Source organism: Sabethes cyaneus, chromosome 2 (assembly GCF_943734655.1).
Source record: "Sabethes cyaneus chromosome 2, idSabCyanKW18_F2, whole genome shotgun sequence".
Lineage (NCBI taxonomy): Eukaryota > Metazoa > Arthropoda > Insecta > Diptera > Culicidae > Sabethes > Sabethes cyaneus.
Window position 1 is genome coordinate 59,249,115 of NC_071354.1, and position 72,089 is coordinate 59,321,203.

At 40.2% G+C, this 72,089-nt stretch overlaps 1 protein-coding gene across 1 annotated transcript; it reads right to left on the reverse strand.

Moving 5' to 3' along the window:
* Positions 1 to 4,497: 4,497 nt before the first annotated feature.
* On the reverse strand, positions 4,498 to 40,522 carry LOC128735472 (beta-1,4-glucuronyltransferase 1; the record flags this gene model as incomplete). The annotated part of the gene is made up of 3 exons (XM_053829955.1): positions 4,498 to 4,800; positions 23,607 to 23,760; positions 39,537 to 40,522. Coding segments are annotated over 3 exons (1,443 nt in total), but the record flags the coding sequence as incomplete, so codon positions are not given.
* Between the last annotated feature and the right edge of the window lie 31,567 nt (positions 40,523 to 72,089).

Consider the following 72,089-nt stretch of genomic DNA (forward strand, 5'->3'; position numbering starts at 1 on the left):
AGTTCTACAGTTCACTGTCATGCCTCACCGGATAGAGGACATTCTGACGAACACGTTGATGTACAATAAGCATAATATTTTATCATATTATCGATACTAACGAGCATTTTATTCTGAAGAGTTCAAAGTTTGAGACTGTTCTAAGTTTGAATCAGAACGGTACCTTTATTTATGATGGTACCCTCCGCTTTGTTTCAAAATTTAGCGGATTTTGAGTGTCTCGGCGCGTCTGTAATCTATAGTCTCTGTAGGCTACTCTGAACAAGAGCGGCCATTTTGTTTTTCTTGTACGTCCTCGAAAATAATTCACTGCAATCTTTTACGTCAAACCTGATTCCAAATGCAGCGTGCAGAACCGCATTAAAATACTGCTAAAGTTCTCAGTTTTTTTTTCTATGGTGAGTTGAGATCCCTCCCCTCTTTAGGAGGGGAATTATGACCCCTCCCCCTTCAATAATGGAGGGGGGCTCCGATTCGAATGAAATTCAAATATCCTTATAACTCTAGAACTAATCAAGCAAATGGAACCAAATTTGGCATGTGGGGGGTTTTGGAGGCAGGAATTTTTTTTGATGGTTTGAGACCCCTTACCCCTGTGGTAGCGGGATAAGAACTCTTATACAAATAAAACAGAAATTTTTGCGTAATTCAAAAACTAATCGAACTCGAGAAATTATAGACTCTTTCATAAAACATTAGTCAATAACAAGACCACCAAAAACTATCAATAGTAACATTAGATGATTCAACCGGCCACTGCGGGGGGCAGCCCCCCGTGAAATGGTGCATCCCGCGTAAGGTTTTTCGCGAAATTATATTCTGCGAAACTCTATATTCCGCGTTATGGTCAACCGAGAATTGGTGTTCCGCAAAATTTTATTCGGCGAAAGATTTGTAATGATGGCGAATATTTAAATGCTATCCGCTTTATTTTATCAGGCTAAGCAATGGGGGGAGTTGTTTTCTACTTTACTGTGAGGAAAATTTGTATATTAAAACACTCATGAACTCCCTAGAAACTTGCAAAACTCGAGATTGTGACAAAGGCCATCCGACATTCACGATTCATGTACAACACAGTTTAATTTGTGGCAATACGAAGTTTGTCGGGTCAGCTAGTAAAGTATAAAGTAAAGAATAAAGGAATATCAGGGTCCAGGATGGCTTCTCTGTGAAATCGAAAGAGGCAGAAAACCAATTCAAAATTGAACCGTCCTAATGCCAGTGACCTTTAGAACTATAGAACTCCAAACAGTGATGTGCTGGTTGGTCCCCTGTGGCGAGGCAGAGAGTTGGAACCACAGGCCTCTGAAGTCGGCAGCATTACTTACTTACTTACTTATTTACCATAGTGCAATGTTCTTTAGGGCCTCCAAGGGAGCACTCGACTACAGTGTTGTGAAGCCCACACTCGTGTGGTATAATTTTCTCACACCCGCGTACTCATTCTAACAGCCCGAGCTGCTGATACCGATTACTCGCGACGGCCAGCACTCCCACCCGTGAATAAAATCGAAGGCGAAAATGAAGAAGAAAAGAAGAAGAATTGTAGAAAAGAAGAAGTAATGCAAAATTTGTATCCCACCCAGTGCGCCACCAGCCTCACGAGCAGCTAACTCTTCACAAGTTTTTTAACTCGCGAATAAGCTATGTAGAAAGACGATGTGAGGATGCGGGTGCGCGAGTGTGTGGGTAGCAGAAAGTCTGCACCCAGCAACGGCGGCTTTTTCGTTTACGCCTGCGTGTGCGGTGTAAGCGTTGAGAGCTATGTTTCTCATACTATTTCACGTGTGAGTAGGCATCGTTGACTTCTCACTCGATTCGCTACATTGCTCGACTATTCTCCGACGTACTGAAGAGCTTCAAGTTTGACGTTGTAGCATTGAAACGCAGCTTAAGAAAAAAGAGAAAAAAGATCCTTGAAAAAATAAAAAAAAATCTCTTTTTCTCTTTTCTCTGGTCGTGTTTCGCGTACAAGCTTAAAAGTTATAAAACTCTTCTAAACTTCTACCAACGAAATAAAAGAAAAATGTTCCAATACGTTGATTAGTTTCCGAGAAAAAGGTACATAAAGTTTGAAAATCTTTTTTTTGCAGGAGCGGCGTTTTACTCCGTCGAGTTTGTTCCGGCTCACGCAGGAATGCTTATGTCTATGATCGTTTTAGATCCACTTTCCGTGTGGATGGCCATGAATAGAGTGTTCGTACGGAGTATCTGATAACCGACATTAATGCTGCATATGATATTGTCGAACGCGAAAGGTTATGGAATATTATGGACGAGAAACGACTTGCTCGGGAAATTCATCAGACGGATTAAGGTTACGATAGATCGTATGCAGTGCTGTGCGGATTTCGAGTGGATTGTCGAGTTCATTCGAATTGCACGAATGATTTCATCAACGCCGTTGATCTGCAGGGTGTTATGAATCACGCGAGGCATGATCCTGAAGAAATCTAGTTCATTTGTCTGCTTTCCCGATGACATGGACATTGTCGGTAGAACTTTTGTGGCGGTGGCTAATCATTTTAAGACGTGAAACAGGGAAGATTAAGTCGATGATATGTACGTCTACAATAAAGTACATACTGGCTGAAGAAAACCGAGTCCGAGGTCAAACGACGGCGAGGTGATTGGCTTACTATTGACGGCGGATAATGGCCAGCCGTACGATTCGGAGGCGCTATATCAGCAGGAGTCATGCTTAGTATGGGATTCATAAGCAATTGCGGTCGAACAGACTAACCCCCAAATAAAGTAAACCCCGGAGAAGACGTTTCTAGGGTGAGTAGTAATAACTGTCACTATTTTTGGACGTGTTTAATAAGAAGTGGGTTAATCAATGTCAACACAGCTTGCAAGTTTGTTTTGAAATTTCCTTCGTTTAACAGTCGTGGTAATCATGGACGCAAAAAGAGAACTTATGATGAGTTTGTTTTAGAAAAATTTTCAATTATGTGATATTTTCAAGAAGCCATAAAAATCCGGAATAAACGAAAGATTCATGTTTCGTACCGATACAAGGAAAGCAGTTCTTAGAAAATACTTCCCAAATTTGGCCGTAAATGCACTGTAGTCTGGACGTAAGATGGCCAAAAAAGTGGGAATTTCGCAGTTAACCACGAAGAATATTTTGAAAGATGATCTTCGATTGATTGACCTGACTGAAAAACAGAAGAATATAAGAGTCGAAAAATGTCGGCACCTGCTCAACCGGCACGGTGATGGTGAAATTCTGTTTTCGGACGAAACATGTTACATGTTCATGTTACAGAGTTTCCCAGAACCAAAAAAAAAATGATCGGATAAATGCAGCACAAATCTTTCTGATATTCCTCGGGATGAACTGGCTGTTCAAAGGTTCCAGAATGCTTCCAGGGTGATGGTATGGGGATGTTTCTCCAAAAATTTGAAGGTTTCATTGCTGTTCATTGAACCCGGTGTTAAAATCAACACTAAATACTCATCTATAATATTTTGAAGAGCCATTTACTTTCTATAATCAAAAAGTACCACAACAATGCAACATACTAATTCCAACAAGATTCTGCACCGTCTCATCAGGCGAAAGCTACATAGGCTTGGTGTGAGGACAATTTTTCGGATTTTATTTCTTCGAAAGAGTGGCCTGCCGCTTCGCCTGATTTGAATTCTTTCAACTTCTATGCAGGGGCATACAAGGCAAACTAGGGAGCATGACAGGAACGTTTGGAGAAGATTTGGGATTTATGTAATTTAACAGTGGCGCAGCCTCCGAACATTTCGAAATCCACCCAGCTATGAGAAATATAGGTCGTAATGCAATAAAATATTTTATCCACTTTATACAGAAAAGTGTCCTAAATAGGAGGTCATCAATCACCAGTAAAAATTTTGCATTGTGGAAATTACAACATGAATTTATTCGATCGCTAAATACATTTGTTTAAAAATGACCATATATACAGATTCTCACGATATATTCAACAACTAAAACCACTGCATTGTAAATTCCATCTCAAATATTTGTTCGCTAGTGCCGTTCTCATAACTAATCGAGTCACTTATTTCATCATGGGTACTTAATCTAAACGCGATCTAAATGAATTATGATGAACATGAAAGCATATTGCAATTGACCTGTTTTAGTATTTTTTTCTCTTTTGAGCAGATAACGAAACCAACCTCCGACAAAACGATAATCGATCGTACAAAGTAGGATAATTAGAGTAGCGTCGAATATAACACCATCGAAGGATATATAGCATAGAGTATTGTAAGTCAAGCCCCTAAAGGTTACTAATCAAGCGCATAATACCAATCAATTCTTTCGTAGACTAATTTGGCAGGAGAAGCATGAATTCACGTGCTACTATTGTTGTTATTGATTTTACCCAACACACTACTTCCCTTGGTTGCTCTAATGGGTTAATGATATTTTGTGTCGCATTAACTACCTGTATGACGTCATACATTAGCGTCATATCGACCGGCCGGCCTATTGCCGGACGCTTACTATCAGCCGTTGTTATCCCCGGCTGCAGCCCCGGCCGCGACTGCACCAATTCCTAGTGCACCGGCGCCTATGCCTCCACCGACGCCATGCTGTTTTTGCACCTTTTTCGGTAGCAACATTCGCAACGGATCCTTGTGATATCGGGCAAAAACTTCCCGCTTGAATATCTCGAAGTACTTGCGGTTCACATTGTTCTGCCGCTCGCGCCACGCTGGACGGCTCTTTTTGTTCTGTAGGCCCCAATGGACGGTGAACAGTGGTGTGAGCACCTGGAACTGATAGCCGGCTACAAACATTTCGTAAACCTGAGGAAGAGAAACACGGGCGAGTTGATTAGAATGGTTGTCAAAGTTTTATTCTGAGGGATATGCAAGCTTCGAACTGTCATATGAAGGAAATGGTATTAGACACCAATTTTATTAAAATAGAAATGAAAGTTTTGGCATCCGTTCCTAATCAAACCGAATGGTCACATTCAACTGAAACCACTATTATTTTCCAAAAATATGATTTCATAACGTTTGCTCATTTATGTCTGTTATGAAGAAAGTTTAATTTTATTCATCATAAACGAAGTTTGCCAAACATAGGACAATAATCCTCCCTGCTTGATCTAAGAAAGTTCATTTGTTTTTTTGACAAGAAAGCTACATTGGATCCCGCTCTTGCTTCCGTTTCATAATAATCACCATCCGGTTGGGACAATACTGGTGAAAACACCACATTTGCACGACTTGAGCATCAAACTCGACCGCAAGCGCACACATCTTCCAGCACGGAAATGAAACAAAAGGCCAAAGCAATATACCCTCCTTAAATACCAACATTTAGCTAGAGCGTGCTCGGAATTGATAAAACTTTATTAAAAATGTTCTGGCTCAACTTTGGACTCGGGCGGAAGGTAAGAAACAGGATAAACATCTGCCTTGATTCGCTGCAGCATCCTCGTTTGGCTGGCTGCTCGGGGGGCCGATTTAGAATTTCTCTAGTTTTCTACTACGACTATTGAAAACCTTTCCCGTCGACGCAAGTCTGGGGAGATTCACTCACGCTAGACGGACAACTTTCCATATCAAAGGAATTTGGTTTTATTTCTTCTGCCATTTAGTTAAGCATAATCATAAAAAGACAAGCCCTCCGAAACATAACAACGGCTAAGGGAACATACATTCATATGACAAAAGGGTAACGTATCCCACGTGGACTAGCCGTATTGATGCAAAAAGAAGAAAAGCTTCGATATATATTATTCAATTCAATTTGAACGCTCAGACAATGGTTCTATGTGAAGCTTTGGTTGTATATTTGTCATTTCGAATGGTCTTGCTTGTGAGATTGATTTTAAAATTGATAAATTCAAAGGATTCACCGACAGCTATGGTTGCATTACAATACCGTTTTACATTTCTAAACTGGGCTTGCCCGCCCAGTTAGCTCCGGGATACGACAAGTAACAAACAAGTCGTCATAGGTTCGAATGTCGACTGGGCGATGCCGTTATTGAGCCAATCATTTGTTCGTTGACTTCAAAGCCGCATATGATACCAACGACCGGAAAGAGTTATGAAATTCATGGACGAGAACAGCTTCAACAGAAAGCTCATCAAACTGATTAAATCTACGATGGATGGTACACAGTGCTGTGTTCAGATTTCTGGTGGATTGTCAAGTTCATTCGAATCACACAGAGGGCTTCGTCAAGGTGATGGTCTTTCAGCAGGTAGCAGGTTCAAGTTGTTATGAACCGAGCGGATATCAATACGCGGGGCACGATCTTCAACAGATTTAGGCCATTCGTCTGCTTTGGCGATAACCTGAATATTATCGACTGAACATCTGTGGCGGTGGCTGAACAGTACACCAGACTAAAGCGCGAAGCAGAAAAAATTAGGTTAAATTAGGTTAGTCGACGAATTTGTCTACTTTGGGTCACTGGTACGGCGGACAATGATACCAACCGTGAGATTCGGAGGTGTATTATCAGCGGAAGTCGTGCTTACTATGGGCTTCACAAGCAATTGCGGTCAAGCAAACTAAGTCTCCGTACAAAGTGCACCCTGTACAAGATGCTTATTAGACCGGTTGTTCTCTACGGGCATGAAACATGGACAATGCTCGAGGAGGACCTGCGAGTGCTCGGAGTTTTCGAATGACAAGTGCTAAGAACTATCTTCGGCGGCGTATATAGGAGAACGGAGTATGGAGGCGAAGGATGAACCATGAACTCGCACAGCTCTAAGGCGAACCCAGTTTCCAAAAGGTGGCTAAAGCTGGACGGAAACGATGGGTAGGGCATGTTGCAGATTGCCGGATAACCACCCTGCAAAGATGGTATTCGCCTCAAATCCGGTAGGAACAAGGTGACCAGGAGCGCCGCGAGCAAGATGGTTAGACCAGGTGGAGCGAGATCTGGCGGAGAGTACTCGGTGTCCGAGGAACTGGAGAGCGGTAACCCCCAACCGAGTCACATGGAGACACTTTGTTCAAGAGGTTTTGTCTTAGGACGGCAAGCAACCTAAGTAAGTAAGTAAGTATGATATCAAAGTAATCTGCAAAGAAAGTGGAAATCGAGCCTCTCGTTTCGATGTCCGCTCGTCGAATCACCCCCTCGAGAGCATGCAGGATAAGCCGTCAGCTTGTCTCAACTCTCGCCGCGTCTCGATGGGACTCAAGGTCGAGAGTGTCCCTGAGATGCGCACGAGACACGTCACTCGGTCCAATGTAACTCTGATTAGTCGCGTCAGTTTATCCGGAAAACCGTGTTCGTGCATTATCTGCCATAGCTGGTCTCGATCTATCGTATCGTATACTGCTTTGAAATCAATAAGGATGCGATACGTGGGTACGCTGTACTTCCGACATTTCTTCAAGATCAGTCGAATGGAGCCCGCCTGCTAATTTCTTACGAAATCCTGTCCTATCGGTGCCATCCGTCATAACAGAATGTGGGAGAATACATTGTAGGCGGCGATCACCAACGTTATGCTGCAGATAGTTGTAGCAGTAGAGCGGATCAGCCTTTTTGTACATGACAAATCGCTCTTCCATTTAGTCGTCTGTTAGCTTGTTCTCCTCCCAAATCGTGAGCTCCCAAACCCAGTGTTCAATTTCAGTAGAGTACAATTTCAAGTCCAATCGCATGCCATTTTCAAACAAAAATCCCTTCTAAACTCTAATTTTAAGTAGTGCAAATTTGATTTAGAGTCCAATTTCACGTCCCATTTTAAGTCCGATGTCAAGTCTGATTTCATGTCCGATTTCAAGTTCAATATGAGTCCAACTCAGTGTTCCATTTTAAGCACAACTTCAAATTTAATTTAATTCCAATTACAAGTCCGATTTGATATGCAATTTCATGTCCCATCTTAAGTTTAATTTGAAATCCAGTTTCAACTCCATTATGTCCAATTATAGGTTCAACATGAGTCCAATTTCAAGTCTAGTTTAATTCCATTTTCAACAGTGATATCAAGCCTAATTTAAGTCCAACTTCAAGTTCAATTTAAGTCCAACTTCTTGTCCCATTTTAGATCAAATTTCAATGCTAATTTAATTCCGATTTTAATTCCAATTTCAAGTGAAGTTTTTGTTCCAATGAAGACCAATTTCAGTTTTAATTTCTAGTGCAATTTTATGTCCTATTTCAATTCTCAATTCAAGCTTTGCTTCATGTCTAATGTTAAGTCCAATTTCAAGTACAATTTCCAGTTCAGTTTTAAGCACAATTCCAAATAAAAATTGAAGTCGAAGTTGAATTCAAATTTAAGTGGTAGTAGCTCTTTTGATCATGGGGTTTTCAGCCGTAGGCTAGTTCGCCCTAGATTCAAGTTCAAATTCAAATCCATATTCTAATTTAATGTCAAGTTCAATTTCAAATTTAGTTTCAAATCCAAATTCGAGTCAACTGGTGGGCCCAGGCTGGCACATATTTTCAGTTTGTAACCGATTAGTGAAATATGAGTAAAAGAAAATGTTCTTCATTTAATTCTTCTGTTATCGTGTTTTTAATCTATATACGTTATATTTTTTGCGATAAGTAAATTAATTACGTAAAAATAAATTCGCCATCCTACGATTATTTACTTGATTTTTCTTGGTCATAACATACTTTTGAAAGATCGGTGCCCCACCATCTGTTTATGTCTAGGTACGTCAGTGCTGATTGTTATGAAGTATGACATATTGTGAAACGTTAAACGTTTTCATCATATTTTAAAGCTACGATTGTAATTCGATTTTTACATTGGATAATATTTTACAACTTAAAATAAATCTTGTTTTCCTCTCGTATTTTTTATGATTTATTTGTTGCAAACCATGATATCGAATATTTAATTTATTATTCCATGATGTATTTTAAATTATCTATAAATCTATAAATGAAGGCATTAATTTAGCATCATCTCACATGTAGACAACCGCCTTTTTTAATGCACAAGGCTCAACCGTACATTAAAACAATATTTCCATTAATAAAAGATTCATACCTGACCGCAATACCCACGTGAAGGATTACATTTTTGCAAAAAAATACCGTAATGGCTTATGCAACGATTTATCACTCCAGTGCGAAACAACTTTAATATCACCCACTTTGCACCCGGCAACATCAATACAGTTTTTTTTCCATCGCCATCAGCACCAACTTAATCATGTCGAACAATAAGTACCAAAATCTGCTTCGCTGGTTGCTTCAAAGTTACAGCTCAATCAGGCGGGAAAAAGTCATCCCCGGCGAGGCCCATCCACCACCCATCCATCTATCCGAGTTCGGCCGCCCGGCTCGGCTGGAGCGTTTCGTTTGTACCGAAGGGGATAACGGGCAGGTTCAGCATCATCAACGAGACGTCTTTGTGCCGCAAATAACCCGATAAAAAATGAAGCAAAATCAGCAAGCCTCATCGTAGGCAGGCCGCTTCGTCGTCGTCGTTGTTGTTGTTGTGCAGTTGTCGGACGAACACGTAAAAGTTGGCCGGGGCTGGATTGGTGCCGAAAATTTGCAACCAGGAAAAAACAGACCGAAAGGCGCGCCCGGTTGAGAAGTGGATAATAGAGTTTTAAATTTTTTACCAGCTAGCAATCACTCGCCTTTTATGACCAAGAAGAAAGGTCTGCGTCGTTGTGTTGTCATGCCATGATGGTTCTGGTCCTGGGCGTATGCACGCTGTAGTAGTGTTTTCGTCCTTTCCTGGCCACTGTGAACAGTTTGGCAGGATGGTTGCAAATTACACACAGCTCAAACACCGCGCCGAAAAGCAATGCTTCGTCATTTTATTATGTATTTGGCACAGGCGCGCACTTGGCTGTGCGTGGGAAGATGAGAAGCGTACGGAAAGCTTCTGATGAATTGTCCAAAAATTGGGGGTTGAGTTGAGGTTCGGCCATTGCAATTGGGGTGAGGAGTTCCGTTTCATTTGCATTCGGATGGGTTTGAGCAAATTTGGGATAAGGTTTGCTGCGCGATAGTAGCCGATAGTCGGTGAGCGAATTGGCAGATGGATCAATACCACATTCCAGAGTGGAGAATCGGTAGCGGTATGAAGGAGGTAAAACGATGTTCGAGATGCATTGCATAGATGTCAAAGTTATGGCTTTGCCTTTCTTCATAGTCAGCGCTCGTCGCGAATGACGAGTGAAAGACTTTTTACGATCAACCTTATGGCGATCTTGTGCGATAGCAATAGGATGATAATAAAGTTCAGTATTCACTTGGTTTAGTGTGATGCTTGTGAGCTATCTGTTGAATAAGTAATATCGCCAATAAGTACAAAAGGAACGAAATCTCTGTACCCTGAAAAATATTTTATGTATGTATACATGTATTTCATATAACACAATACAATAAAAAAATTTCCCGCATAAATATGTGCAAGTTTATTCCCCGAATAAGCCAATTAGTAAAGATGTTTGAATAGCTGTTAAAAAGATATATGAAGCGTTCCATGAATTACACGAAATGCAACAGGACGGTCAATTACAAATCTATAGAAATTAATCATGTCAATGTTTCGGTAATTAACTAGGTCAGCGGTTCCCAACCTTTTTTGTCGCGAACCCTCTGGTAATATTTTATAAAACAGTAGCCTAGGGGCACGATGCACAAACGAAGGTCTCACCTAGGTCTACGACTGCAGGTTCGATTCGACAAAGCTTGACATTTTGCAAATGTTTGTCACGCAAATTTTATATTTACCGTATCATAATAAATGCTCTGGAACATTCCTATAAATTTTATACAAACAGTTTAAATTTCCTAACTGTGCGTGCTCTGTATATCAGTTTTATCTGTTTCTTAAAGTTTATAGTTTCACGAACAGTTTAATCAGTTTGTGTGAGTTTAAGTTTTTGTGTAACTTGTAACACTAGTAAATATTAGGTAACTGGCTGATAAGTTGATTTGAAATATAATTGCCTTTCAACTAACCATACAAACAACGAGTTAAAATTAAAACAGTTAAAAAATCATCAATTAGCTAACGTCCTCTGCACATTAAGGCCATTGCCTCCCCCCTTTGAAAATGGCTTGAAAAATCGGGGGGCAAAAAAATAATTTGTAGGATATGTCATTTTTTTATAAAATCAATTGTCTGTGGATTCTGCAGCCTAAAGAACTCTAAAAATAAGTGCACGGAACGCTTCTAACACAAAGCAGAAATGAAAATTCAAACAATGGAATTTCCGAAAATCGGTGAAAAAAATTTTTTTTGATTTTGTGTCTCTTTTCGTAGATTTAATGAAAAATAATGTTAACGTACATATGAAAAGCAAGAATAGATTTGATTTTTAAGTTTAAGTATTAAGTAAAAATGCGTAAAATATTTTTCGGTTATATATTTTTCGCATATTTTTCGTTAGAATAAAAAATTCTCTTTGTTAACCCCCCCCCCCCCTTGCTTCCATCGGAAGGACAAAAACTTTATAAAATATTCGGAATTGCCTAATTGATTTTCTTGACGCTCTATTTATCAGTTACTAGCTGACCCGACAAACTTCGTATTGCCACAAATTAAACTGTGTTGTACATAAATCGTGAATCTCGGATGACCTTTGTCACAACCTTGAGTTTTGCAAGTTTCTGGGGAGTTCATGGGTATTTTAATATACAAATTTTCCTCACAGTAAAATAGAAAACAACTCCCCCCCATTGCTTAGCCTGATAAAATAAAGCGGATAGCATTTAAATATTCGCCATCATTACAAACCATTTCGCCGAATACCATTGTGCGGAACACCAATTCTCGGTTGACCATAACGCGGAATATAGAGTTTCGCAGAATACCATTTCGCGAGCAACCTTACGCGGGATGTACCATTTCACGGAAAATCTTTTCGTAGAAAGTACCATTTCGCAGGGGCGACGCAACTGAAGGAAAGTAGTAAAGGTCAGTAGATCTAGGAAAATAAATAAACCTAGATAGAGGTGAACTCTACGAGGGGCTGCCCCCGCAGTGGGCGGCGTTTTCGAAGGGAGGTCGCCTGCAACACTTGCGGCCTGTGGCCGTCTCGCGCTGAATTATTTAATGTTACTAATGGTAGTTTTTAGTGATCTTGCTATTCATTAATGTTTTATGAAAGAGTATAAAATTTCTGTTTTATTTGTATGAGAGTCCTTATCCCCCTACCACAGGGGTGAAGGGTCTCAATCCATCATTAAAAAAATTACTGCTTCCAAAACCCCCCACATGCCAAATTTGATTCCATTTGCTTGATTACTTCTCGAGTTATGAGGAAATTTGTATTTCATTTGTATGGAAGCCCCCCCTCTTAAAAGGGAGTGGGGTCATTATTCCCCTCCTAAAGAGGGGAGGGGTCTCAATTCACCATAGAAAAAATTATTGTCTCCAAAAACACCCACATGTCAAATTTGGTTCCATTTGCTTGATTAGTTCCCGAGCGGAAATTTGTGTTTCATTTGTATGGGGGGATGCTCATTGCTCTTAGTGAGGGGTGGGATCTCTAACCATCATAAGAACCTTCCCTGGCACCAAAAACCACTACATGCAAATTTTCACTCCGATCGGTTTAGTAGTTTTCGATTCTATAAGGAACATAGGGACAGACAGACAGAAATCCTTTTTTATAGGTATAGATTTTACACTTGACAGCAATACAATCGAAAATATGTGAACAAATACATGCAACTTATTGTAAAACAACAAATTAAACACCCGAAGACCTATTTTCGGATCAAACAGTCGCCAATTCTTCCTCGCTTGTAAAATTGCTGTGTCACGTCACAAGCATAAATATGCCGTTAACTTAGGGTGACCAGACGTCCCGGATTATGCGGGACAGTGGATTACTAAGCGTCCCGGAAAGTGTCCCGCATTGAATAATTTTTTACCGAAACACTTTCTAAAGATGAAACGTAGGTAATTATGTTGTATTGCATGAAAAAACTTAAACATCATCGATATTTCAAACAAATTCTTTCACTTTACTGTTGATACCGCTCCTCCACACCTTTTCAGTCACGGTTTGGGTCAATTGTTACCTCGAATTCTTCTATTGACCAATGTCGCTGGTGACTGTTCTCTTTATCTTCAGCTTTCGCTTCATTATTCTCCAGTTTTTCAATACGGGACAATTTGGTGCAATCAGCTCTTTTGAGATGAACTGAAGTTCATTGTCGTTGTACCATTGTAGCATAAGCCTTGCTGTAATTGCAGCAGCTTATCACGGGACTTAATGAAGGGTAAAATCCGTTTAGTGAGGCACTTACTTTTGTGTATCTCCGAATTCTTATCCGTCACCAAATACTGGTTTTCAAACTGAAACCAAAGGAACAGATCCCTTGCCATGTCATGACTTTTTATCGCGAACTTATCCCCAAAACCAAACTCGAGTCTGCTGCGATCCTTACTGCGAGTAAGAACTTGTAGGCTTGGTTTCTCTGAAACTTATTCATCATCGAGTCAGACACATTCATCGCGTTTATTCAGCACTCGGTCGTACAGCTTACGAGGCCAGATTCTAGCCATTGTTTATTGTTTGAGGGTTTGATTGGGCTCTTTACTTGCTCGGTAATACTTGTAGCCATTCCGAGATAGATTCGCCGCATAGTACAGCGGTTAGTATTCAGTTTTTTTCGCTGAAGCACTATCCGCGATGTTGGGATCAGTCTTGACTTCTCGAATAACCTTCAACTGCAGTTGACGATCAAGAGTTCAATTCCAAAGCTTGGTTTGTGCTTTGTGGGCAGCCTTAAGAGTTTTTTTGTACTTTTTAATCACTCACACCACAGCTCTTTTAGCATAATCGGTCAGTTTTGTCAGCTCCCGAGTTGATGATGATGGATTTTGGAAGTAACTGTGCAGGAGGAGGAGAACCTCCTGCATGATGAATATCTCTTCTTTTTCACTCTGGTTTTTCAAGGGCCAGTTACTAAGACTATATGTCCTGTTGTGGATGAATATCTGGGAACCATGTTAGCTTTAAACTGCGGAATAAAACATACCGAGCAGGACTGTTTACAAACAACAAAACGCTGCCAAAACTTTGCATATACGACCACTGGGAGCGCCGCTGTCGCCAAAATGAAGTGCCCCATTAATAAATGATCTGAACTTTTCTGCAGAACCGCTTTAGCAAATATGTCCCGCATTCATGCAGAAAAAATGTGGTCACTTTACGTTAACCGCTTTTTCATATAAGTAAGACGACAGTTTTGAATAAATTCTTGCAGCATGTGGAAACAATTTATATAAAGCGTACGGATCTTTGAAATTGTTACTGAAAAATTTGATAAAGCGCAGCATTCTTTTTGCTTTATTTATAATAGTTCTATAATGTTCTATAAATATCTGTTTAGAGACTAAGCTTATTCCTAAATCTCTTACATGTTGGTGCAATATAGTTTCAGAATAAATAATGTCAATAACTTATTAGCTGCAAACACGTTCGATGAGTTTCGACAAAAAAGACCATGCGTTCGCTCTTGTTTAAAATCATGGAGACACCCAGCCGAGCGAATATTTTTTCTAAATCTCATCTATCTGCATGTACGATGCCACTAATGCAACAGGCATTATCCAACAGTAAAGTGTGGTGCACAGAATACATAACGCAGTAATACGGTACAATACGCTTGGAATAACCGCTCTTTAAATTATGTTGCGATAACTGTACTTCCCCAATGTTCCTTAACAGTAAATCAAAATCGCATACCATGCGGTATCGAAATCCGTACAGCTTCGAAATCCGTACACCTAATACAATTTGCTTGATTATATGTATTAAACAGTCTAAATTCAAAATATTAATAATAGGCCTAGACCCGTAGTTTATTAGCATTACGTCAATGTCAAAATATAGGTAGCAGGCCACGAAATACAAGTAATAAAAATTAAAACGTTAATGCCTATCAGATTTCCTTCTAAATTGGCTGTGTTGTTAGCAATTTTCTAAGAAAATAACTTCCAATAAAATGAGGTGTAAAGCGTACTTGAAGTGATTTTCCTATTTAAAATCCCGAAAATCAATTTAAACTAAAGGTGTTTATCGTTCTATAGCTTAATTTCATTCATGATTGCATTGAAATAATATTTATTCATCATAATTAGTACTGTACGGATTTTGATTCAGTTTTACTAGTTGAATCTAAATCCGTACACCTGTGCAGTATCCTTAGCGATCCAACTTTATTCTATGTTTTGCCAAACAAAATGGAAATAACTAAAGTTAAATATATGTCGATAAACTGGAAGATGCCAATTACGATAATATATGGTGAATAATCCATTAATAAAGCATCGAGATAGTTTAAGTTCCGGTCACTACGATAAGAGCTACTATATTGAATTGGTAGGGGGATTAGGGGCATAATGAGCACACGGGGCGAAATGGGCACCCCTCTTTTCTACGAAAGTACGCATTTTGTAACATCATATGGCATGCGAAACACTGCTGTAGGTACTACAGTGTCAATTTATCAAAAAATGAGTGATCTCTACTTTTAAAACATGGGGTTATATTAAAAAACTTAACTAGGTTCTCAGACGATGAAAAAATTATAATTTTGGTTCACTACCAAATAAGCTTTTACGATCATATAAATATCTTAATCTATCAAGTGCACACTGCAACATGATGTATACATTGTATCTCAAATTTCACCTTCATTGAAGTTTTGATTTTATACTATAATTAGTGTAAAAACCCATTTTTACTTTAACTACTTGACTGTGGGTGAAATGGGCACCCTTAGGTGGGGTGAAACGAGCACTATGTCGCATTAACTAACCTGACAGTTTCTTTGCTTATCGCTTCAGTGCTTATTTACAGTGATGGTATGAATATGCCAAGGGAATCCGGAAGACATAATTGGTCAAAAAAGGCCTTGCAAGCGGCCTTGACCACTATAAGGTGAGACGCAATATCCACAAAACAAGTCGCCAAGTACCAAGGCATTTTGCGACAGACGTTAGCTCGGTATGTGGGGCCATACGAAAGGGCAATCTCGGGGCAGGAGGTGGACCAAATTGATTCAAAACCTTCAAAACTTTTTTCGTTCCCGCTGTAGAATAAGAGCTGGTGGTCCATATTTTGTATATGGAGATTCGATGGTACGGTATTACTACCCGTGAAATCAGAACCCTCGTATATCACCTGGCAGAGGGAAAGCATATGTCTTCAACACTAAAACACAGCTAGCTTAAGCGTCACCCGAAACATTCTTTGTGTGCTCCAGAAGCAACCTCCGCGGCTCAATTGGCTTTACGCGGCTTGCGGTCAATAAAACTTTCGACGTTTTTACACGTTTTATGTTTGTGTATGTATGGGTGTTTATGTGTATGTGTATATGTGCATGTATGTGTGTATGTATGTGATTATGCATGTGTGTGAGTGTGTGTGTATGTGTGTGTGGTTGTTGTACTTACATACACCCTTCAAGCATGTGTTTATAAGGGTGCTCATTATGCCCCAGGGGGTGCTCATTGTGCCCCACACGCTGCCCGATTTTTAGTTTTGGAAGCATGAATTTAAATTGCAATTTTCGTCATCATGTGAATTATTTTTCAATTTGTTAACAGTATACCTTTGATTATCGATAGTGAATGTATGTTTTGCAATGGCGACACTTTAAAAATTCAGTCATTTTGGGTGCTTAAATCAACCAACAAGTTAGGGTGCTCATTATGCCCCTAATGCCCCTACTCTCGAAATACCGGAGTCTCTTCTGCAATTTTTCAGCTTTCCGTATAATTTGCAACAAAAACCAAGAAAAAATGTTATATATTGTTTATAAGTGAAGTTAATTTACTCTAAAATGTTAAAAAAGTTTGTTTCTAAGCCTAATATTTCCTGAGGCATAAGGAAAAGAATGTAAGAACATTTAACAAAAGCGAGGTTTTGTTACAAGTGGGTGGTCCCATGGATAGAGGCAATATTTAATCAGTACTAAACCTGATATTTTTTCGTTGTTGTATGGGCTCCATACCATGCTGTGCATATCAATAGATTAGAGGCTATCCAAAAAAATTTCCTGAGATACGCTCTGCGTTTTCTGCCCTGGGATGATCCTATAAATCTACCAGCCTATGGGGAACGCTGTAAACTGATCGACCTGCATTCGTTAGCTGCGAGACGGAAATTATTGCAAAGACTTTTTGTTTTCGGACTACTAAACGGAGATGTTGATTGCAGCTCTCTTTTAAACCAAGTGAACATCCGTGTCCCCCGAAGGCAACTCCGGAATCATTCCCTTCTGTGGCAGCCTTCTCATCGTACAAACTACGGGTACAACGAACCGTGGGCCATGTGCTGCCGTGTCTTCAATGATACTAGTGAAGTGTACGATTTCGACATTAGCAAAACTATTTATAAGCGTAGGATACAACTATTAGACTAAAACAAATTGTCTGTACAACTCAAAGTTGAAGATAATAATATAAATAATATAAAAAAATTAACTTTCCGACAGAAAATGAACAATTACCCATAATTTGGCTTAAAAACAAAAAGATTGATTCCTTGTGTTCCTACTGTGCGTGTGAACGACTCTTAGATGAACAGGACTAAAATACAATGCGTCAATTATCGAGAAAAGCATATTTTATAAAGCAATTAGTCAAATAAAGAAAAACACCTTAGCCACAAACTTTAAACTCATTTCGATCAAGCTTCCACGGATTTAGATTCAAAATTATGCGGACTTTAATTGATTTTTAACATGGTGTACGGATTTTGAATCAGGCATAAAAAAGTGTACGGATTTTGAATCAAGAGCTGCACATTTTGATCTCGATTTTTTTATAACTAGGATTAATTTTAGCTTCCTGTTATTCCAAATAACTTTAAAATAAGCATTATACTGTCAAAAGAAAACATGACGAATTGCTTATTACAATATCATAATTTTATATTGACCATTTAAAATTGTCTAGTTCTTAGGTGTACGGATTTCGATACGGCACGGTAGAGCGTTTAGAAAAATCAACAACAACAAAATATCAAAAACAACAATTTACGAACAAAGGCTAGTACGTAGGTATTTTGTAGGTAGACAGAATGGATGAATTATGAAGATACCAAGCTATGTGTACAAAGTCATAGGTACTCGGATTTTCTCGCAACATTCCATGGGTAATCAGTGATTAGTGGTCAGGTAGACGAAGAGAATGCTACGCGATTAGCGTATTTAAAGCCATTCACCGGAGTTGCACAGTCACAAGTCGCTAGTTAAGACATCATCAAGAACATCGCTAGTAAAGACATCATCGTCTCCAGCAGAACAATTTTAGAAGCCATAGAATCGACCTGTGTCTCTTCGAACGACCGCTTTTCAACCATGTCCAGGGAACGACGCAGGCCTAACGACACTCGGGTTATTTCGGAGGACCAATGACTTCATCAGTTGGACAGGCATCATAATAATATTCGTTCGAGGCCGAAGGAATAGTGGAAGCGTATTTGATCGACTCGGAGCTAGGCCCATGGCAAACCAACCTCTACGGCGGGCGGATTCTAACAATTTTGCACCGGCCAAAACCAAAGAAGAGCTGGACAGAGAATTGGATGTATATGTGGAAGAGGTCCACAGATCCCGAACGCGAGATAACTTTGAGAATCAAGCTACATCAAACGGACAACGGGTCACTAGAAATACACGGAAAGAAATCTGATTCCGATACCATGAATAAAATCATGAAATCATGAAGTTTAAATTACTGTCAAATCATGACTGAACTACGGTATGAGGAAGCTCAGAATCATATATAATAGTTCATGATCTTGCGTTGTGTTGTACTGCAAGAAGTTCATGATATCATGATTATTATTCATGGTGTATTTTCATAAAACATAAGCTAGAAACCTGAAATCATGAGTCATTTTGTTCATTTTGGAGATAAGATTTCTACCCGTGTAGGCGTGCGTTCGCACCTTCTAAGACTAAAGAAGAATTGGATGCAGAGCTAGAAGATTATAGGAGTCAGGTTGCCTGACTGAATTAAGTCTAAGGATTTAATTAAAATTGTTTAGGGATTATTTAGCGTTAATAGTTGACTTGAGTTTTATTAAACTTCAAATGCAAATGTTAAACGAAATATAATCTATCTATTTATTTAAGAGACTTGTCTGTATCGAAAAACAGAGAGCTATCGGTAACTAAAAACATATCCTTGACAGTACGTCATGCTTTCGTAGCAGTGGGTTGTATTCTCAGGCACCTGGTCTACTGCTGGACTGCTCGATTGCTCAACTGGTTGACTAGACTGCTCAACTGGACTGGTCGATTAGACAGCTTGATTTTATTGCTCGACTGGACTGCTTAACTGAACTGCTCGACTGAGCTGTTCGATTCGACTGATCAACTCAACTACTTGATTAGACAGATCGACTTGACTGCTCGACTGAACACTCGAGTGGACTACTCGATGTAACTACTCGATGCAACTACTTGACACATTTGCTTGATTTACTACTCGACCCGACTTCTCGTCATAACTACACGATTGAACTGCTCGACTGGACTGTTCGATTCGACTGCTCGACTGGACTACTCGACTTGACTCAACTGCTCGACTTGACTCAACTGCTCGACTTGGCTCGACTACTCGATTCGACTCGACTCGATTGCTTGATTCGACTCGACTACTCGACTGAATTGCTCTATTAAACTGTTCGACTGTACTGAGCGACTTAACTGCTCAATTTAACTGCTCGACTCGACTCAACTGCTCGATTTGACCTGACTACGCGATTCGACTCGACTCAACTGCTCGATTCGACTCGACTGCTCGACTCAACTGCTCGATTAAACTGTTCGACTGGATTAGTCGACTGGACTACTGGACTGAACTACTCGATTAAACTGTTCGACTGGACTGCTCGACTTAACGGCTTGACTAAACTGTTTGATTTGACAGCTCGATTCAGCTGCTCGACTGGACTACCCGACTCAACTGCTCGACTCGACACGACTGCCCGACTCAACTACTCAATTAAACTGTTCGACTGGACTGCTTGGTTTGACTGCTCGACTCGCCTGCTCAACTCGATTGCTTGTCACGATATCATATGGTCAGTGTTAAATCAGACCGGACCTAGTCACAAAATTTTATAAAATGACAATGAACACAAAAGAGCCATTTTGCCCACCTATAGATTCAGCACAGTGGAGATAATGTTTTTATTCAGTTGAATAAAATCCAATTCGAGCATAAAAACTATTCGCTTCAATTTCCTGCTATGACTCTTTTATGTACAACATCTTAGAATAATACAAAGATTAAACATCTTCGCAAACAATGGCCAATAGAATGTATTCGCAGTTTTCTGAATTCTGAACAGAAATTTATATTTTCCGGATCGTAAGATTCGGGCTCAACTAGTTAATACTATAAAGACATCCAGCGCATGAATTTTTTAATTTCCACAAAGCTATATGAAAAACAGGCACAGGAACAGGGGCTCACTGGTATTTGAGAGAGACGAAACCTCCAACCGCAGTTTTCTTACTACCAGTGCCCGAACTCGCTGTGGATCGAGGGTTGGGCCTCCGTGTGGTCTCGCCTTTCCCACGGATCTTACCGGAGTTTCCTGGGCTACTTGTGGAGACCACTTTTTTGGTTCCACTAAACCTGGCACCGCCAGACTGCCAACATCCATGGGCATGGAAGACTCACCTCGATGAGTCTTCTCGTTACCAGAATCTCTATTGGGATCCTAACAGCACGTTGTGGAACCCCCTTTTGGGTACCAATGGCCTCATGGGTCACTACTGCAATACGTGCTGTGCAGTCGCGCTCCCCGAATTATAAATTCTCACGCTATGCAGAATAAAATATTTGACAGTCCGTCATCGTTGGTTCAACCCATCTAAAGTCACAACCGTAGACGATATCTCAATTGTTATCCTGACGTAAAACAACAGTTCCGTTGCAAAATTATGTGAGCTTCCGGCAGGCTACCAGCAGACATTTTCTTTCATTCCGTTCCTCCAAAAACGCTCGGTATTAACACTAATTTATCTAAAGCTAAGGCTCTATCGTCTAGGATTCTACTTGGTATATTAGGAAGCGTATAGGGTGGCTCGCTGCCGTAAACAAAAACACTCCACTGCCGCGCTGCAGTTGTGAAAAATAGTAAACGTAAAGGGAGTATGAGTATTGAGTATTCTGCTGTCTCAAAAAAATGACGAAAACCTGTGTCAATACTACTGTGCGGTAAATCTACGTTATGCGCGGGGTAAGGGCGCTACATCCCCCTCCCCCTTACAGAGTAGCAAGTCATTTCAGAAGCAGATTGTGGGCAAGTGCTAGTTGTTGATGGCTTTTTGCCCAGTTTGAGATTTTAATCGAAGGAATAATAGGGTACCACGTTAGTAATAGTTCTTTTCTTTACTGACAATAGTTACATAGTGTTTTCATTTTTCTCTTTCTTTATATCTTTTGTGTTGTTGTTTTTCTAGATCTTGATTCGATAAATTAGTGTTATTTAAGTTCGTTCTTAGCGGCATCATTTCAGAATTACTTCATCATAAACCCCTGAATTATTACATTTTTACAAAACAAATCTACTAGAATTAACTCTTGGAGTCACTCAAAAATTGTAAATCCGTCCATCAAGCCAAATCCTGCTGCTCTCTAAGGGGAACTAAACGACAAAATTCCACTGCTATAGAAAAAAGAAGCAGTAAAATCAGACCAAAACCATCCTTTCGCCGTAAATGGAGGAGCATCACAGCGACCACGTTATGAGATGTGCGCACACATATAGCCTTTAAAATTACTTCTCAACGATAAATTAATTCCAGCGCAGAACGCGAATGAACGAGTGGGTGAAAAACTTTTCGCATAATTTTTTTTTCTCAGAAAAATTTCCCTGGTGGCATTGGCTTAAGCATAATTTTACACTCTATGCTTGACCCTTAACTTCACTGTGTTGTGATGTAAAACTGAGTTGGAATTTTTATCACACAAAAACCATTTCTAGTTACTGAGCTGAATAACTTCGTCTACGCGGACAATATATATGCTTTCAACCATTAAACCAACCACCAAACTAAACTGCAAAAACATTTGTCTTGCTATTAAATTGGTTCAACCTGCGACAACAGTCTCAAATTCCCGCTAGTTCTCACTTAAAATTCGACGCTATGACCCTTCCATTGTAGCCCAAACGGTCTCTGTATTATTACAATCAAATAAAAATGTAAAATGTACTCCTTCAGAAGCCTTACTCAACGAGCGTGCAAGTTGAGTTAATAATTTAATTAATATGCTAATTTTTAGCCAGTCTGAAGCTCAACTCACTATTTACTTTCCAGCCGTAGCCGCAGACTCCGAAACAGGTTGTCACAATGTGACAAGCGACTGGTCACTGGCAAGGATTCCCAAACTATCATCATTCAAAGGACGTAAAAAAAGGAAAAAAAACTTTTCCACTTTACTGCACTACAGAACCGGAGTTGTCTGAGCGAAGCGGATCCCAAGGTCTCCCCCATTTCTGGCCGGTGGTGCTCCGGTTAACCGGTGCGGATTCACTATTTGACTGCCAGACGGAATAATTTAGACTTTTTCTTCCTGCCGGTTGCCGATTGTGCCGCCGCACCGCCCCGGACGCAGTGCGAGATTGCAGTAGTAATGGCTAATTGTGATTCCGCTCACGTAGCGAATTATTCATAAATTAAACGTGACCGGTCAGGATAAGATTTTTTATTGGCTTCTGGTGATAAGGCTGGCGATGAAGCGTATGCTTCTGACGTAGGTACCTACTGCCTGCAATGGTTGACGAAAGCAAGGGAAAAATCATTAGCAGGGATTTTTTCCAGCTAATATTTAATTTGCTTCGCTGATACACAATGCATCTTCAAATAGTGGAAATAATTTTAAATTTAAGAAAAAATTTCGGTAAATAAATACACATGCATTAAAGTTTAGACAACTTTTGTGGTTTTTACCTTTTTCGCATTTCTATTTTTTCCTGTTCGATTAGATAGTTTCATTTTGTTTAAAAAATTAACCTTCCTATTAACGCATAATCATTTTCCATTACAGCTGTCAACGAAAACTGTCAGCTCAACTACAGCGAAACTCTGGTACAAATAGAAAAAGAATTTAACGATGTGACATGCGGTACAATACAAAAATCGAAATAGCATTTGCAGTATTAGAGCTTTCAGCGGCTTCATCCACTCGGTGGTAGCTCGAACAGAAAAACCGTCGATTATATGTAACCTGCCTGTCAGTTAGTTACGGACATCGGATGCGGTTTTGTATTTTAAATTATTCTGAATACAAAACCGGGTCTGAATTCCTAAACTGATTGACAGCCAGCACACAAACAAATTACTAAATTTAGCGAAGGGGTTAACCCATATTTTTGTATATTTGTGTGAATAACAGACAGCACAGACAGGAAAGAATTTTATTTCTAAGTTTTTAAACAATTTTTGTCAGTGATAAGTTAAAAAGTAAGGTTTTCAATTTACTCATAATTTCTGTTTTCTGTTTAAGTATTGGCATATTGAAACATGTTTAAGAATTTATCTTAAAATTAATGCCAAAAACTGGCGTGGCCTATCCTATAGAACTCAGAAACAACGGAGCCAGAAGGAGCACAACATACTCTTGATTTCACTGACATAACCATAAATATTCAAACTCACCTGGGTATTCCTCGTGTACCCATAGCCTAGAAATCTTTCGTCGTGGGGTGGTACGGTGTCAGGTGCTACGTAGAACGGTTCGTATAAGAACTCGAAATTTGTCACATTATGCGACACGCGCGTTTCTTCGCTGTCCGAAACTTCAGCTTGCCATCTGTGGAGGAAATGTAGCGTAGAAAATATGTTTATGAATAATTTGCATCATTATTGAACAACTGTACGGCAAATATAGATATCTCAAGATCTGAAAAAACGATGCGTATAGATAGACCGCATCAGTAAACATTAACGCGCAGCATAAACGATCATGATTGACGCTAATGAACGTTTTAATTTTAAGATACGAAAATAAGGCTATAACTCTTGAAATTGATAACGGCAAAAACATATTTGGATCTTCCAAGCAAATTTTTCGGATATCCTTCACCCAGATAATCCTATGTACGTCGATACTTCTATCATATCTTTTCACCCGAAAAAAAATTCTCAACTTCGACGGCATGGTTCTAAATCAAAGCATTATTTCTTAATGGCGCACTAAATTATCCCAGTAAACGTCTTTCTCCTGGAGTTGTAAACCACCAGCTGCGAACACAACATAAAATGAATATAGACGAACCTACCTATATATACTATCGCATCGAAGCCCCCGAAGGGTGCGGGTGAGTGTCTCTAGTTTGAGAAGCGAATCGGGCGAGCTGAGTAAAAACGAGCCTGCGGTCGTAAAACGGAGAACGAATCTTTAAATGACGACCAGCGTGTTTGTGTTTGTGTGTGTATGTGTTGCTGCCGGCAAACACGTGGCCCCAAACAACCCAATCTCGATCTCCGTGGGTCCAAGTGTCCCACGCTACCTACCACCAGCAATGGCAAATGAAAAACCAAACAATGAACGGTCGTAAAATTGTAGACTTTATGTGAAAATGCTTTCCCGTGTCACAGTTTTTCAGTCGAAGCCCTATAGTGGTGCATTGTTTTTACTTTTTTTTCCTTGCAGGGGTTCTTTCGAGCGACAGTGTCGCATTCTTCCTGCTTAACTTGAGAACCTACCCCGGCAGCGCTTGTAAGTTTGCGGGGGTTCTTCAACATCAAAATTGACGCTTTGGACTATCAAATTGGTTATCTTAATAGCATGCCATTCACGGAAGGTTTCAATTTAGATACCCTTTCCCCCGCAATCGATGCAGATAAGTTGTGCGTTGTGCGAGAGGAAACAATTTTATTAGAACCGACGAATGGTAACAGGAGGTTGAAGGAGAGACATATAAATAATTTTCTGTTATATCAGTTGTCACACTCATTTTGCTTGAATGGCATGAGTGTTAAATATTTGTGACTTGACAACATAACAATGGCTGTTCGATTTCCAGGAAATAACCGGGTATGGATCATTCAATAATGACGTGTACAAATTAGGAGATAGAGGGGGTATTAATTTTGTGAAAAGTTGTGACAGGTTCGGGATATGACTAAGGAAAATGTGACATCCCTCAATAAATAGGTTCGAGAAAATTCAGTGCACGTCTCGATACACTCAAGTCAACTTCAACCTGGTCGAGCCATCTAGCACATTGGGCCCCTCTATTCCTGGTGCCGGTGGGGTTCTTGAAGAGAACGGATTACACTGCACAATCGTCCGGCATCCTTGCGACGTGGCCGGCCCCCGTAGTCTCCCAACATTCGCCAGGTGTACGATGGGAATCTCTCCAGATGCCAGCAACTCGTAGTTCATACGCGTACGCTATTCTCCGCTTTCCGTTTGTACAAAAATAGTCCGTGTAAATATGGCAAGTGCACGTATGTCTTCCGTAAGCTAAGTTACTGTCTCAAACCCGTAGAGAACTACCCAAATATACAAACTCATCAACCACTTCCAGTTCATCGCCGTCAATAGTCACTGTCCGTGGGGGGCAAACGTTGCTTTCTCTGGAGCCTCTTCCTACCATATATTTGGTTTTCGACGCATTGACCTATCCTTCTAGCCTCGGTTTTTAGTCTGGCGTAGATTGCCTTCGTCGTCCTAAGGTTTCTAGTAATCCAGGTCGTCTGCAAAGACTAGGAGTTGATTACTTTTGCTGAAGATCGTTTCGATGCCCACTCGCCGGATCACACCTTCAATAGCGATATTGAATAACATAAAGGACAGTCCATCCCCTCGCCCAACCCTCAACGCTATTTGAAAGGACTCGAGAGTGTCCTCGAAACGCGCACGTAGCACAGGGTAGTTTTGATCAGCCGCGTCAGTTTGACCGGAAAACCGTACTCGTGCATTATCTGCCAAAGCTGTTCGCGTTCAACCGTATCGTATGCTGCTCTGAAATACATTGGATATCCAGTTGTCAGGCCACCAGGCAAGAATATATCGCAGGCCCCGGTTAATAAACACCTGCAGTTTTTGCGTTGTCTCCGCTGAGACGCACGTCGTTTCGCAGGCATACAGCAGTACGGATTTAACGTTTGAATTGAAGATTCGGGTTTTCGTACGTAGAGTGATCTGGTTTGAGCGCCAAATGTTTCGCAGAGCTGCAAAGACTCCCCTGGCCTTCCTGGTCCGTGTGGCTATATCAGTCTTGGTACCACCATCGGACGTTGTCTGGCTACCAAGATATTGAATAGTGTCTACCTGCTCAACTTGTTGTCCCGCTACTGTGAAGTTGGTAGAATTTTCAGTGTTTACTACCATAGACTTAGTTTTTGCTACATTGCCTGCGAGACCTACTGCCTGGAAGTCCTCGAAGAGGTCATCTAACTTGCTCTGCATATCGTTTCGCCGTTGTGCGAGCAAGACAATGTAGTCGGTTAGGTTGAGGTCATTTAGCTACTCGATCGTTAGAGGATTCCAAGGCAATTCTCGATTTGGACTACTGTCAATTTCTCTAACTAAAATCTCATCCATAATCAGGGGCGGACTGGGAGCCAAAGGGCCCACCGGGCCTTTGAGATTAGGGGCCCCGTGCAACTTGACTCGACTCAGTCACTGTCGAGTGTCGAGTATCGAGAGAACGGGCAGCATAACGGCTCGATGCTCGAAACAAAACAAACTCAGTCGTTATTAGGACCGAGTTACCAACTTTTAGCGTGTGCGGCATATTAGCGGTTCACGGTACTTTAGTTTGGACGCATTTTTCTTCAACCCAATCTTCGCTACTTTGAGTTTTAGTTTTTTCAGCCACCACCACAAATGTTGTTCTATCGACAATATTCATTTCATTGGCAAAACAGACGAACTAACTAAATTTGCTGAAGATTGTGCCTGTGTGTGCTCCTTTAATAACATCCTGTAACGGCATGTTGAACAGCCCACATGAGGGACCATCACGTTGATAAAGTCCACTGCGAGGTTAGAATGGCCATGATTTTACGGTCGATGGAATCATGCGCAACTTTGAAATCAATGAAATAATTGTGCGTAGAATTCTGTATTCATGGACTTTTTGGAGGATCTGCCGCAGCGTGAATGTGAACTTTTCACATTCTGATAAGTGCCACTGTGCATCTTTACCAGCAATGCAACGTTTTCCTCATCTATCACCCATTTATATTTCTGCAGATTTTATGTTATAGGGTTAATGACATGCAAAATTGCAAGTATCAAATAAGCTGATTTTATAAATGATGGGATGTAAACAGTTCAATATATATGAGTAGCTTACTGCGTCTTCAAATCAGAACAAAACAGTCCATAGTGCAGGCGATTCCCGTGCCGAGTTGTAGCTATCCCTGGGATTAAACTCTTGGATTTTCTTATAAGAATTCTGCTTCTATAAGCAAGGTATTCTGTGCGAATCCTCTGCAGAATTTCTTCACACGATTCCGATGTGAGGAAGGCCCGAAACTCTGCGCGAATCTTTTTGGTTCGTCCTGGTAGAGCTGCGGAAGAAAGAACCCACCGCCTAAAAATGTCAGTACGAAGAGCACGTGCTCGCCAGTCCAGAGGAGAGGTTCGCCAGCAACGACACACGGAGTTTCTACAAAACGGTCAGGTGCAAGAATTTTGCCATGCCTGTGATGTGCAATGATAGTGCTGGCAACCTGCTTACTGACAAAACGACGGTAGCAGCCAGGTGGAAGAGTATTTCCAGACGCTGTTGAATAGAGAAGTAAACACGAAGATCAGCAGGTACAGGATAAGAATTTTGAGCGACGGCAAAACTGTGGAGCCATCAACACAGGAGGAGGTCAAAAGAGCAATCAGTGAGCTGAAAAACGGTAAAGTTGCTGTAAAGGATGCTATCCTGACTGAACTTCTAAAAGCGAGGAGTGAGCAGCTGTACGAAACAATTCGCCACCCCATTGTCACGAACAGAATAAGGGAGGAAAACAAATCTCGGAGGAGTGGTTGATTGGCCTCATTTCCCATAATTTAAAAAACGGACATCGACTTTACATCGACATCGACATCGGACATCGAGACATTACGTTGCTCAATTTTGCCTATAAGGTGGTCTCCCTATCGTGTGTGGCTGAGTCCGTTAGCTGAGTTCTTCGTCGGCGAGTATCAAGCTGGTTTTCATGAGGGTCGCTTCAGGATGGATCAGATATTTACCCGGCGTCTAGTAACTGACGAGTTCCGGGAGTACAACTTGCAGATTCATCATGTTTTTATCATGGATTTCAAGGCGGCATACGATTCAGTAAAACGAAATGAGCTGTGACAGTTAACGCTAGGACTAGTTACGTTGATTCGTGTGACGCAGGATGAGTAAAAATTATGAGTCAGAATAGCAAATGAGACCTCACGTGCTTTTTGATTTTGCGGATGACGTCGATATCACCGAAATCAAAAGAAGAGCAGCGAAAGAAGCCTTTAGGTCATTTATTTAGAAATTGGGACTTACCATTAACACCGCCAAAACGAAGTACATGGCGCGGAAATCCAAATGGTGCTGGTGTCGAAGAGGAACTGAATATATTTTGGTATGCTCGTGATATGTGACGATGTAAGTCGCAAAATAAAACGACTAATTGCAGCTGCGAATTGGCCTTTACGCAGGCATTACATTTTCTAGCTGAAGTCCCGTAGCTTGCAAATTCGCATAAACTGACGCTCTAGAGAACACTAATCCTTTCGGTGGCCCTTTGCGGACATGAATCATGGACGCTAAAAGAAGCTGATCGACGAATGCTTCGGGTTTTAGCGTAATATTGCAAAATCCAAAATGGCGTGTAGCGGAGACGCATGAACCACGAGCTGTATTAAGAATGTAAATATGCTGTTATAATGAAGATAGTACAGTGTGACAGTCTGCGCTGGGCTGGTCACGTGTCTAGAATGCCCGACGAAAGAGTAACCAAAATTATTTTAAGCATAGAATCAAGAAGAGGCCGTAGACTTCGGAGTAGACATCGCACTGATAGATGGGCGCTATCGAGGATGATGCACGTTCAGCTGGTGTTCGAGGGGTTTGAAGAAAGGTAGCCCAGGATTGAGTACTGAAGGACCATAATTCATTCGGCGCAGGATCGATAACGGACCGTCGCCACTGAAGTAAACTAAGTATGGAGCTTAAGCCGACAGTTCGATATTTATAAGTAGTCAAATAACTGCGGATGAAATACTAACTCTACTTTTAATTACTCAGAATTGAAGCTGGTAATATTTTCTGAGCTTGGACCCCAACAGCTCAACTTAAATGGTTTCATGAATCATGGGGCCCCAGCAATTGAACATTCGTGAGTCGTAGAAAAAGTTCAATTGAAAGAGAAATTTTGGTTTAAAGTTCGGGGCCCCAATAATTCCATTTGAGGCTGAATTTTAAATCATCAAATCGGTTGATTTAATGTGTCATGGGGCCCCAGCAATCGAATATTCGTGAGTCAAAGAAAAAGTTTAATTGAAAGAAAAATTTTGGTTTAAAGTTCGGGGCCCCAATAGTCCCATTTGAAGCTGAATTTTCAATCTTCAAATCGGTTGATTTCATGAATCATGGGGCCCCAGCAATCGAACCTTCGTGAGTCATAGAAAAAGTTTAATTGAAAGAGAAATTTTGATCTAAAGCTCGGGGCCCCAATAGTCCCATTTGAAGCTGAATTTTCAATCATCAAATCGGTTGATTTCATAAATCATGGGGTCCCAGCAATCGAACATTCGTGAGTCATAGAAAAAGTTTAATTGAAAGAGAAATTTTGGTTTAAAGTTCGGGGCCCCAATAGTCCCATTTGAAGCTGAATTTTCAATCTTCAAATCGGTTGATTTCATAAATCATGGGGCCCCAGCAATCGAACATTCGTGAGTCATAGAAAAAGTTTAATTGAAAGAAAAATTTTGGTTTAAAGTTCGGGGCCCCAATAGTCCCATTTGAAGCTGAATTTTCAATCTTCAAATCGGTTGATTTCATGAATCATGGGGCCCCAGCAATCGAGCATTCGTGAGTCATAGAAAAAGTTTAATTGAAAGAAAAATTTTGGTTTAAAGTTCGGGGCCCCAATAGTTCCATTTGAAGCTGAATTTTCAATCATCAAATCGGTTGATTTCATAAATCATGGGGCCCCAGCAATCAAACATTCGTGAGTCATAGAAAAAGTTTAACTAAAATAAAAATTTTGGAAAATCTCATTTTGTGTAACGACGAAATTTTTACTGGGGCCCACCGGGCATTTGCCCGGTTGCCCGATGGGCCAGTCCGCCCCTGTCCATAATGACGAGAAACAGAAGCAGTGATAAAATGCAGCCCTGTCTCACGTCAGCAGTAATTTTAATGGGGTCGGACAAGACGCCGTCGTGCAAAACTTTGCACGAGAACGCCTCGTACTGAGCCCCGATGAGATGAACTAGCTTATTTGGAACCCCTCTACGCCTAAGTGCACCCTAGATGTTTTCGTGGTTGAGTCGGTCGAACGCTTTTTCGAAGTCAACGAACAGCAGCAGAAGAGAGTCCTGGAATTCGTTGGTCTGCTCCAATATAATGCAGACCGTTGTGATATGGTCTACATATGATCGACCAGCACGGAATGCAGCTTGCTGCCGCCGGAGAGTAGCATCAAACTTCTCCTGGATCCGGTTGAGGATTACCTCACAGAGTACTTTGAGAGTAATACAGAGCTTCCCAGAGCTTCGGTTTCCCATATATTGCTGAAAAACTGATGCATCATCTAGGCTGACAAAGATGGGTCATATTTGAGCATCTCGGTTGAAATACAGTCTATCCCTGGCGCTCCATGGGCTTTCATCCAGTGATGGCGCCTCAGAGTTGACGCGATTAATGCTGCGAACTGTTGACGTTATACGCTGTTGGCTTTGTTGGTCTCTAACATTTGAAACTCGGTTGTTCAAAATGTTCAGTCCATCGCTTAAGCTGTTCTGTACGCTCAGTTAGTAGCTAACCACCTCTGTTCTTTAGCGGCATCTTTGCATTCATCCTGGCACCACTAACGCGGCGAGAAATATGGTACAAAAAACGGATATCACCATATGATATCACCGGCTGTGTAAGCCGATCTGGTTCGCGCTCGCTACGCCAAAAATTTCATCACTTGTCGTGATCAAGACATTCTTGATGCCGCTCCATAGCTCTTCGACGGTTCCACCAGGTGGCAACTCCGAGGCTTGGGATTCTAGCTGTTCGACAAAGACCCTTTTCACCTTAGGATTCTCCAATCGGCGAACGTCGTAACGGCACCCAGCCTTCTCCTCCCGTTGTTGGACCAATGGGACACGCAAACGTATCTTAGCGATAACAAGTTGATGGTCAGATGTAATATCAGCGCTGCGTTTGTTGCGCACATCAAGAAGGCTCCACGTTTTTTTGAGTCTATCTTCGCGTTGAAGTCGCCCAAATGGATTTGGGTGTCTCCTGTCGGGATTTTCTCAACCACGCTGTTCAGTTCGCTGCAGAAACGCTCCCAAGCAACAATTTGAGTTTTATTGCACTCTTATTATGGTATACGTAACCGATTTTGGTCATAAAAACCACCATAAGAGTGTAATAAAACCCTCATTGTTTCTTGGGCTCTTTCTCCGGTAGGTCGACAGCATCCGATGGCACATAGCACTGGATTGCTGTAAGGTTTTGTAACTGACGGGGTCGTAACTACCCAGCACTTACGAGACCCCCCCCCCCCCCCCAAATCAAGCCTCAGGGACGGCAAACGTTCGCGACTTACTGTCAAGAAAACACTTGAAACCTTCTGCTCAAACTATTCCCGTTTATTGACGGATTCTTCGGTTAGGTAACTCCTACCTTTTGGCTTCGGGGTTTCACTTCCGGTGGTGATGCTGACCGGGATCTACTTGCGACGTTGGCGACGTTGGAACGGGGTTCGACGGCTAACCTCCGGCGCTCCAACTGCGGGCTCACTCAGGGCTTCTATCAAGCGCGATGGCGACGTTACTGCGATGGCGTCGATGACAGGGACGCTCTCTCAGCTTCGGGGTTGACGATCGTGGTGGCAGCGGCGGACGTGAGGACCAAATTTGGTACAACTCAGGTACAGTTCCGGGTCACGCTGTCAACGTCAGATAATCGGGGTAAAAACAGAGTAAGCACAGGGGTCCTAAGAGCGAGAGGGTTTTTTAGCATCCGGTTCACGGCGGTCAAGGTCGGGACTATGGTAGAATTTCTGAATAGCCATACCTGTTGTTTGCTTTGTTATACACGTCTTTCCTTTCCTCCTTCAAACTTTGTGTAATTTCTGTCTTTCAGTCCTATTTTCCTTCTAATTTGTGTATTTCAACAAACTGAAACTTCTGGTCTAATTTCGTCTGTCTGTTTGAATTTGTGCACGTTGACGGTTTGACTTCAAGCAAGGTAATGGCTTCGATTAGCTATTGTCCAACGACCTACGACCTTTCTTCGCGCCAAGAACCCTACTCTCTCTCTCTGGCTGATCGTTATTCTGACATACTCGATCCACGCTAGCTCGACTCCATTTTCCGCCCCCTGGTGGTGGGTGGGTGGAAACCGTTGACGCGTGGCTGCGTACGTCGCCTGGGAAAGCTGTTTGCAATAGAGTATTTCAGCTATTTTCTTGACATTTTATTTCGTGACATTTATCATACATTTTACCGCGCGACAGTCTCCTAAATCTTGGGCGGAGACTAGGCCGACGGTTACAGTTTCTAACCCGTGTTCTGAACCTGATAACGATTATTCTTTCGTTTATCAGTTCCCACTTCATCAGGGCCACCTACGCCCCTGGTTAGTAGGGGGGGGGGGGGGTAAGTGATTCGTGTCCGTGTTTCCATGCTAAAGGACTTTGTCAATGATCCTGACCGATTTCGTTTTCATTTTCAATAACTTAGTTTTTAGTTGGCGGGAGTCACTCAGCCCCCGTCCCTGTTGGTGTACGACAACCGAGGTTGTGCACACTTCAACGGTCATGTTATATTTCGTATGACTCCTCAAATCAATCAGAGTTTGGTTTTTGGATAGGCCCCTAATGCACAGCTGCCAGTTAAATTAGGCTAAACTGAATCGTACATCGTCTGCAATTGCCCTGGAGTTCTTCAGGGAAGTGATATAGGACCGTTATTATTCCTTATATTTTTAACGTGATTTTTTTTGTGATACCTCTTGTGTAGGGCTATCACGACAAATTGGCCTACTTAATGCTATCTGTATTTAAAATAATCAATAATGTGGCAGAGGATTAACCACGATCCTTAGGAGGCGCTACAAATAAAAAAATCGTTCGACGAATTTTTGAGTTACGCCATTTTGAAGTTTTATAAGGCAGTTTGCTCATATAAATAAAAATCTTCAATAATACTTCTAACATGAACGTAAATCACAGCCGGTTTTGGTTTTTCATTGGCGACCATTTTAGGAGTTTTACGCTGTATTAGTACGACCGCTTAGTTGGTTTCGAGGTACGATGCTGGTCTAACAACCCAGTCGTCGTATGCTCGAATTTCGGCAAGGCGGTGCTGCTAGATAGAGTCAGTAGGAATGTTGCACTAGCCCTGTAACTATCCTGCACTCTAATAGCCGGCTATTAAGTCTGTCGATAAAGAAGGGTCAAGTGTTAGAAAAGACGTTTATGCCCAAGGTTTTGCTTATTTTTGTTGTCAACCGGAAATGTTCCGGATTAAGTTATCGCTGTGGGAGATGGCCATTAGCGAGCATGAACAACTTTTGACGTAGGACTACGTCTTACGGCAAGTTTTGAGATAGGGTGTCATTCCAAAAAAATCGAAAAAGGCGAGTGTCACGAAAAATGAAAGGTTTTGACGAGGGGGAAGACACTTCATAATATTTATCATATATTAATATATTACGCCCCATTAAAGCCCTATAAATGTATAAATAAATGTAGCTTTATAGGGCTTTAGGTTATATTATATGGGTGGGAAGGGTCAATATATTAAGGTTGAAAAAATATTTCCATAGGGAAAAGTAATATATTTTCAACAGTGTCTTGCCCCTCGGGTTTTGAGCGCTGATAGCTCAGCGGTTTTCCGATCGATTTTAAATATTCTTACACCAATCGATCGGAAAATCTTCTAAGAGTGACCCAAATGAAGAAAAGTACGGATTCTTGATGTTGAACTATTGAAAAATTGAAAATAATGAACCTATGTTTTACCAGAATTCTCGTTTTGTGATTGGCTGGAAGATTCTTTACGATGATCTAAACCTATACCAATTTGATATCTGTGCTTGGGAAGTAAGCCAAAACAAGTGACAAAGTTTCCCATTTCAACAAGATTTCTTAACACCGCGGTTAAACCTAGACCATTTTGATGTCCTTGCTTGGGAAGTATGCCAGAAAGAGTGACAAAGCCCCCTCGTACTAACAAATTTCTTACGAACGCGATTAAACCTAGTCCAATTTGATGTCTGTGTTAGGGAAGTGTGCCAGAAAAAATGACACAAGTTCGTTGTCCCAACAGATCACAAACTCTTTACTGCGAGACGATTAAACCTCGGTGCATTTGATATCTGTGTTGGAAAAATGTACTACAGCTGTAGTGTTCGGTTATAATACGACTCTGTATGAATACGCATGCTTGCAGTGGTTGGAGAATTCGCGAAAAAGTGATCATTTGAATCGATGAACATCCCTCATGAACATACACTATTCGCCTGCCTCACCGATAAGGCACGCATCAGCTTTGAATTTTATCACCAACAGAACCTCAATGTGAACATCAGAATTCGTTCAAAAATTGAATATTGAACATTGAGTGTGTTCGATTTTTCGGATATAGAATGCCCGAGGACGTCGGAAAGTGTTCCAAATTACCACGAAAAGGGAATAGTTTAAAGTAGTGTTAGTGGCTTTACAAGCAGCAGAAAGCGTCAATTCACATTTTTGCGTTGCTCACGATATTCGTATATTCAGCGATGCTACGAAGCATGAGTGTATGTTGCTCATTGTTATAGGCGAATTAAACCACTCGCGTAGCTGTTTTATCATGATAAAAACAGTTTGCCGATGCTCGGCATATCTATTCATTTTGCGAGTTTTCCAACCTCCGCATGCTTGCCGTTCCATTAGAAGTGTAGTGAAAAGATGTGCTGTTGATAAAATAGGATTGAATTGGTAAAATCCCTTCAACGTGGGGAACAATCTTTAATTTCAGTAAGGTAGCAGGAAAGCAATAGTTTGTGTTCTTGATTTTGTTAAATTGTTTTCAAATGTACAATCTTTTGAGAATTGAACGTATGCAATGTTACTACTTTGGTAAATGTTACATACAACGCATGTAGCATGTATATATGTTGCATATAGCATGTATACATGAAGAATCGAATGATTACAAGCATGAATACATGCTACTATCACTACAAAGACACTTACGTAGTCCTGCGTCACCTATATATGCGGTCGTGTCTTGTACACAACCCCTCTGATTTTTTCATGCGACACTTCAAATTACGCCAGAATTTAAAAACAAGACAAATTGAAGTCAGATCAACTACCTAGCACCACATTGGTTATACCTGGACAAGCTCCGGGGACTTCCGAGAGCACCCAGACAAGTGACCAGTTTCGTCCATGAACAAAAACTTATCGTGCAACACCTTAAATCACATGAAAATTCAATAACTAGATTAATGAAACCCAAATCTACAACCTAGGGTAAGGTTTGGTCAGATCTGGACATGTTTGGGGGATACCGGGAGCCCCTAGGGAAGTCAATCACACAATGTGGTATATGTTTGATAATATAACCAGGTCCGGAATCGGCTATTGTAGCTCTAGGTCTTACATGGATCTATTTTTAAAGTTTTAGAGTGATTTAAGGTGTTTTAGTTCATGTTCGAAACGGGTCATTTCCTAGTGGTTCCCGGAGTCTCCCAAACATGTCCAGATATGACCAAACCTGGCCCCAGAAAACAGATTTGGCTTCCATCGATCTAGTTATTGAATTTTAGTGTGACTTTACACTATGACTACAGACAAACGGACATAACTCTTGGAAGTCAATAAAAATTATCGTACCTCATATTTAGCCTGAACACTAACACCATCTATTATCGACATTCCCAAGTATCAAATAGCAACAGGAGTATCCCTCAAACTAGTAAATATTTTTTATGGGGCATTCCCCTGCTTTCGTTAAAAAGTGCCACTTTGACCAAAACGAAGATGTTCCCAACTAAGCCCAAATTTGAAATGACGGTTTATTCGGTGCGAAGAATATAAAACGAGTGTTTTGTCTGTTAATCTGTGCTAATAGCAGTGCATCACCTTGCAATAGTTCGGAAGATTTTTAGGTCGTCAGCGAATAACTATTTCTCAAATATCGTACACAAAAAGCACAAATATTAATCTCATAGTGCATATAAATTATATGATATTATTTCGAAAGAAGGCCAAATCGTATAAAAGAATGAAAATGTTGATGTTACTAATCAATGGCAAAGCAAATACATCCCGTGTTATGATTCGCGGAACTTTTACGTTGAGTCTGAATCGAACAAATCAAAAGCTTTTTAAAAGGTTTGAAAAGTTGTGATAGCTTCTCGTATTATATCTGTTTTATCCAGAAAAATTGTCGGCACTCGTAATTCTTTATCATGTTCGTGGAGCTCCAGCAGTAGTCGTTTTTTACCGGTGCGGCACGGCTCCATATTGATCTCCCCCAGCAAATTCGATTTCCCGCTGGATTTCCGGGAAATTGGAATCTGGGACACCGGTTTCATCCACCGCGGGTACACCTGAGCAGGTTTGCGTTTCTTTTTCTTTTCACCTCTAATCGCGTTTATTTGCCATCCCTGCCATGTACTTTGTTTTACTGTGGTGACATTACCCATGGATTTATTTCGATTAACAAATCGTTCAGCAAACACATATTTCTAGGTTGTTTGTTTTACACCAGTTATTCGATTTCGTAAAAAGCTCCGAACCGCCTTGACTGCAACAGTACTAAAAATAATACTGAGAACGCTAAACAGTCGCTTTATCGAAAAGCCCGAATATACAAAGCGCTACAGTGATCGGCTTAATAGTTGTTGAAACTAATACCAGAAAATTCATTTTACAAAACTTTTCAACACCGAATTTGAATATTTTCCTTGATTGAAAACCAACCAGAAGTCTATAAGTCGTTGAAATATTCGAGCAATTTTTGGTATATTCATACGATATAATTTAAATATTTAGATACCATAGCATTTAAACCAATCAGGAAATTGCCTATTCCGAACGAAGAATGCATTGTATTCGATATGTACGATTCCAGGTAGAACGTGCCTCGAGCTATTCAGCCGAGCAATATCCCATTGCGAGGCAACATATTTCTTCGCTTGAGTTCCACAATATCACCTTTGCGAAAAGGAAACAATTATTTCTAGATACACGCTTCCATTATGCTGCGAGAATTCAATTAAAACGGATGATAAAAGACTTTCAGTCAATGTCATTCCACAACAGAAGAATTCTCTGAGCACTCAATTAAGCTGACCGAGCCGGATAAACTGAGCCATTCAAATGACAAACAAAGCACACATACAGGAATTCTCATTTAGTGGAGTCCTCATTAAGTCCTGTGGATGCTTCTGTTTGCAACCATTCATGCTGACTTCGGCTGGAATCGATTGACGTTGGATCATCGAGATGGCCCAGTTTTGATATCACTTCAATTATTCAGGTCGATCCGAACGGTCGTCTCATAGCGTCCGGCGTTTTCCGGACGGCCACACACGCACAATGCCAGAGGATTCCCTTCTCGAGATGGAGCCCATACCCGAAGGGGTCCGGTATTCACGTCACAAAATTAAATCAGGAGAGCAATCACATCAGCAGATTGTTTTATAGACTGCTAACTGTCCTGGGTGACATATAGTAAGCAAGTACACAAAAGATATATGTTCCATGTGCAGTGCATGGTCGAGCTTGCTTTATTACATTTAGTTGCCATAATGTTTCACTTGGTGTGCATCCGTTTGCTATTTCCGTTCGTAATACCTCTGCTATGGATCCCGTTCCAACAACCGCTGGCTGTGCTGGCTGTGTTCGCTGCCAATGAACGTCCTTTACACGAGAATGCTGCCAGTCAAACAGTTATCAATTCACATGAATGTGATCGCAGCTGAATGAACTCATGATTGAAGAATTAATGATTGCATTTCAAACGATGATAAATAACCTTCCAGGTAAATGGACCCTGTGATAATAAATCTTTCTGGCTGCTGTTCCGTTTCCAAGTATTTTCCCACTGTGGCGATTATATGCGGGGATGTTTCATCCAACCATTGCCGTCGTTCGGTGCTCGTTCAGACAGAATGGTTCAGTGTGTTTACTGCCTTCCAATATAATCAGCCTATGGATGTTGGATTTTTCTCGCGCAATATAAAGCAGCCCTGGAAAACGGTGCGCAGCCCTCTTGGAAACAATACGAACGGAATCCATTTTTCGACACAACTGAGAGGATCATCATCATCAACTAAAGACGCTAAAAGACAAAGCAATAAAATCCCGAGAAATGTCTCTCCATAAAACCCGACCGAGAAAGCTTTCACCCAAACGAGACCGCCCGATCCGTTGTTCCCCTACCGTAAGTCCTTTTGTACTAAGCAATTCTTCTCCTAGCAGTTACCGTACACCTCGAACCGCTTTGGCATAAAGCAAAACCGTGCGGCTTTTGTGAAATGGCTTTGGCGTTGGCCTCGTTTTCGGACGAGTTTGTGGTGTTAAAATCAATTTTCTCTTTACTTTACGGCATCAGCGAGCGACGAAAGTAATTTCCGAGATCATTTTATTTAGTAAACGACATTCTCGGAAGCCTGCCATGCCGGGAGGACATTTCGGATCAACCAATTCCTCCCTTGCAGGGCATGATTAGGTCAGCAGTGACAAAATAGCACATTATGCTTACCTATTGCCGCCAATACACTTCTTCCCCTGAAGAATTGTCCGCTGGGCAATGGGGAATTTGCACTAGCATAAGAAAGGCAAACTAGCGTAAATGATTATTATCTTCGACAGAATCGTTAAGGATTCTTTGTTGTACGGCACATATAGCTGTTTGGCTTTCCTTATTGGTCAAGAATCATTTTGAAATGAAGAAATGAAAACTTAAACATAAAATTTTATGAATCAGTTTAGTGTCAGCTTATCATTTGAAGATAGCTGAAAACCAGCTATCAGTTGTCAATATAAAGACAGCTCAACGGCCAAAAATCATTACCCTCATTAAGAAAATGGATAAAGAAAAATTGTTGTTATCTATTAAAAATATTAGCCGTTGAAAAGAGAGTGCTGGGATATGTGAATTGATGACGAAAGTCGCTAATCTTTTAAAAAGAAAATGTTACTAGTTTTTGACTATCACAACGTACTTTCTCTAAGGTAAGAAAGTGCCTAATTTAATACGCAACTGCTGATATTTTATACTGGAAAACATACGAAAAATGAACCTCATAAAACCGGTGGGAAGAGCAAAATCACTCAATGCGCAATTTGTCCTGTGGGTTATTAGAAACACATTACAACTACAATGGCCAATACGTGTAGCACACACAAAAAAACCCGCACACTTACCTGGAAAAGTTAGTCGCAAACTGATTGTAGATGAAAACTTTGTGATGAAACGGTCTAGCTAGACCCTTGTTGGCGAGCCGTATCAGATCAGTCTTGTTGCGGGGAAAGCGAACGCGTTCGTCCAGCTCGTAGGTAGGCACGACGTACGCCGTCTGGTGGCCGTGGTGCGACGTCTTACGGTTTCTCAGAAATTTATCCAAATGTTCGGCAAAGTTAACACTGGGAATAATGTCTACATCCGTGAGAAACACGAACATATTTTGGCATCCTTTGCGGGCGACGTTGCGTAGATGGTTCTGTGGGTAGGGGTTTTTGATGCGCCACTTGTTAGTGTCCGCCTTTCGCAGTTTCATCAAATCATTCAACGTCGCCTCCGGTTTGGCACAATCGAACTTGGTAAAGTCACCGACGTGAATGCTTTTCAGGTGAGTCGGAGCACGGTCCTTGGGCAGAGCGAGATGAAAGCTGACCCGTTCGCGGATCGTTTTGAAGCAATTTCTCAGATAGGATAGATAAATTTGTAGCAAATATAATTCGTCATTTCCAGCTGCAAAGATGGCCGCGGATATCGGTCCGGACCAGTGGTGCGATACTTGCACCAGCGAGTAGATCTTCTCAATCGAACTTTGCGTTGCCAGACAGACACTAAACTTCTCTCCCAGTTCGGGATACTTTTCACCGATCACAGCAAAATCAAAAAATTTGTACAATCTTCTTGAGTCCCACCGTCCCAGCCGTAGGTCCAACCCGGAGAAGACAGCCTTGTCGGTGTTGTTGGTGAGCGTTTCGGCCAGCACGTACTCCAGGCAGGTGGCCGGTGTGAGGACCGGGGCTCGTGGAACCAGCGAAGCACTGTCGTCGACATTGGAGCTGTACTGACTGTTGCAGTCGCTATTATGCAGCAATCTCACGGTCAGGAAAACATTAGATAGGGTTAGTGCCAGGACACTTGCTATACTCAGATTCCAGAGGCGGCATGGCTGTAATAGTATAAATAAAAGTAACGGTTAATGATAAATAACTACTACATACTAACATTACTGGATTATTACTGTTGAGGATTGTCTAATATCAGAAGAAAAACCTTCGACAGCAGTTACATGTAGTAAGCAGCTTCAAATTATATAAGGATAAGCTTGAAAAGATGAAAATTTACATCTGGTTAAATGTGGAATTCGCTTACGGTGAGAATATATTCTCACTACACTACTACACATTCATTGGAAGGGCAATCCTGTAACGGGTGACAACTAAAATTTTGGAATTTTTTCCTCTGACTGTCAAAAAAGATAAAGATTTATCAAGAAGATCTGATTTACCGAAATTAAAGATACATTGTCCATTGTTGAAAAAAAAATTAGAATACATTTGAAAACGGTCTGTAATCGGATGTTCGGCGAAGCTTCCGGTTGATGTCCAAACAGGAGCGTTGTATGGCCTTCAGGTCAACTTTGCGAATGCATCTCTTACTTTTACCAATCAACTATTTGCAATTCGTGACTCTCCAGTTATTTTGGTACACCAAGGAACTCAAAATCCCGAAGAAATCTTCGATTGGGTGCACTGAGACAGATTTGTCGGGTGGTGGTTTTTGGGTACAAATGGGATCGAATGGGTATTCAGGAACGATGTATTTTTTTGGCGTAATGCGAGGATGCTCTATCCGGCCAAAACACGTATTGTCTATCTGCATGATATGTAGAAATGGGATCAAAATTTTCTTCAAACATTCGTCTGGTGCACATCTTAATTGATAGCCAAACCAGAGGGCTTCTTGTTAAAGAAATGAGAAAGAGAACGATGTCTTTCTGCGTCCATAATTTTGGCTGATCTTCCACTACCTTGCTTGCAAATAGTTGTTGGGCTTCTTAGAATATGCTAAACAGTCGAAGCCACTACATAATACAGTATACTTTTTGCCAAGATTTCTGCGGCAGTTCGTAGAAGTGTCCCCGGGCTCCCGAAATGCTTCTTGTTTCGACGTCATTTTAAGCAATACAATAAAGAGGAGATAAAGAGCTAACACATACATAGTCTCATTTCTATCTAAGCTCGTTGGTTGTTGAGTATAGGGACCTGGAAAAAATTCCAAAATTTTAGTTGTCACCCGTTAGTTGATTCCCGGAACTGCTTCGGTTGGCTTACATAAAATACCATAAATGATCTACTAAGCCGAACAGCCTTCATCCAGTAGAATATGTGGGTAATTTATTTGACTACGAAAAAACGCATCATTAGCAATAGGCCTATCTATAACAAACTATACGTTAAATACCTAAAATTTTTCACGACCTACTGTTTTTCACTAATTAGATATTTGCTAAATCAACTTTGACACCTAATTGACTCTAATTTAGTTCATCGTGGCACTTTTACTTAATTGATACGCGAGAGATACCCGGTTCTGATACTACTATCAGCAGTGCTGGCAGTTTGATTGCTGCCGTTCTTAACAATTATAATACTTAAAGTATTACTTAAGTTCCGACTTAAATTTTAAGAGAGGAAAAGGCATAAAAAGTGGCCAAACGAAAATAAACTAAAATACCAGAGGGGTTGTGTACAAGACACGACCGCATAGGTGACGCAAGACTACGTAAGTCTTTTTGTAGTGATAGTAGCATATATCCACGCATGTAATAATGCAATTCTTCATGAAATGAAAATAAAATATTACATTTATTTATTAACGGAAAACACCTTAAATGCAAAGTAATTTATCAGTTTCTTAATTTAATCATCTAAACCTAAATTGTAATCAATGTATGTAAAAACAAAATGTTCGAATCTCGGCTAGACGGTGCTTGCTAGTTAGAGTCAGTAGGATTGTTGCACTGGCCCCGTAATTTTCCTGTACTCTAACAGCCGGCTGCGAAGTCTGTCGATAAAGAAGGGTAATGTCTAAAGACGGTATAAACCCATGGCTTTGCTTGTATGTAAAAACAGGAAGTTCGAGATCTCAAATATGTAGATATGGCTCTCATGTGCCTAAAAAGTGTGTTGAAAATATTTGTGATCATTAAAGTATTGAATAATCGTTTTTCTGAATTTTTCATAACCGGAGAACTTCACTGTTTCACAACCGGGGCGAACGACGAGTTTGTAAAATTTTATGTAATATTTTTTGAGTACATTATATCAGTTAAAATTTGTTTGTGTAATGAAATAGAGATTCAAAACTAAGGTTATATGCATTTTGCTGCCTTTTTCTGTTTTAGTCATAGACAAAAACATCAATCCCAAAATATTCTAAAAAACTTTTTCGGGCATGTTTTTCAAGCACATTTCCTACAAAACATTCTAAAAGCTGTATTTTGATTGTTGTTTGCTCAAAAGGAAGGGTACAATGAGACGAGTCGTTGGTAGTAATTTGGTAGTGCTACTTAAATAAACACGTCAAAAACGATGGGTGTTTCACTACCGGAGCCATTTCACAACAGGGGACAACCCCCTATTCGGACAGCAGCGCATAAATTTTTCTTTTAGTAATTTTGCGCAGTATTTTTGCAAAGAATGATACCGTCATCCGGGGCGAGATTGTGCCAAAAAAGTATATATTTTTGTTCTTTAGCTCAGTATACACACAATTTAGGAACTAAGTTGATTTCGAAGCTGCCAATATATACTAAATTGTTCAATTAACAACTACCGTAGAGATGGTCTAGTTACAATGAAACCTAATTTTACTGGAAGTGCATCAACTTTGGCACAATCTCACCCCTTCTAGGGGGTGACATTGTGCCAAAAACATAAAGTTAGGCTAAAAACCTAAACAGTGAACTTTAGCATGTTTATAAACAATACACATAAAGATCAGTATAAAGTAGTTCATTTGGGGCCATCCATGAACTAAGCGGACTATCAGGGGCAGGGGGTCGGCCAAAAACAACGCATCATACAAAAAGTATGAACGAAAATAACCTGAGGAGGTCTGAAATAACTAAAAATGAGTTCGTAGTCAATGGACAGCCTTTATATAGCCAGTAGCATTTCTAGGGTTAACAAGGGGGAGATATATGAAAGGGTGTATCCTAAGGAAGCATATCTATTTGATTATTTAACAAAAGTAACCATTACTTCGTTCAAGAACCCGCGGCCGCAGAACATGTGGCCTATCCTACCCCCCTCCCCCTCCTTAAAACTGGCAGTTTATTCACGGTATAATATATTCGTCTTATATTAGAGTGTTTATTCAAAGTATCTGAAATTTCCAGAGAAAAAGTAAAAATTAATTTAAATTATTTAGCAGACCTATGATGCAGTTTGCTCCAAAATGGATGATGCTATCTAATCTGTCAAAATATTGTGCTCAATAGTAAAGAATGTGAGTGTGCTGGTGTATGTATACTGACGTATTTTTGTTGTGTATGTGAAATCCACAAATTGGATCGATCATTATGGCTTGGCACAATCTCACCCCCGTGAAGCTCGAAAAGTACAAAGTTTCGAAAAATATTATTTTCGTAATCAAAACTTATCCAACACATAATAACCTTTCGAAACATTGTAAATGATTAGTTTATATACCTTCAAGATAGCAAGTTGATGCGATTTCTTGTTTGGGTTGGTTTATGCGGGACATTTTTTACAAGCGTTATTTCCGCGTATTTTTGATCGCGAACTTTGAAACCCTGCTTAGGCTAAATAGTTTGCTAATATTATCTGTGTTCCATTCTAAGTTATGAATAAATATGTTATGTTCATCATCATTTTGAATTTAAGTCACCAGTTTCTACAGATATAATAAATTTTCACAAATAAACATTTTTGGTTTTTGGCTCAATCTCACCCCCGTGGCCCAATGTCACCCCGGATGGCGGTAGCAAATATTTATTAAAACAATGTTTAACTAAAGCATATTTAGATTCACAACAAAAATTCGGGGAAAAGCTTTCCGTTTTGAAGATAGAGTACATATAGTTTGAATTGGCTAAAAATGCAGTCAAAAAAGTATTCGAACAGTTAACTATTAGTTGAAGCAAATGTCCTTTCTCGCTCAAATACTACCTTGTAGGATAATTTACATTCTTGATGACCTGTTTCAATCTGTTTGGGATAAAATTAAAATTTTTTCAAATATCCCTCTGTGAATTGCTGACCATTTTTTTACAAGAGCTCGGTTTAAGTCATTTTGATAAGAAATCGAACGATTTCTCATTATAGAAATGAAATTATCTAAAAATATGTTCAAAAGGGTTCAAATCTAGACAGAATATTGATGTTTTGATAGCGCTAGGACAATTGTATGGTGCCTGTCGCTTACAATTATCGACAGTATGCTTAAATTCAACATCGCGGTACAATATGTATGTACTACACAATTACAATTTTACTTTAATTTCGCATAAAATTGTTCAAATAATTGAGTTTACACTTAGTTCACCAACAAGGTACCTCTCACCCGTGTGGTAGGGGGATATGGACTCTCATACAACTATATATACTAGCTGACCCGACAAACATCGTATTGCCACAAATTAAACTGTGTTGTACATAAATCGTGAATCTCGGATGACCTTTGACACAATATTGAGTTTTGCAAGTTTCTGGGGAGTTCATGGGTGTTTTAATATACAAATTTTCCTCACAGTAAAGTAGAAAACAACTTCCCCCATTGCTTAGCCCGATAAAATAAAGCGGATAGCATTTAAATATTCGCCATCATTACAAACCATTTCGCCGAATACCATTTTGCGCAACACCAATTCTCGGTTGACCATAACGCGGAATATAGAGTTTCGCACAACACCATTTCGCGAAAAACTTTACGCGGGATGTACCATTTCACGGAAAATCTTTTCGTAGAAAGTACCATTTCGCAGGGGTGACCCAACAGAAGGAAAGTAATAGAGGTCAGTAGATCTAGGAAACTAAGTAAACCTAGATACAGGTGATCTCTACTGGGGGTTGCCCCCCGCAGTGACCGGCGCTTCCGACGGCAGGTCGCCGGCAACACTCGCGGCCTGTGGCCGTCTCGCGCTGAATTATCTAATGTTACTATTGATAGTTTTTGGTGGTCTTGTTATTGATTAATTTTGGTCTTATTATTGATATTTGTATGAGAGTTCTTATCCCCTACCACAGGGGTGAGGGGTCTCAAACCATCATTAAAAAAAATCCTGCCTCCAAAACCCCCCACATGCCAAATTTGGTTCCATTTGCTTGACTACTTCTCTAGTTATGAGGAAATTGGTATTTCATTTATATGGGAGCCCCCCCCCCCCTCCTAAAAAAGGAGAGGGGTCCTAAGTCATCATAGAAAAAATTCATGTCTCCAAAAACACCCACAAGTCATATTTGATTCTATTTGCTTGATTAGTTCTCGAGTTATGAGGAAATTTGTATTTCATTTGTATGGAAGCCCCCCCCCCCTCTTAAAAGGGAGAGGGGTCATTATTCCCCTCCTAAAGAGGGGAGGGGTCTCAATTCACTATAGAAAAAAATTGCCTGCAAAAGCACCCACATGCCAAATTTTGTTTCATTTGCTTGATTAGTTCTGGAGTTATGAGGAAATTTGTATTTCATTTGTATAGGAACCCCCCTCCTAAAAAGGTAAGGGATCCTAATTCATCATAGAAAAAATTCATGCCTCCAAAAACACCCACATGCCAAACATGGTTCCATTTGATTAATTAGTTCTCGAGTTATGAGGAAATTTGTATTTCATTTGTATAGGAGCCCCCCTCCTAAAGTGGGGAGAGGTTTTAATTCACCATAGAAAAAATTCTTGTCTCCAAAAACACCCACATGTCAAATTTTGCTCCATTTGCTTTATCAGTTCTCGAGTTATGAGTAAATTCGTATTTCATTTGTATGGAAGCCCCCCCTCCTCAAAGAGAGAGGGGTCATTAATCCCCTCCTAAATTGGGGAGGGGTCTCAATTCACCATAGAAAAAAAAATTGTCTGCAAAAACACCCACATGCTAAATTTGGTTCTATTTGCTTGGTTAGTTCTCGAGTTATGAGGATATTTGTATTACATTTGTATGGGAGCCCCCCTCCTTAAAAGGTAAGGGGTCTCAATTCATCATAGAAAAAATTCATGACTCCAAAAACACCCACAGTCCCACAGGCAAATAATGGTTCCATTTGATTAATTAGTTTTCGAGTTATGACGAAATTTGTATTTCGTTTGTATAGGAGCCCCCCCCCCCTCCTAAAGTGGGGAGGGGTCTCAATTCTTCATAGAAAACATTCTCGTCGCCAAAAACACCCACATGAAAAATTTTGCTTGATTAGTTCCCGAGTAATGCAGAAATTTGTGTTTCATTTGTATGGGAGCCCCCCCCCCCTCTTAGTGGGGGTAGGGATCTCTAACCATCATAAGAACCTTCTGGCATCCAAAACCCCTACATGCAAATTTTCACTCCAATCGGTTCAGTAGTTTTCGATTCTCTAAGGAACATACAGCAGTCAGAAATTTTGATAGGCATAGATTTGTACGGGAGCCCCCCTCTTTGTGTGGGGAGGGGTTTTTTGCCATCGAGAGAACTTTCCCTAGCCACAAAAACCCCTACATGCAAATTTTCACGCAGATCGGTTCAGTAGTTATCGAGGAACATAGGGACAGACAGACAGAAATCCATTTTTATAGGTATAGATATATACACCCTAAACTCGGGGAGAATATTTTGTTGTTTTTGAGCAATAATCTATTACTTTTTTCATCTTATGACCGTACATTAGACGAAAAGCGTAACAACCTAAAAGTAACATGAAAAATGACAGCTACATCTATGTATGCGTTTCTGCAATGAACAACACATTCGCAAATTGCACTATATGTGTTAGTTAGAGATTAGTTCTTGTAGCTGTATTGATGTAATATTCGCTCATTACTCTATTCTTCACTAACTAAATTTAGCGCTAGCCTATGTGAACACTAGCACCGAAATCAAGCAGTTATGATTCTAGAAACCTGTTTCCAGTTTCCAAACCACTCTTCATGGATCCATTCGCAGATCGACATCACTTTTGTCCATTTGCATCTTGATAGGGTATAATAACCAGAACAAGACGTTTTTGTGCTTGAGTTAATTAGCTGTTCGAGCAGCACCCTGTCACCATCCACGACATTCAGCAATCTGCAGTTCCGGGTACCGAGCACATCCATTCAATGCCCTTATTTCATCGTTTTTGCCCATTGTTCCGTGGTGAATTTTTTAGATTATTCGTAGTAAGGTAGTAAGGTTTAGGTAGGTTGCCTTACTAAGGTCACGCTACCGAATCTCGAGCTAATAGCTCTTAGATCATAGCTTTAGCTCCGAGTTACCACATTTCTTCATTCAGTCGTTTACTCCAAATCAAACACTGTCGTGAGCTGCTCCTAACCTGCAGTACAGCCGCCCACTTTTTTGAGGAATCATCAAGCCAAGGCTGACAATTCCTCGTTACTACACTCAGCATTTGCATAAATGTAATCCTTCCCTGTCGGTAAGATTGTTCGCATTCCGATTGGTACTACGACGCGGTAGGGATAGGAGTTTCTGGTTTTTGGTCCATTGAGGGATCTATGCTCACTGCCTAGGTAGGTGCATCGTTGCACTAGCTCCGTGATTGGCCTGTACTCTAATAACCGGCTGCGAAGTGTATCAATAAAGAAGGGCCAACTTTTAAAGACGTTTATAGGCAAGGATTTTTAGGTGCGCGAGGCACCGACGTTACCCATTATTCAAGCGTTAACTAGCCCCTAACTAACTAACATATTCGCATCCCAATCAGCAATGGTTATTAATTTAAGGAAATAAAAAAAAATAATGCACAAATAAATTACAAATTTAATAAGTATGAAAATTAGATTACTGATATTGAGGAATGATAGTAAACAAGATAGAAGTTTAAATCGTGAAGCAGATTTACAAATAGGCCGTTCGTTAAATAATTACGATATCGTGGAATTGGATCCACTCTACGTGGCTCCGATTACTAACCTGAAACATTGATGACACAATAATGTTGATTAGTTGCGTTGTGGAGGATCTGATTTCATTCTCCAGCGTTGAGCAAACCACGATTCGAAACTGTTTCTTCCACTATCCGACAGCAGTAGCATCTAATGACTAAGTAATAGCACCACCAAGCAAGAGTCTAATTGTAGCACAACACGCCCAAAGCATCAGTAGTCCAGCAGCGCTGATGTCATAGTTGGGGTTTTATTTTCCACCCATCAGCGTCGTTCCAATCTACAAAGTCATCAATTAGGTTCCCCAGAGCGTCATCGTTTGCCCGAAACTATCCGTTTGCAATCGATAAGAAACAGCTAAATTATTGCTCACTCCTATTAACAATTCAGCAAGATAATTTCACCTTCGACACTGTTACAGCGTTGCATTTTATCTGCCAAAGCAAAAAAACGTAAATACACACAACCTTTTGGGTTATGATGCGAGGATGAAAAAATCAATTTATTGATTCGGGCGTTCTTGCCAGCAAACAACAGTTCGCTCTTGACTTCCAAGTGTATTTAACCACAATATATTTCCCCTAACAATCCTTTTCAAGTTTTCAGCTAATAACAACAACCAGCTCATATCAAGCACTTTTCACTGAATGGCATTACAATGACACTTCCGGACAACCATATTATGAATCCTGCTGTGATGGGATGTTTTATTTTCACTGTCTTGCCTTTATTCGTATTTATCTTTCCATTTAATTTAGAATTATGCACTTGCACACGCCCTACCCGAACACATTTCATGAATCCGTTTTATATAACAAAGCAATTGTTCGCAAATCTTGTGCGCTTCACTTTTTTACATCCTTATCAGACAATCAATCAAGAATCACGAAACAAAAACAGGGAATGCTAGAGCACAACCGCGCTATTCTCGATTCGATGTCAACCGGAAAATACTGTACTGTCAAACACAACCCTGAGAATATCCCTTGTCGGCGGAAAACTGTCAACTAGCGCCGGGCATGCGCAGATCGGTTGTTGGGGAAATTTTGCGCTGCCTTATCAGAATCGGCCCCGGAGTATCAGCTGTGGACATTGATAAAAAAAAACAACAGGTTAAACACGTGGTGTTCGATGTTGTACCCAGTTGTAAACAGTTGTTTTGTCGGTGCTACATCAGGAGCAGACAGGAGAACATGAACATTCGATAAAATTGAATCAAAGCAGAGAGGTGTGGTTGAGATAATAAGAAGAATGTTTGTGGGTCATATTCTAGTAGGGAGCTATCGGTGTTTGAAGTTGGTTGTAGAACACAATTTACTTGGAGTACTAAGATAATTGTACTAAGATATTCAACGGACAATTTTCAAGTCTTTTTGGCAATTACAATTTTACAAGGACATATCTAGAAATCGATTTTCTTTCTTCCGTTTCCGTATAACAATAAAACTAAACATCTAATCGTACTTTTTCACTAAACTGCTTAAATGCAACACGGCTTCACACAATGTACAAAAGTAACTGAAATAAATTAAGATATTTTTGACACACGTTAAAAAATGTATAATTTATTTAATTTTGCTCAAATTTAAGGATTGGACCTATGATTACTTTAATTTCAAATAGTGAACAAGTTTATGAAATATTTCAATACTCGAAACTCTTATAAATAAATGAAAGAAAAAAGAATTAAATTATTTACTAATTTTATTTATTTATCTACTTCAAATACATGACATAAGACAAAGTCTTTTAGATAGTTTGTCATTAGTTAGTTAATATTGTCATTTTTTACTAGCATGGTCTATGATCCCGTCATTGCTCTCGTTGTGAGCAACAAAATAAGAAACGAGTGTTGTAATTGAAACCTTTTATTGCGGTGATCAAAAATTACTGTTTTCTATCTGCCTTTTCTATGCGAATCTCTTTGCCTTTAATTTTCTGTTGTAGGTACCATCCTTACGACTTGCATCTATCTTCAAACTCAATTTCGTGAAACCCTTCCAACTTTTAGCCTTTCAAAATTCTATAAACTTCAATTATAAATTCCGTACACTCTAACGCTCCAAGACTACTTTTAATTTTCTATTAATCTTCTTCTATATACGGTATATTTTCTTCCATCATTCACTGATACCACTCATTCCCGGCCCATAATGCTGCGCCGGAAATCCAATCCGGACCAAAATTATTCTCAGAAATCTCCATCACGGTTAGTCTTGCTGTCACTGGCCTGAATTATCCATTTCTCATTCGTATCCATACCTGTAGGATCCTTCCATCACCCGACACAATTCTCTAGGACATCAAGAAACCAACATTTCCGGTTATTCCTGCCCATCACATATAACAAATCTTCGGCTCGCAAAGGCTTAGTTTCATCAAACCACTTAGTCCTCTGACTCAGCGATGAAACATACACCTTTATCCAGCGTCTCGCGACATCAGATCCGTCAATTTCTGGGAACGTTGATAGGCATCTCAAAAACCTTCTTCTAAATTCGATCTTGGTAGCGTAAAACATGGTAAGTTTGGTCCTTTATCATGTCCTCCCCCTTGATAATTGCGGCGCCTCAAGCCGTTAACCGCCTTCCGTCGTAAGCGCTTCTTTCACCAGGTGGAAATGGCGCCCCAAACCCCTCCCATGTAAGGCGTAGCTGGAGGATTGAAGGTCCACTTCGTCTTCGCATTAATATTTTCATCACCGCACTCATACTTCAATACTTCAGGCAGTTTCCACAATCTCTTTGCTGCCCCCCACAGATGAGTTCCATTGTCCGAATAAAAGTCGGTCGATCAGCTGCAGCGACCGATGAATAGCCATCAAGCACGACTGAATTGTCAGTCCGTGTGACACTATGGGTATCTCGTACGATTCAAGGTAATCGACACTGACGTAGCTGAATGGACGAAGATTCGGGGTTAGTCTCTGTACCGGCAGATGAGCCACATGTTGAACCTGAGAACGATTGCGATGAACATTGCACCATATACACAACGACGACGCCTTCCGAACTATCCCATCTATGTGCGGAATGTAGCACAGCTGCCTCAGCTCATTCTAAGCTGCTTGGCGGTAACCGGATCGTTGCACTAGCCCCGTAATTGTCCTGTACTCTAATAACCGGCTGCGAAGTCTGTGGATAAAGAAGGGTCAAGTTCTCAACAGGACGTTTATACCCATGTACACTGGCTCGTCCGCGTCGGCGAATATATGTAACTATAGATCCGTTCCCTTCTCTGATTTGGAACTTCCGAAATAATTTCGTAACGACTTAACTTACTTATTTTACTTACTTTTTGGCGGCAATTCGTTTATAGAATCTGAGCCGAAATTAGGAGTCGTTTCTACGCTTCTCGGACTTGGACTGCCACTCTCCAATCGCCCCTAATACACACTATTCTAGCAACCTCATCAACAGCGCTCATCCAACGAGTACGGGGTCTGCCTCGAAGTCGACGGCCTCTGTCGGGATCGGCTTTTGTGGCAACCTAAGCGATCCGATAGTACGCGTCATCTGCATCAGTCACGACCGCTTTTTGAACGACACTACATCGCTCTTGGCATCCCAGTCACGGCCTATTCGCCAATGATCTTGGATCAACATCTTACCGCGTACTATGCTTGAAGCGAGGAAACCCATTGGATCGATCTGAGCCGACATCAAACTGAGAACAGTCCGCTTCGTCGGACACTTCTGACCTTCGGCGATTTCCAAAAACCTCGGTTTTTGATGCCCAGAACGCGTCCGTACTCCGTATTATTACCTCGAAAAAACGTTATGCACACCGAGTTCTTCTAGAAATTTCTTCGATTTCGACATCCAGCTTTGTATGTGGAATCCGGCTTGTTCATGAATCTATTTCATTTCGTTGGCTCTTCTGAATGTCTCCCCGAAAGCGACCGGAGCTTGGGCCTAGCATATCCGGCTCTTTCAACAACTCCCAATTAAGCGATATTCCACCCACCGAAACTGCAGTATCACACAATACGCGTACTTTACCGGCTTTCCATGGGTTCATCGCTACGTTCATTGATGGATACCACACTGCCGAGCTCGTGATGTCTCTGCCATTTCTGCAGTAGTAATCTCATGCGCGTAGCTCCTCCAATTTCTTGAATGTCGCACCTCTGCGTCTGCTACCAACCGGATTCGAAAATGCTACTTGTACCGTTCTAGTCAACCCCTGAGGAACTTCTCATGCTAAACATTTAGTCGGGCAAAACAAGCACGACTGGTGGCTTATACTTGTAATCCTTAAAGGTTATTCTACGAACAGTTACAGACTTTCGTTAATTTAACCTTCTGCAAGTTGTCCATCGCCAGCCTACTAAAATCGGAAGGTCCATACTTGAACTTACAGAATCCCCCAGCTAGCACCAAAACGTAATTATCGTTAATAACTCTTAACAAATTCGGAATCGTAACTAAAACTTCCGCCCAAGTTGATTTTCAATCGTATATAATGATAATAGCTGACAAAATACGATATTCAGCACAGAATTGTATAGCAGTACGGAGCGGGTCGGGGGGTGTTCAATAAGTTCGAATACACTTTCAAAATGTGTTTAAAAATGAAAATACAAAATATCCTTTTCTGAGTCAATTTTTATTGCAGCAGTGTTTATTGAGAACCTTTATGACATATTTGGTGGAAACAATCCCCAAACCCCCTCCCCCCCTCCCCTTTGTGTTTTATGACGAGCTTGAGACGTTTTTCAAAAGAATCACATGCGGCACGCACCTGGTCCCTGGGCATCTCATCCCAGATCTTGGAAATGAGCTTCTTAAATTGGTTCATAGTGCTCACTTTTTGTTCGCTCTGCTTGACCAGCATGTACGACCATACATAAAAGTCCAGGACATTAAGATCCGGGGAGCTGGCAGGTCACAAAGTCTTATCGAGAAAATCTGTGAAATTCTTCCGACACCACGCTTGGACGATATTCGCCGCGTGGGCCGGTTGTAATGTTGATGCCAATCTATGATGTCAATCTATTCTCAACACAGATATTATGTTATCCAATTAGAATAAATTTCATATGTGGCTCTGAGACTCTCAAAGCCAAAATTATCTACAGATGTCTACCCGTTGAAGGGTTGGTTATATGTTTGCTAATAATTATTAGCATCACGTGCATTCGCTCAAATAAATCAACGTGGTGTCTAGTAATATTTGATAAATGTTGAAATTGACTGAAGTTTTTTGAGCATTTCAGTGGAATACGAAGATTGAAAATAAAGAGAAAAAAATCCCGATTTATTTCCATAGTTAATTTTATAGTTTTAAATGGATTTAAAAATCATAATGGAATTCTTCTTGAATTTCAATGTAGAATTTCCCGAAAAGTATAACAATTAGCGGAATTTCCTTCATAAGTAGTTCGATTACGCGCAGATCATAAGTTTTCCGCAACCCTGCTTCATCTTCCTCGTTTTTCACATCGCAGTTATTTTTAGTCTATAAAATATTTTCAAAAACATCTTCATAAATGGCGAATATACGCGTATAACAGTAAAAGTCCGTGTTAGTATCTAAAGGGATCGTAAAAATCGTTTATTTCAAGGTTATTATTAAACATTCTTGTAGCTTTTTCGCTTAAAAAACAAGATTGCGAATGTAACTCTTTAATGCATTCACTGTTTTAGTATCAACCATGGTCATTGCCAATATATTTGTTGCGTATAGTATTCCGTGGTCGCATACTTGATTACTTGAATGTGAATCTATGAAGAAAACGACAATTTTAGCTACAGTAAAACATAACAAAAAAAGAATATTATCTTTTTTTTTTTAAATAACACCTTTACCATTTTTTGCTAAAAACTTTGTGCATATGTGTACATTAAATCGCCAAAGTTTCATCAAGATTCGTTCGCAACTTTTCGAGTTATGCTTTGGTAAAATTGGCCAGTTTTTAACCTGAAATCGGCTTTAACTTATTAACTCATAAAGATAAAGCAACATAGTATTCTACAAAAATATTCCTCTCTTATGTATAAAAATTTTGTGGAACAGCATATTGAGCTACCTGTTGAGATAAATGAGTTATAAGAGGAAATAGGATTTTACGGGTCGTTCATAAACAAACGTCTACTACTGAAAATACGTAAGAGTTAGAAATTTGGACTGTACAGAAAAGTTATGTGAAATTAATCTATCTTTAATGTTTTGAAACTAAGAAATGGAAAACAAACTTATTTAAAAATTATTACTTGAATTGTTGTTACGGTATCATCTGAACATAGAACGACCCTTTCAAAAGATGCATCATGTTTTCATTGAAAAAGTTGCCGAACACTTCATCGAGTTAGAATATTCCGTTTAGGCGCCATCATTTTTGTCCGTCTAAAATCGCTTTCTGGACCATAGTGCATTGGTGTTAAAACACGCGTTTTTTTAATTGCGCCGAAATGGTTGATTATACTGGTTAACTATGTTCAGAGAAATTTCTCAGCGTTGAAAGCTCTTTCATATGGTATGAACGATTATTTTAATAATCCCCCTAAAAGTAAGATAAAATAAAATATTTTTTGAACAGTAAGAGATACAGCAAAACAATGTTCCATAAAATTTTTGAAAAAATTATTATAGAGAATTTTTTCAAAGAAAGCAACCTTCTGGCTGTTATAGTTTCAGAGATAAGGATCAATTTTTGTGAAGACTTTTCGAAAACCAATTTTTTGACCACATTTCTTTCTACAGTATTTATACACGATTGACATGTTCGGCAAAGATTTTTAAACAGTCAAATTACATACTTTTTTTGAATATAGTAACTTGGTATCGTCAATATTTGCGGAGAAAGTTCAAGTTTTCTTTTAAAAATCATACAATTTTCAATAGCAATAAATCCTAAACATGCAAATATATTCAAGCCCTTTATTTTCCATGTAAAAGTACAAGAAAAATACTGCAAAATGCAACACAAATTAACTTTACCCTGGCTATCGCTCTACCAAAACACTCGCATGGAAAATTGTTACTCGGTTGAATTTAATATAGCGTAGGGTAAAAACCGTGTTACCCCGATCAAGTAAGTGTGCAAAATAATTGAAAATGTGTAATCCAAGTAGTATGGATTATTTGTAGAGATTCTGAATTTTTTTTTTCAAATTTCGTTTTCGCATGTTTAATTACTGCAGTTCGAGGTGTACAAATTTCGAAGTGTATTTGAAGACTCTTCATCCTCACACTTTCCTTGCCACATGAAAGAGCTTTTAATGTTGAGAAATTTCTCTGAACATAGTTAACCAGTATAATCAACCATTTCGGCGCAATTAAAAAAATGCGTGTTTTGATACCAATGTGACTACTATGCAGCGTGCCGCGAAAGTATCAGTTTTTCTCTGTTCAGCCTCTTCTTCGTTGTAGCCTCCGTTACCCCGTGAACCTTGCGTTTCCTGTACGGTTTGCATCCCAGGTCCTTCGCCATGATGGTGTGGGCAGTCCCGATCGGCACATCCAGGTCAGCAGTGGTCTTCCGAATCGAGCGGTTCATTTTTCGACAAATCCGCTCTCTCACCACCAGCCATCCAGCTGGCGTCCTCGCCGAACGCGGCCGCCCGGATCTAGCACGGTCCTTGGCCGAGCCCGTCTCCCGGTACCGACGGATGGTGTTATAGATGTAATTCTGCTTCACCCCGTGGGATCCCAAGTACATATTACACTTTAGGTCCGTTTAGTTGAAGCAACCGCATTACGACTGAAATCAGTCATAATTCGGTTACCACAACTACTTTGTAACAACTGTGCTAGTAGGGATTTCAACCGCCAAAATATGTCGCCAGGTCGCTCACCTCTCGCAAACAACTTTACTACGACGTTGCGGTACTCCTCCATCGCGCCGGAAACAAATAACAAATGACATCAAGTCGACGCCTTACGTGTCGGTTAGCCTATATATAAGGCTAAAGCCAGAGGTGGGCACCGCTAACCGAAATTTTAGCTTCGCTAACAGCTAATCCGCTAAAACAAAACGTTAGCTTCGATAACCGCTAACCGCTAAATCAACCAATAATTTAGCGAAAGCTAACGCTAACCGCTAACAGCTAAATTTGTTAGCACTGTAGAATCAGCATTACTTTGATAAGCGCTGATTTCGGCAATAAAAGAAAATTTTTGTTTCAAAGGTCTAAGAAAAAATATCTGAGTTAATTCCGTGCAAAGAATTGCAGGCATTCGTGAAAAATGTTTAAAGGATATTATCGATTACCATATTAGCACATTAAAAGGGTAAAAAACATTTCCATGTTCCATGACATAGATTTCTCGATTTTTTATTGGAGTTTTCCATCGCTGTGAAAACTTTTGTAAAAGCTTTCCAACTAATATTTTCTCTAGATTTCTTAATAAACAGTTACTTACATTTTGTTGGGTTTACACTTGAGCATTACCGGTAAGCGTATCAGTAATGGCGCATCTAGTAATAAAATTCTAGTAAAAATACAATGAAATCAGAATAAAAGGAATCAGAATCAGAAGGCAGAAAATTTTTAAAAAAATATTTTGTACGTAATAATTTTCCTTGGTTGTTGTGAAAACTTTATTGCGTTGATACTTGGCCCAACACTTATGAATTTACAAAACGAGTGATGTCCGAGAAAATCGAAAAATCTCCCTTAATGTTTTCAGTGAATGTAGGAGGACTCGAATTTTTTAAATATCGATTTATTTGAGTCCGCGTACAAAAGTAGTCCTCTACGGACTTGAGATAGCAACTTTGTTTACGGAAGTGCACTTGCCGTACTTGAACGAAAGGTGTTGCGGACTATTTTTGGTGGAGTACAAACGGATAGCGGAGAGTGGCGTAGGCGTATGAACCATGAGTTGTATTCACTATTTGGAAAAAGTTAGGAGACTACGGTGGGCCAGCCACATCGCAAGGATACCGAACGACTGTGCAGTAAAATCCGTTCTCTTCAAGAGCCCCACCGGCACCAGGAATAGAAGGGCCAAACGAGTTAGATGGCTTGACCACGTCGAAGTCGACTTGCATGTGCCGTGACGCGTAACGAATTGGAAACGAGTAGCCCAGGACCCAGAAGTACAATGGAGAAGAATTCTTGATACGGCAAGAGCCACCCCGGCTCTTGGCTGGTAAATTATATACAAAAGTTTGGAATTTGGAATCCTTCGACCGAAGCCTGTGCGATATTTCTCACAAATTTTCCTTCTGCCAAAAAAAGTTAGCGGTTTATTTAGCGGCACATAAATTTAGCGGAAGCTAACAAAAACGCTAACGATTATAAAAATTAGCGAAAACGCTAACCGCTAACCAAAATGTTAGCTGAGCTAATTAGCTTTTAGCGGATTAGCGGAATTGAGCCCACCTCTGGCTAAAGCTAACACCAATTCTAATACAACAACGATGAAAAGTTGTATTCGAACTTATTGAACACCCTGTATATAAAACACAAATTTCGGCAGAACTCGAGAACTAATGAAGCAAATGGAACTTTAGGAGAGGGGGCTCCTATACAAATGAAATTCAAATTTCCTCATAACTCAAGAACTAATCAAGCAAATTCAGCATGTGGGAGGTTTTGAAGGCAGGATTTTTTTTAAGATGGTTTGAGACCCCTCACCCCTGTGGTAGAGGGATAAAGACTCTCTTACAAATAAAACAGAAATTTTTGCGTAGCTCAAAAACTAATCAAACTCGAGAAATTTTAGATTCCTTCATAAAACTTTAGGTAATTTGTCCAAATTAAAGGTAGGAGTCACAACGACTACTTGTTAAGCGTAGCTACTAATAAAGCCCACCACCTCCCATCCCACCATTACGCTCTTTCTTCTTCACTCTAAAATTACAATACTTTCTTCTACCGTCCCTTCGTCAATTGTAAAAGAACTACCGTTTAAAAAAATATTAAGTGTTTTATTATTTTCCAACAATTGTGTCGAATGGACTTGTGGGTTCTCTCTAACAAACGATTCAATTGCATGTCTTTGCTTGTGTGGTGGTGATTAACGGTGTCATCAGTAATGTTATTCTGAACGTCAAGAAACTGTTAGACTTTAGAATTGAATGATTTAAGAGTTTCAATGCCCAACCAATAAAAATACCGGATTGCAAAAAATAGCATTCAGAGTCGCTTAACAAGGGGTACCAGAGTGTATTCTCTATTACAACCGTTTCTTGTGACTTGTAATCTTCACCAGCCTGTACGCCTTTTTGTTTCACGAGTCCTAATGTCCTAATGTCTAACTCACCCTCACAGTTATTTTGCTTTGTTCTACCAAAGCTATCCTCATATTTTCAAATAATTAAAAGGCAAAATTACATTGACGAATTTCTTCTGCTGGAAACTATGCGCTCACAAACAGACACTAGAATTGAAGATGCATGTCGGACAGCAATAACAAATCAATGTCCAAGCTAATACATCAATTACTCTTCACCAGTGAGAGTATTATAGCGGGTAGCTATTATTATTATAGTCCTGACATCATCTTGCAAAGTAAGCAATTAATTAGACAGAACATGTTTATTGGTAAGCATTAAACATGACCCTGTCTTGTCAGACAATCAAACCCAGGAGAATATGATATTAATTTGACTAATATCAATTTAAATGCTCTTTGCTTATGCATGGTAGGAGCTTATGTGTGCTGTCCATAAACAAGAAGTGACAGTGACGATTGCAGCTCAAGTAGCGCTTTGTAGTACTTTGTATTACTGTTTTCCTCCTGCTTCATTAACGGACTGTCTATATGATTTGATTTATTATTGATTGCTAATAAATTACCTCTGCGCAATGCCGCTTCTCAGCGGTTTCTTCATTGAGTAATTATTTGAACTCAGTTTTGTCGTACAAAAGCAAGATACTTGGGAGCAATATATTGGCACTCAGTTTGAGGACTTCTTAGGATGTCGATCAACCGGTGATTGTAGTACAGAGACTTCAACGAAAGAACATTTTTTGACAAAAATTCTTCAATCAGTTGTTAGAAGAAGTCATGTGGAATAGATTAGTCTACCGCTACTACTAATAACAAAGCTACAGGAAAATATTCAGGGTCCAGAAAAAAACTAATTTTTTGTAAAGCATGAGATCTGTGATGGGTTTAAGTTAATAGGACCGCTTTGCTTTTTGCCTCTATTATAGTAGTAATTAATACCTAATCCGTTTCCTCTCCACACCATCATGTATTCAAGAATTCCAGTTCCATGGAAATGGTGATCTAAATTGCTACACCGGAACCGGCTTGCAAATGCATTCTTGTCAAGCATCGGAATCGGAATAATTGATACGAAAAATTTACCTGCTTTGATCCGATGGGCCTGTTGAGGTATTTTAAGTGCCATCTTTAAATAATAATCTAGTAGTGACCAAACAATTTTCCATTTCGGGTGATGTCATGGGTCTGGTAGCATTGAAAGTATGGTTGCGGTTGACAATAGTAGTCAACAGGAATCTAGTACCCTCAGTGGCCAATCCAGTGAATTTCCGGAAAAATGATTGGCAAAATTACTCAGATGGGTTCATTTATTGACAGAGCAAACAGCATTCGATGGCATTTCGTTCTCCATCGGAGCATATCTTTGTGATTTTAAAATCTACAAATAATTTTTGGATATGTTTCTGAACATCATTGCAACCATGCGAATGCGTCCCATAGTAAACAATAATTTAATTTTACGCTCCTTCGAATCACGCCATTAACTATTTCAAACAATTACATGTTCCGGTGCAGAAAGTGTAAAAAATAACTAGTGCAGGCTTTTTTCCGAAGTGAACACCTCGTCCGAACGAGAGCATTGTTTCGCTGCTCTCGGCTGGATTGCACGGTAAGAGCAAAATCAATTAAAAATATACGATAATAACAGCAGGAATAATCCGCACGGAGCAAACATTTAACGATTAATTATAATTTTATACCAGAGTAAACACGCGTTTCCCGTTCGGTTTCATGTTCAAACACACAAATTGCGCCGCCCAACGAACCACCGGTACCGTAACCGCGGCTCCCGCGCCGCCCCGGGGTCATTATATTCGGTTCGGTTCGCTACTGTTCCGAGTCCGAGCCGTTTTACAAACTTCGATTTCAGATCCGGCTGCTCGTTACTCGTACACTTGTTGAGAGTTTTTACCGACCGTGCTTGGGTGTAAAGTTTTCTCTTACTCCCGGGGAAGTTTTAACTATTGACCGTTGAAATTCTGTTGTTCGAGTGAGGACTTGAATTTCTGTAGAATTCTTTCCTACAATCATTACGTGGTCGATTTGGTATATTGTGCCGGTTTTGTCAGTGTTTGTTTTGAACTCAGCAAAGAAGAACGAAACAAATACTGATTATTTCAAAAGGCGCGTGAGCTTAGAAACTGAAAGGCATTCGCGTCGAAGAAGTAGGAGCACCTATGCAATCACTTTCGAGAGGCAAAGTCGTACCTCGACTCGAAGCCAACTGGGAATCAAACCCTCTATGATAATAATCAATAACAGTCGCGATAAAAAGCCACTTCAGTTATTAATAACTCAGACAACAGTTTATCACCAGTTTATCAAAACCAGAATCAAGCTTACGCCTAGGAACAATACCATCAACCTTCAGGAGAAACGAGTGTAGAATAACAATAATATTAAGTTTGCGGGTCGTTCCACCAAAGGAGCACGGAATCAAGGAATCGGATTGTAGCCGCGATTAAAATGCTATGATTCCCTTAACTCTCTTTGACTGTGTTTTGCTACGAATTCTTGAAATTCCACTAATGATTTGAGCTTTTATCATCCACTGCAGTTAGTGGTTGGTGGAAAGCGGGAAAAACTGCTGCCCGCTGCTGAATTTAACGAAACGAAAATATTAGGCATTGTAATCGTAGTTAAGCAAATTCTTAACTCAAAGGCGAGAAGATGAAATTTGATCTGACTATTCACATGAAATATATGCCAATCATCATTCAGATTGATCTTGTATTCAGAAATTTTCAAACTAATACTAACACTATTCTAATATGAAAATATGAAAGGATACAAAAAAAACTGAAGCGCAGAACTTTTAGTTAAACCATTGCCTCCGGGAGTTGCAACAAAACCGTTCGTGATCAGTTATGCTTTTTTTCAGAACCATCACTACACGGTAACCTAACATGCTGGTAACAAGCTGTTTTACGACAAAAACTGGCCTTCTGTGTACAGATGTTTCAATAGAAGGAACAGCATGTTAACCGTCATCCGGGGCCCATGTAGAGAACGCTGCAAAGCGCGCTGGCAAATGTAATTCAAATCAAGCGAGTCGATTTCCACAGGATTCATTCATATGACGGCCGCCGGATCGGCTGTCGCTTGGTGCTGTGCTTCCTAATGATGAAAAAAATATTCGATTCGCTCCATTGTTCTACTGATTGTTCTAGGAGGTCGAGCAATTTTTTTTCTGCACTCCACCGGATGACCCTCTCCAATTGCTTTCCTTTATTGATGCCTGGAGCCTGGAGCGTTATTTTTTACTCTGTTTGAACTGTGGTCAGTGGGGAATCGTTCGCAAGAATAGAACGTAATTGGTTGAGCTGTAGGAAAAAAATGTATTCAGCTTCACATCTATCATTCAGGTCTATGCTTGGTGTAATACGCTAGAGTATGATGCAATACTAAGTGAAATGGTATACTTTTTAGTCATTTATATATCACTAGTTGTAGAGTACGTGCGTTGCATGCGTCCGACTGCAAGCTTTCGCTGAATGAAGGTACCTAACCTAAAAATGTTTTAACAAGGCGTTACCTGACGGTTGTCTGTCAAGCTTCTCGTTGGTTATCTGTTTCTAAAAGTTGTAAAATTTTTTTATATGTTGCTACAGATGTAGACCGACTAATCATTTTTTGTTTGCGTTTTCATTGGCGTTTTCAATTTTATAAATTTTGTTTTTCCAACAGACCGACTCAATATTTTTAGTCTTCCTCAGGGATTGAAACAACAGACAGAATTGAATCCCCGAAGAAGACTAAAAATATAGAGTTGAAACGTTGGAAAGATTACAAAATCAGCAAGGTGATAAATGAGCCGATAGTTCATTTTACAAAAAGAGTAAATACCAGTGGTCCAAGATTGATTTCCTGCGGTACGCCAGAGATGCTGCATAACGAGTCGGAAAACTCTAAATCGATCTTCACACTCAGCCTGCAGAGTCTTAGAGTGTAACCACTTGCAGAACGCTGTGGAATCTGCCAGTTTCTTAATTCTTGCAAGGAGAATAACGTGATCCACCCGATTGTACGCTGCTTTCAAGTCCGTGTACACTGCATCAATTTGCTTTGCTCCATTCAAGTTACGCAGGTAGAATGGGACGGGATCAACAAGGTCCGTGGCGACTGAAAGTTTTGGAAAGAAATTCATCCTGTTCTGAGCAAATGTAGTGTTGACAGCTAGCGAACAAAGCTTCGTTCAAGATTATCGCGAGCACTTTAGAGCTGGAGTCTTGAAAGTTACATTTTCAAGATGCAAGATGGAATGCCGTCGGGTCGGGCCACTAACGAATATTTTAGTTTTCCAATGACAGTCCTTCCTCCTTCGTTTTTCTTAAAGTTAATAAATGGTAAAGGCTCCTTCGGATTTCTGCGAAGATTTATACCGTTTATACAGAATATGGTTTATTCAATCGACGGAGATGCGCGTTTCCTCATGGAGGCTTGCGAGTGGGTCGGCGTATGCAAACATAATCCACGATCAAGTTGTTCAAAGTGTGAATTAATTGGTCAACAGCGGTGTCAATATGAGAAGAAAATAACAAGGATTACCAGTCGACCTGCGCCATTGCCGTAACTATTGGGATTGGCAAAGTGAATGTCACCATCAAGAGTGGGGTGATCGGCATTGAGTGTGATAAAATAGATTTGGTCACCTCGATAATTGCGGTAAAGTTGTATGGCGGGATCATTGGCAACTATCAGATCTAACAAGCGATTATTCAGAGCTGTTCAACACTGTGCTAATTTTCTGTTCAAACGATTATATCGAAGTTCGACTTAGTTATAGCAATGAAAAAAGGCATCGATTTTGGTTCGAAGGCCACGCACATTTTTGTAGCAAACCAAAAGAGAATTAAAGGTAATTAAAGAGTATGACTCGAGTACATCCCGATACAGTTTCAAATGTCAATAGAGATGCAGTAAGCTGCCTAGGGTGGTATGCTATTTTAAGCGAGTCAGAATTGATGGAGAGATCGACGTGTGTGGCAAAGCGTGGGTCACCGGAAAAAGAATATGTATCAGCGGGAGTGAGGAAATAATCACACCGACACTTGGCAGGATTTACGTTTTGGAGGCCTCGTTCCGTACTACTTACGCAACCGAAGTCACAATTCTGAAGCCGCTTGGATTTATTTAAATTTTATTAAAGTTTTATTGCGATATTAAACATTAACTCTGGTTTTATTAGGGTATTACGCTATAACAATATATCACAAATCAAAACATATTTACTTACTATCTTTTTCAACGACAATCCGCTTGTCGAATCGATGCCGAACTCAGGAGTCGTTTCCATATTTCTCGGTCTTGGGCTGCCGTTCTCCAGTCGCCCCTAAAACCCGCTGCTGTAGCATCCACATCAACAGCGCTCAACCAACGGGTACGGGGTCTGCCTCTGGCGGATTCTCTGTTAAATATTGTTTTCGCTAGGTTCTCACCCGGCATAATTTCGGTGTTTATTAGCTTGTACTTCTTATATCTGAGAAGACATAAGACATGAAACAGAAAGTACTAAACATAGCACAAAACATATCGCCATTAGTAGACCCTCTTCATACAAAACACACTAGAATTCCTTTAAGAGATCCGATTGTTATTCTGTTGTAGACTGCAAGGGTCCATATAAAGAAAACGGATATTTCAATCTGTAAAATATAGAGATGTGCAACATAAATTCATACCTTTATAGTCTTAATCAAAAGTTACCAGTTATAATCTGATTCTTATAGAGGTTATAAGACTCTTCTGAAAAGTGAGCCACTTGGTAGGACGACAGTTGTGTAGCGGTCATCAGAAGGTTGTAGTGGAGCTAATAGTTTTATAAGCAGGTTTATGAAATTGGTAAAGAAAACCCCTTGTAGAACATGATAAAACTTAAATTGTTACTTGGTAGGGTCGGGATGACTGATATGCGCTGGCAGGAAGAGCTCGACTTTGGCAGGGAAACAGAAGCCTCCATAATGCTTAACTGCATCCCAGCATCCGATTGGCTAACAGTGGAGTAAAAGTGGTGCTTGTAGGATTAGAAACAAACTACATACTCGAGGATCCCGGAGTAAAAAAGAGTGTAGAGTAGAGTAGAGTAGAGTAGAGTAGAGTAGAGTAGAGTAGAGTAGAGTAGAGTAGAGTAGAGTAGAGTAGAGTAGAGTAGAGTAGAGTAGAGTAGAGTAGAGTAGAGTAGAGTAGAGTAGAGTAGAGTAGAGTAGAGTAGAGTAGAGTAGAGTAGAGTAGAGTAGAGTAGAGTAGAGTAGAGTAGAGTAGAGTAGAGTAGAGTAGAGTAGAGTAGAGTAGAGTAGAGTAGAGTAGAGTAGAGTAGAGTAGAGTAGAGTAGAGTAGAGTAGAGTAGAGTAGAGTAGAGTAGAGTAGAGTAGAGTAGAGTAGAGTAGAGAAGAGTAGAGTAGAGTAGAGTAGAGTAGAGTAGAGTAGAGTAGAGTAGAGTAGAGTAGAGTAGAGTAGAGTAGAGTAGAGTAGAGTAGAGTAGAGTAGAGTAGAGTAGAGTAGAGTAGAGTAGAGTAGAGTAGAGTAGAGTAGAGTAGAGTAGAGTAGAGTAGAGTAGAGTAGAGTAGAGTAGAGTAGAGTAGAGTAGAGTAGAGTAGAGTAGAGTAGAGTAGAGTAGAATAGAGTAGAGTAGAGTAGAGTAGAGTAGAGTAGAGTAGAGTAGAGTAGAGTAGAGTAGAGTAGAGTAGAGTAGAGTAGAGTAGAGTAGAGTAGAGTAGAGTAGAGTAGAGTAGAGTAGAGTAGAGTAGAGTAGAGTAGAGTAGAGTAGAGTAGAGTAGAGTAGAGTAGAGTAGAGTAGAGCAGAATAGAAGCAGAACAGAAGCAGAATAGAAGTAAAATAGATGCAGAATAGAAGCCGAATAGAAGCAAAATAGAAATAGAATGGAAGCAGAATTAAAGCAGAATAGAAACACAATAGAAGCAGAATACAAGCAAAACAGGAACAGAACAGAAGCAAAATAGAAGCAGAATGGAAGCAGAATAGAAGCAGAGTAGAAGCGAAAGAGTAACAAAATAGAAGCAGAACAAAAGCGAAATAGAAGTAGAATGGAAGCAGATAAGAGGTACAGTAGTTGCAAAATAGGAGCAGAATAGAAGCAGAATAGAAACGGAATTGAAGCAGAATAGAAACAGAACAGAAGCAGCATAGAAGCATTATAAACGCAGAATAGAAGTAGACCGGGCGCAGAATAAATGCAAAACATCAGCAGAATAGAAGCAGAATACAAGCAGGATAGCAGCACAATGGAAGCAGAACAAAAGCAGGATAAATGCAAACTAAAAGCAAAATAGAAGCAAAATAAAAGAAGAAAAAGCAGAATAGAAGTAAAATAAAAGAAGAAAAAGCAGAATAGAAGCAAAGTTGAAGTACAGTAGAAATAGAAATTGAATTTAGAACAGAATTTGTAGTAAAAATGACGTGGAAATAGAGGTAGAAGAAGAGGTAAAAGTAAAAGTAGAAGTAGAAGTAAAAGAAGAAATAGAAGTAGAAGTTAAAAGTAGAATCGAAGTAGAAGTAAAAGTTGAAGTTGAAGTTGAAGCTGAAATTGAACATGGATTTTAAGTAGCAGTAGAACTAGAGTAGAGTAGAGTAGAGTAGAGTATAGTAAAACAGAGCAGAGGAAATTAAACATGGTGAAACTAACGAATCAATACTTCAAGTTGGCGAACGTTTCTTTCTAAGCGAAATAAATATAAAAAAAATGGCATCCAAAACGCACCAATGATTCCATCAAAAACTCCAAAAACTTGTTCAACCTAACCAAGTGAGCTACAAAAGTTAATATCATTAAAAATTGTTTTATTATGAATTATAAATGTTGAGAAGCACGCCAAAAATAGCCCTTTTCCGTGCCATTCGGAAATTTTCTCATGTTTCACCTTTCCAAAGTTTGTAAGCGACTAATAATAACATTAACAGTTAATCCTACAGCACTCGTTGCTCATCATTATTGAACGCAATCACGCGGTAGCGTCTGCCTCGCGCTAAAACACTCTCTCGTCCCTTGTTGATATTTATAGCTTAGGCAAATGATGCTGGCTGTCAAGATGTCAGTACCGTTTGACACACCATTAAGAGGCAAGTTTAGTGCCATTTCCGCGGCAAATGGCCCATTGGTGTAGAAATACTTGCCGGTTTCATTTTAATCCGTCAAAACATGTAATTAAAACCGACAGCCACTCCAGGTGCTGCGAGCTGTCTTCGCTTGCTGGCACCGATTTGCTAGTACTGGAGTCACTTTAAGCTATTAAAGGTCACACAGACGAGCTGACAATCTCTCTTAAAGCCCACGTTCAGCATCCTAATGTCGTTTTATCACGCAGACAGCTCATGGAAGTCGAATAACGCACACGATAAATCTAACCAGTACAACATTTCAGCGCGAACTTTTGGCACATCACCGGGGAAATAGATACGCGAGAGTTGCCCTAGCTATAGGAGCACCTTTTCGCCGTGTTTGTCGTCTCGTTTTTGCATGATGGAAAATGCGGAATGCGGGAACCGTGTGATACAGCCTCGTCGCCTTTTTGTGCCCTGCTCTCTGATCGATGGATAGGGACGGCGCGGCGCGGCGATTTGGACGTGAAGGTTCCACCGAGCGGCGGCATCACCATGTATGTAGGTACGGATTTATGCCGCCAGCAAATGTCTTTATAATACGAGAATAATGTCATTTGGCTGAAGGATGAATGTCACTTTAAATATATTATCCGAAGCTACCCCCACAATGGATTGGGAAATCATGAGCTATAAGATGTACATTTGAAGCAGACGCTGAAGCGCGTTTACGAAAATGATAAACGTTATTGCTGGGTTATCATCAGCTATGTTAATTGAGAATAAAAGTGGTAATGAGGGGCTTTTTACTGGAAAAAAAATTATGCGAGTTCGATGGCACTCAGTGAACAACATACCAAATTATGTTCCCAATCTGATTAGAACGATTGAGACAGGTGTTAACATATTCGCTAACAACACCGGTAAATGCAGGCTACTGCCGTCTATCGTCTCAATTTTCACAAAAGCATACACTCGTTATTTGAAACCAAATCAAATTATCCGTATCGAATTTCAAAGCCAAACGCAGTCAAATCAATAAGTAAACATATTAATGCAACGCCACGGCGCAGCCGGGGACGTTAGTTTACCGTTGAATCGATTAATATGGTGACTTCAGCAGACTTTTTTTTTGCCAAACAAACATGAATTCCTATACAAACAATTGATTTTTCCAATGAAAATAAGCTTTGTCCTGTCCTGTTATCTATTTCGAGAAGCCAGCGAGCCCCTTCCATCTTATCTATGCTTTGTACATGCATATACATAATTAGGTTAATCAATTAGGTGATAATTAATTGCTACTATGTTTCATCACTTACTATGCAAATGATAAGCAGCACTACGTGAAATTTGCATGAGCTTTGCATTGTTGAACCAGGGGGCAGCTTGTTCCGTAGTCGTAAATTTTGCATCATAACACAATATGGTAGACAAACAAATGGCAAATTTTTTGGCTGTTTAAATGCTCTCGCAGCAATTTTGGTATGTAACTTTAATCAAAAATATACTGTATTTTAGCAATAAACGTTCTTGTTCACCTCCTTTAGTTACTTAGATTAAAGGCTAGTTGTAAAAAGGTTTGCGGATTCTTAAGGAGCGATCGATTTTCTCAATACAGTTGTCTTTATAACAAGCATATGTATTATCAATTACTAACTGAGGTCATTCTTCAAAATCGATTGACTAGGGACCGTTTACATTTAAGCATGTAGTTGTCATTCCGAGTGAAAAATTTCTATTCTCGTTTTTATTGGCTGTCAGTCAGTTTTTATTAAAAGTAGAACAGTTTTTATAATTTTTCCAACGTTTCGATAGTCTATTTTAGGCTTCTTATGGGATTGAATGCTATCTGAGCAGACTGAGACCGAGCAGACAGTATTCAATCCCTAAAGAAGATTAAAATATACAGTCGCAACGTTGGAAAGATTACAAAATCTGTTCTACTTTTAATTGCAAAATAAACTGTTAGCAATGGCGAATATAGCATAATTAAGCATACATCGTATCTAACACATACAAAGTTTTAGCTGATTATTTTAGCTATCAAAATGCAATACAGAATTAGTAGCCAGTTCCAACTGTGTACATAAAAATAATACTCATTTTTCTACGAAAACCTTAATAACATTTAATACGTTCACTCAAGTACACATCGAACCAATTCAAGTGTCGTTAAAGTAAGGGCCGAAATCTTGATTGATAAATAATGGCCTCTGTAGTTATTATAAAGTCATTCGATATACGGAACTAGCACAAATAGATTGTTACGAAACTGAAACTGCCATACCATCAGCCATTTGTCGAACATGAGTGGATGGACCATACATTCCCCCGGGTGGCAAGGGATTGCCCGGCGATAGAAACATATCATGCCCATGCTCATTAGTCCTAAAATACCATTAGATTAGTGTGAAATTCCCTTTTTAGCATATGTCAATTTCTCATTAGACGACTGGCTCTCTCACTGCCCGTCGTTGTTAATGGCAGGGCTCCGGGGTCAAAATTTCTCCATACCTGATGCGGCAATTTCGTAAATGGTAAAACTGGTAGCTGACCCGTGAATACGAGAGCGAAATAAATTTATTCAACATCCAAACAAACCCTCCACGGGCGCGCAATCATTTGCCAAGGGTAGAGACCCAATCATGTTCGAGCCTACGTACATGGTCGGTCGGCGCCAGTGGGTTGCGAGCCAGAAACTGTCGCTCGATTCCAACAACGGTTCGTTGGTTCGGCTTCCATTAATTACGTGCACCTGCTGCGGCGTTTACGTTGAATGTGTTTATCGAATTTTCGGACTGAGCCAAACAGAATCGGTTCAAGAAAGTGAGATAAATTACGCAGATTTTAGCAAACATTAGTTTTGGAGTTCTTAAATCGTATGTTTTGTTGTAGTTTTAGAATCAAATTTTCATAATACTATTTCGAATGTTCAACTATGTAACTAAATCAGAGGTCTTCGCTATTGTCCGGCAGTCAAATATGCTGCCAACAGGGGTCCATTGTAAAACAAACAACCGAAATACGGATGGGTTACTGCAGTACATGCTATTACTACTACACCGCACGAAAAATAAACCCAAAAGCCTTCCGAAGCCACGCTACCTTTGCTACTGGTTACCCTCTTCCGGTTTCCCGTGACGAGGCCTAAGGTTAAAGGAGAGGTGTACCAATAATTTTCGATTACATTATTCCTCAATGGAGCGCTCAGGGACCGACCGACACGGCGGCGGCGGCAACGAGGGCGTAATAAACTGGCGAAAAAATGTCTTTTCGGTGCGCTACCGGACGGTAACCGTACAGGAAACAAGCCCTCCCGGTGTTGCCGATGAAGTGCCAGATAAAATTTCTATTCAGCTCAACCGAGAAAGCGTAATGGATGGACCCGGCAGATAAAGGTATTTTCACCATAACAGGATGTCGCTTTCGGTCTTTCGGTTATCAAACCGACCGACACTGCACTTCGCAGTGTATAATTGAAGTCTGCAGCGATCACATGGGACCGGTTGATATCACGTAAGGAAACACGCCGATGGGGATGACTGTACATGAAATTTGGTCATATCCGCAAAATTGCTGATCGAAATCTGTGATTATCTGTTAAACAAGCAAATGAGTGCGCTAATGTTGGTTGAGAGAGAATGTCACTGCGAGCGGAAATAATTTGGAACTAATCGTGAAAAACTGTGGGCAGAAATGTAGGACTTCATGGTGAGTTTCTCGTCAAGTAATACTCCAAGATCCTTCACCTGTTCTACCCTATTTAGTTTAGTTTTGGAAATTTCGTAATCAAACTCTATTACGCTTCTAGTGCGATGATTCCTTACGCCCCAGTCACTAAACAAGTCCAGAAGCTCCTCGATTCGTTTGACTACAAGATAGATTTTCAAATGAACAGCGAAGAAAAGCCTACCACTTTCATTGAGCAGTAACGCTGAATCGTTTATGTAGATACAGAATAGCGGTGGTCCCAAATTGCTGCCATGTGGTACAGCAGAACCATTTGTAAACGCGGAAGACCGGCAGTCCATTGGTAAGTTGTACGAAAAGTTGTCTATCCATAAGGTATGTTTTCAACCATCTGCACAATCTTGTGGTACATCCAATTTTCTCCAACTTGCCTAAAAGAATAATATGATTAACGGTATCAAAAGCACCCAGCTAGCACCAACTTGTATATCAATGTACGAAAATTGTCGTAAATATCTCCCAACAAATTCGAAATCGTAACTAAAGCTGGATAAAATAGGACCAAGTTGATTTTCTATCCTATATAATGATAATAACTGACATACATAAGGTTTTCAGCACAAAATCGTGCTGAATCATCATTCGTGCCTGGTGGCCTGATAACTGGATATCCAATGAGGAACGTCCATCGTCGGTGCCATCAACGGCCGATTGCCACAGAAATTCGTGAACGTAGGAGGAAGTGGATCGGACACACCTTGAGGAAAGGAGCGAACGAGGTTTGCAGAAAAGCACTCGACTGGAATCCACAAGGACGGCGTAGAAGAGGCAGACCCAGAGGCTCATGGTGACGCAGCCTAGCCAACGACATCCGGGCTGTAGACGACCTGTCCAGGCGACAGGTAAAAGCCATTGCGGGTAACCGTCAGGAGTGGAGATCTCTGATTTCATCCCTTTGTTCTGCCGGACCGGCGGACATGGACACATAAGTAAGTAAGTAAGTACCAATTCCGGGTTGTGCCAAAATCGATATGTGTCTCCCGCTATATTTGCCCCGTTCCATTGTATAATTGAGCCTTACCAAAAATTATTTAAAAGTTAATTCAAATCTACAAATTAAAATATTAATGGAAAGTTTTAATGCGAACCAAAAAAGCTTGGGAACCACTGCCTTAATGAAATAACAAGGAATTTATTTCAATCGATCAGAAAATGTTCTAAAAATTGCTGGACATAGAAAATATGATCACATTTCAATTGAAAAAAAATTGGCAATTCGTGAGAAGGTGTAAAATCTTCATACATTTTCCTCACGATTTCCTTTAAGCCACGTCTTCAATCATGATCGCAACAAACGTGAAAAAAATGCATATGATAGAGGAGCCTTTATTAGGCTATAATGGAACATTCAAGATTTGACATTCAACGACGCAGATCATCGTTGTTGTTTCGGCTCGTCGTTAGCTGTTTCTCCTTGATCTAAGCTTGATCTTATCAGTGATAATCCGTCTTAGATATCGAGATCGGCAAGACATTTGTGTAAGCCCTAGCCCTAACCCTACACTTAAATAAAAGCAACGAGCTCGGCAAAATTTTGCCGAAATCTCAACAGCCGACCGTTCAATAAAATTGTTTATGTTGCCAAACGTTACTAAAAATCCGTAAACGTAGATATACACCATCGACCTAGCCCTAGCCCTAGCCCTAGCCCTAGCCC